This window comes from Bidens hawaiensis, unplaced genomic scaffold (genome assembly GCF_021521415.1).
Source record: "Bidens hawaiensis isolate Kalapana, Puna unplaced genomic scaffold, B.hawaiensis_p1.1 tig00033913_1, whole genome shotgun sequence".
Lineage (NCBI taxonomy): Eukaryota > Viridiplantae > Streptophyta > Magnoliopsida > Asterales > Asteraceae > Bidens > Bidens hawaiensis.
Window position 1 is genome coordinate 152,495 of NW_027495852.1, and position 72,089 is coordinate 224,583.

The 72,089-nt window shown below is 38.7% G+C and overlaps 3 protein-coding genes and 3 pseudogenes across 3 annotated transcripts in view; 2 read left to right on the forward strand and 4 right to left on the reverse strand.

Moving 5' to 3' along the window:
* Window positions 1–6,629: 6,629 nt before the first annotated feature.
* On the forward strand, window positions 6,630–7,622 carry LOC143585624 (adenylate isopentenyltransferase 3, chloroplastic pseudogene; annotated as a pseudogene).
* A 7,237-nt stretch (window positions 7,623–14,859) lies between these two features.
* On the reverse strand, window positions 14,860–17,687 carry LOC143585626 (putative glutathione peroxidase 4). Its single transcript, XM_077067383.1, has 6 exons — window positions 17,631–17,687; window positions 17,452–17,528; window positions 17,101–17,162; window positions 16,251–16,369; window positions 15,972–16,139; window positions 14,860–14,910 (listed from the first exon to the last, which is right to left on the reverse strand). Exons 1-6 carry the CDS (start codon window positions 17,685–17,687, stop codon window positions 14,860–14,862), a joined length of 534 nt encoding a protein of 177 aa, XP_076923498.1.
* Window positions 17,688–22,830: 5,143 nt separating this feature from the next.
* Window positions 22,831–39,134, forward strand: LOC143585615 (protein HUA2-LIKE 3-like). Its single transcript, XM_077067375.1, has 11 exons — window positions 22,831–23,139; window positions 27,931–28,007; window positions 31,323–32,972; window positions 33,478–34,345; window positions 34,474–34,582; window positions 34,767–34,879; window positions 35,034–35,221; window positions 35,314–35,824; window positions 37,295–37,634; window positions 37,736–37,912; window positions 39,047–39,134. Exons 1-11 carry the CDS (start codon window positions 23,017–23,019, stop codon window positions 39,070–39,072), a joined length of 4,182 nt encoding a protein of 1,393 aa, XP_076923490.1. The 5' UTR covers window positions 22,831–23,016; the 3' UTR covers window positions 39,073–39,134.
* Window positions 39,135–40,401: 1,267 nt separating this feature from the next.
* On the reverse strand, window positions 40,402–41,822 carry LOC143585627 (putative sarcosine oxidase pseudogene; annotated as a pseudogene).
* A 19,834-nt stretch (window positions 41,823–61,656) lies between these two features.
* Window positions 61,657–62,722, reverse strand: LOC143585628 (EID1-like F-box protein 3 pseudogene; annotated as a pseudogene).
* Window positions 62,723–65,678: 2,956 nt separating this feature from the next.
* Window positions 65,679–72,089, reverse strand: part of LOC143585617 (mediator of RNA polymerase II transcription subunit 33A-like) — a 7,689-nt gene continuing 1,278 nt past the window's right edge. The window contains exons 2-12 of the mRNA XM_077067376.1: window positions 71,085–71,195; window positions 70,653–71,000; window positions 70,237–70,553; window positions 70,063–70,154; window positions 69,325–69,682; window positions 68,830–69,040; window positions 68,475–68,589; window positions 68,159–68,320; window positions 67,375–68,014; window positions 67,101–67,307; window positions 65,679–67,029 (exon numbers count right to left, since the gene is read on the reverse strand). Of these exons, the coding sequence (XP_076923491.1) occupies window positions 65,909–67,029; window positions 67,101–67,307; window positions 67,375–68,014; window positions 68,159–68,320; window positions 68,475–68,589; window positions 68,830–69,040; window positions 69,325–69,682; window positions 70,063–70,154; window positions 70,237–70,553; window positions 70,653–71,000; window positions 71,085–71,195 (3,682 nt within the window). The 3' untranslated portion in view covers window positions 65,679–65,908. The remainder of the gene's footprint in view (window positions 67,030–67,100; window positions 67,308–67,374; window positions 68,015–68,158; window positions 68,321–68,474; window positions 68,590–68,829; window positions 69,041–69,324; window positions 69,683–70,062; window positions 70,155–70,236; window positions 70,554–70,652; window positions 71,001–71,084; window positions 71,196–72,089) is intronic.

The window sequence follows — 72,089 nt, forward strand, 5'->3', positions numbered from 1 at the left end:
CAAGTTATTGCTGTTCGAATATTATGATTTATAATATATTGATTTATGATGATTTATGTTATCTTATATCTACTTTGCGCGTGCGCGAATGAATATATTTATTAAATATTGACACCAATAGTGTCACGAGTAATGAAACAATATGTGGCGCCCCGATGTATAATCCGCCTTTGGTCGGGGTGTTACATTGAGCTCTGGTGGGGTTATGATGTTGTTGCATATTATTCTGTGCGGGCCTATGATTCTGATTTTGATTTCCCCCATTTCGTTGCTGATTGTTGAAATTCCTATCAGTACGCTGTCTACGGTCTCGGGGTACAAGGGACTATTCGGTTCCAACCTGAGAAGAAGATTGACCCTGATTATTTTCTCTTGGCCGCTTATCATTATCAAGGTTCTTAACCGCATCAACTATCTCATTTATGTCATTAAAACGGAGGTTCAAGATAAACTTCCTATCTCGGTCACAAATGGCCCACTTGAAATGGTTGGTCTGTTTTTCTTGCGTGCCTACAGTTGGGCCAAGAAAACTAACCAATCGACTGAAACGATTTTTAAACTCAACGATGGGCTCATCATTAGCCTGAATAATTGAAGAATATTCTCTCAAATATTCACTGCGATCAGCATCAGTGAAATACTGTTGATAAAACAAAGTACGGAATTCATTCCAAGGAAGTGTAGCAGCATAATTGTCTCCACCACGGGCAGCTTTCAGTGTCTTCCGCCATCTGTGAGCATCATCTTCGAGCTTGTAAGTAGCTAATCGAACCTTAAACACATCTTCAACACCCAGCACTTCAAACAGTTTCTCGATGTGCGCGATCCAGTTTTCAGCTTCTACTGGAGAACTAGCAGTACTAAAGGATTTTGGCTTTTGCTTTTGAAAACGCTCAAGCCAGACATGAATACCAACAGGAGGATTGTTGCCTCCAGCATTGTTTCCACTGGCGTTGTTGCCACCGGCGTTGTTACCACCGACATTGTTGCCACCGGCATTGTTCTGCTGTAACTGTTGTATGATGTTAGGGACTGCCGCAGCAATAGCCGCATTGACGACGTTAGCGACAAGGGTCGCAAGAGGTGGGTCGTTTCCAGCATCATTCCCGTTTTGGCGGTTAACACGTCTTCTAGGAGGCATCTGAAAGTAAGATAACGTATGAATTGAACGATAAGGATTTACGGAATACGCGGAAGACGAAAAGGAAAATCCTAACCCGACGTCTACCCATTAACTCACATTTTTAATTATTTTCGTGTAAGTTTTCTACAAGAAAGAGCCTGAGCTCTGATACCATAACTGTAACACCCCAACCCGGAGCAGGCTGACGTGTCACTATTACAGATATCATAGACCAAACAAAAACCATTTAAATGAAATGAAAAGAATCCCATGGCAACCAAAAGAGTTAAAAACACTGAAAGAAATTCTAAGTCAAATTTATTAAATGCTTAAATAAAAGAAAATTAAATCAAGTCCTTATTCTGGAGCTTCATTTTACTCTCATCACTGATCTCCCCGATTTCCCGAATTACCTGATAGCAAATAAGACAGACACAAACAAGAAAATACGGCTGAGCCAAAAATTGCCCAGTAACGGAGAGAACAATAGTACAGGTTAAGGCATACATAAGACAAAACACATACTGAAATAAAACTGAAACTATTGCGGATATAAAACCACGTTTTAGACCGAACTATAATTAAATGCGAAACATAATCCGATACACGATCGGGACGTAATCTGAATGTACTCAAATTTAATCAAATGCATATACACATATCAAAACGGACCAGAAATATAGCGAAACAAAATATAATTACTAAAATACACGACGATGATGTTAAAATAAATAGGTCGTGTAATACGGAAGCACCCAGAGCCTAAACAGAGGGGTACACAGCTAGCTAGTCCATGCACCAAGGAGACGGTGTGGGTGGCGTGCACACATTGTTCCATCTCAAACAGAAGTCAGGAGTCAGGAGTCAGGAGTCAGGAGTCAGGAGTCGGAGCTAAGATCGATCTATACGCCTCTAAGTTGCCAAGGTACTACATGAGTACTTTCAGAGACGCCGTGAACTTTGATTACGCACTGTCACGATAAGTGCCATGTCGTTGACGCCCCAACGACAAGTCAGAAATTGCTCGGGTAACAGAGTACAAAAACTAAAATCGTATAACTAAAAATATTTAAACAGGAACATGCAATAATGAATTCAAAATATATATAACCTATTGCATGCTATAAAATTAATATAAACATATCATACGAATAAACCGAACTAGATCTGTAACTGACAGATAACAAAAATCCGTACTACGAAGTGACGGACATCGAATATAAAATGGACTATAACCAATACTATGAGTGAAGAAAAACAGAATCCGTACCTTAAACAAAGCAAAAAGAAAAGATAAGGTTGTCTTCAACTATATTGAGAATCTACATTATAATATAGTTCACATAAGATTTATTGAACTCAAAATATATTGCGTGATTAACCGATCGGTCTTCCGGCGACAAGGGCTTTTTATAAATAAAAATAATAATAATAATTCGACACTTGATTTCATAAAAGTCATGTAATTGTTACTAATATTAATATATAACGTTAAATGGATGGCAAGAGTTTTGAATTTAACACTAATAGAATAATACTATTAGTTAAACAAAAATAACGTATGAAACTCATTTACGCAGTAGAGTTCATGTTATATATTTCTTAGAATATGTGTATAGATATAAGTGTATGAGCAAAATTGTTGCTTTATTCCTTTTAGTTATATGATGGTTTCATAAAACAATTTCCAATGCTCTTATATAATTGTATGGTGCAAAACAAGTTTTTACAAAACTCACGTGCATATTCAACAATGTCAGATTAATTTTCTTTTTAGTCAACTTCCTTTTCTTTCTTTATTTATTTACTTTATTTCTGATGAATGATTCTTATCTTTAAACGCAAACATGCATCTATTAACACATAGAGATTTAAAGCCTTAAATGGCCGGAACCGTCAATCGTCACAGTCGCAAAGTATCGGGATGAATAAAACAAAGGAAGGTCTGGAATTATTACCCGCACTGTGAGATGATATGATCAGGAAGCGGGGCGTCAGAGACGGTAATCCGGAGACGCTTACGACTGCATCGGTCCAACAAACCAACAAAGTTTCTGATCAATTAGAACATCAAAGAAGCAACTAATCTTAAATGCTGGTCATGAATCAAACTGACCTGAGAACAAAATAGATGTCTGGTTGTTAGCGGCCCGGTAGTGTCCGATTTGTAGTGGCGGAGGCAGTCTACGGCGGCAGCGGAAGATGAGGCTTGTTTAATAGTGGCGGGGCGATGCGGTGGTGGTAACGAAGAACAAAGGTCGTGTGAGAATAGGAGCTAGTAGGTCTTATGAGATGTGATTGAGAGAGTTTGAAGATGTTTATAAAGAAACGAACATATCATCTCGATCTATCCGCAAGTTTGAATTTGAAGAAGGTAAGTAGATGATGATTGAATTTAGAATAATACACATGTGCTTAAATCTTGAGTTTGAACTTTGAACTCTTCCAGGTTCTATTTATTTATTTATTATTATTATTATTATTATTATTATTATTATTGTTATAATACTAAAGTTCGGGTTATTATATAATCACTTTTATATAAAAAAATTACGCCATAAAATCTAACATGTATTCAATTGTTCTTTAAATTGAGTATACTATTATTATATTGAACTACTGAACTTGGTGTGATCGAGTATAACGTAATGCAAAAAAATTTAAATAGGGCTTCCAACATTTTTTAATAGTGTTTCTTTAACGGTGCGACCAAGTTTTAAACAGGGTGTCTACATACACGCGTATAGTACGTAGCTGCTATATTTTTAGGTTTTAAATGCATAGCATCTTAATGCAGAATTTCATAAACCCGTTGATCAACAAGATAAATAAACATATCCGTTGTTGGCCTTATAACTAAAGTTGCAAGCAAAATAATAGTCTCGAACGTTATATACAAAAGTTGGCTTTAGGGGGAGTAAACTAATGATAGGGTTTTAGGCCCTCAGTTGGATGAGATCTCCATTTTAAACCAAAGTTAGGCCAAAATATACTAAACGATAAAAATGACCCTTAAGTTATTTGACAAGACAAACATATTCGCGGATCGTGTTTACTTGTTTTAATTTGTAACAATAAAGTTCGAAATATACCAGAATTCTTGTTTCGTTTTAGACCTAAAAAATGTTGACCAGCCCTGATTATACATACATCAAGAATTCAAGATATACAAATGGATGCACTCATGCACATCATTAGTCTCCATACTCTATAGTCTATATATGACCACCTTCTTATGCCGGTGCTTATGAGAATAATATAATTTTCAAGCTAAGCACTAAGGTTTTCAAAAGTTGTATAAAGATATATAATAATGGGTTACAAATGAAACCAGGATCTAATATATATAAATAGAGTGCAATTAGGATAACTTTTTCATAGAATACATGGAGAAACCTCCATTACATATAATAAAGTTGTAAAGCACAAACACACCCTCAAAACTAAAAAGAAACTAAGCTTTATGTGGTTCCTAATAGGACCATTCATCCACTTGGGAGTTGACTATACCATCCGTGCAATTGCCAACTCTACTTTCCAATGTGATTTTGTTTGTATGATTATATATGTCACGAGTAATCATGACTACATAATAAGAAGGTAATCATTGCTACATGAGAAAACTTAATAAGTCTTTTTTTTTATATAAATTAAGGTGGTAGGAGATTAGACACTCAGACAATAGCGAGAAAACAACAAGGTGTGATGGATACATGATGTCCTAGGTTGTTAAAAATCTCAAATACGTGCACGCGGAATATGAGTATGAAGTCATATAATTTTATCGTATGGAGACTACTCATTTGAAATATTTTCAAAAACTGAACACTTATGTAACACACAAATGCAAAAACCTCAGAAAACTTGTGTGGTCATATGAACTATCTCACAAACTTTTCTCAAACAATTTATTCATCTCTAAAACCTTCTTTCATTTCCATATCGTCGTTTACTATTTTATTTTAATATCCATTTTCGATGGTTTGTTACAATTAAAAAGTATTTAAAGAGTAAAGTGCGGTTTCCGTTCCTTTGATTTGTCCAATATGCGGTTTTAGTCCAATAGTTTCAAATCTGTGATTTTCGTCCCTGTGATTTCGTTTCACTTGCAATTAAATCTGACCCCACTAAACTCGGTAAGTCTAATCATTAAACTTATATGTGTACCTCTCGCTTGATGGGCAATTTTGTCCTTTTTTCCCAAATACACTTCAGCCTCTCACGCGAGGGGGCTTGCGAATTATGGTTGGGCTTAATTTGGTGAGAAAAAAAGAAAAACCTGCCCCTCACGTGAGAGACATGCTGATGGGTTTAACGACCAGACTTAATGAGGTTAGTGGTGTTGGGTTTAAATGCAAGTGAAATGAAACCACATAGAAGGAAATTGCAGATTTAAAACTATTGGACTAAAACTGCATATTTGGACAAACCATAAGAACGAAAATCGTAGTTTACTCTTATTAAAATCTAATTCTTACCTAATTACGAACAAAAAAAATCTTGGGCGACGGACGAGCCTACATATGTGCTTTTATACGCTTTATGACCAAATTCCAGGAGGTTTTGAACAAGCAATGCACTAATTTCATGAAGTTTACCGAAATTCGATGAAGATGATCCAATTCCATGGAGGTCATCGACATTCGAAGGAAAATTGTAGTTATTTGAAGGAGCATGACCATCTTTTTAGCTTCTATAATATTTTCTTTCTTGCTTTAAAAAAACATGACAAACGCCTTCAACTTTGGAGAAACACAAGTATTCTAACAAGAGACCCTTTGATAATCAACTCAGAATGAAGATCCTCTTTAAAAATTCTTTGGGTTACCGAAAAGAAAAACAATGTTCAAAGGTGCTATGATCACATGTAACGGTGTTTAGTGAGGAAGACTAGACCAACCAAGAATCAACGGTTGCTAGGAATAAACTTCAATTAATCGATTTGGTGATGGTCTTCTGTTTGACGGAGACAAATATGCAGGATGAGAGAACAAATTAGGGCAGGGTGGGAGAGTGAAAAAAAATATGGACTTTTTTATTAACTGTAATAATGTCAAGTCGCCTTTTTAACATTCGAATTCCATTTATAATTTGTAAACAACCACAACAAAAAATTTTATTCTAATTAATTATAATTATGTTAGAAGCATCTTAGTTTCTTATAAATATTTTACTAACCAAACGAACCCTAATCAAAGTCATCTCAAGCTAATTTTACACTTCACTAAAGCTTAAAGTATTTTAAAATTAAAATTCTTTAGCATTTTTAAATTCTTTGATAACATGAATGGTCAATTCAAGTTCAACTTTTCAATCACTATAAATACCACACATTAGTTTGTGTGCACCATACTGCCACACTTGACACTTGTTGAGTGTATAGACTCATATTCATAGCTTCTCTTAACTAACAAGTTGCCGCATAGAATATTATTATTATTATTATTATTATTATTCACTTGTGAAATAATTTTGATTCACTTGTGAACCGGTAAGTTTCACTAAGATGAAGATGTCCATGTTGTTATGCCCACAAGTCCAACCCTCTTTACTTCACATTCCCACCCGCGGCACGAACTTATCGATGCTCGATTGTCGGCCAGAGAAGGATAAGGTGGTCGTGGTACTTGGGGCAACGGGTGCCGGAAAATCAAGACTTTCCGCGGACCTCGGGAGGCGATTCTCGGCCGAGATTATTAATTCGGATAAGATACAAATGTATGAAGGATTAGAAATTGCCACAAATAAAATAACTGAAGAGGAGTGCAGGGGTGTCACACATCACCTCCTCGGGATCGTGGACCCCGAGGCAGATTTCACTGCAGGAAACTTTGTTTCCACTGCCTCGATAACGATGAAGTCGATTGTTGGAAGAGGTAAGCTTCCAATAATCGCTGGGGGGTCGAATTCGTTTATCGAGGCATTGATTGATGATCAAAACTGCGAGTTCCGATAGCGCTATGACGTTTGTTTTTTGTGGGTGACGTAGCAATGCATGTATTGCATGGCTTTTGTTCGGATCGTGTTGACCGTATGGTGGTGGCGGGTATGGTGGATGAAGTTAGAACTATGTTTAACCCTAATGTGGATTACTCAGAGAGGTATTCGACGAGCAATTGGCGTCCCGGAGTTTGATGCGTATTTTCGTGCTGAATTATAATCCTCGGTTGATAATAAAACGCGTGCAAAATTATTAGAGGACGCGATTAAGGAAACGAAGGTAAACACGGCCAAACTCGCTTGCCGACAGCTCGAGAAAATTAAACTGTTACGGAACGCAAAAGGATGGAAACTTCACCAACTTGACGCCACCTCGGTTTTCCAAAAGACGGGTCGGGAGGCCGAGGAGTCATGGGCGGAAATGGTGGTGAAACCGGGGTCAATGATTGTAAACCAATTCTTGTTCAATTTTAGTCAGTCGCGGACCTTTGTGTCGGCGACTGACGATAGTAGGAGAGTGACTAAAAGAGCTACAGAGATGGTCATCGCAGCAATCTAGTACATAAGAAATAATATTTTGTGACCAAAGTTGACGGGACATGACAGAATGACAGTTTTTTCGTAAATAACGAGAAAGGTTATGAAAGTAACCAATGTGTGGAGTATGTTGTGGTGTTCTATGGGAACAAGTTCACACATATAGTCATGAACTATGAGAAAATGGGGTCATGTATAGAGGAAATTTGAGATTTATTGTTATATTTACCATACAATAAATAATGTGTTCACTTGATTTTTGGGTAAAATCTCGTGAATACCCTTTGATATTTTTGTATTTGCTCCTAGATTAAAAATAATAATATTGCTTATTGTTTTTTTGGTTGAATCGAACTCAACTTGTCTCATCCATTTAAAGTTGTCTTTTTAACAGCAAAAAGATGACTAAATAAATAGAATGTTGGTTACCGGTTAGAAAGAGCTAACCAGTAACAATACATAAGAAAACAAAACTATACGAATAGCAATGGGTTTTGAAATGATTTTCTCCAAGCTACTTTAACTTTATTATTTTTGATAACAATTTATATAAATAAGAAATGTAATATGTAATAAAAAATTAACCCCGCTTTCAAATTGTTGACTTGAATTATAGCTTCGTTTGTAGCCTATAACGAGCGAAACCTCATTTTGTGTTGCTGAGGCATGCGCCTAAGGTCTTCCAATGATCCATCAAGTAATAAACATAATTCCGTTGGTAACTTGTTCTTCTAAATTCTTCTAAATTAATTCACTAACTACCCTTGAGGTATTTTTTTATATAGTCATAAAATTAAATGTTTTTATTTTTTTATTTTTTGATATTAATATAATAAATAGGGCCTAATAAATATACACATCTTTATTTTATTTTTTTGGATGGCTAGAATTTGCATACACTGTATTATTTTAAAGAAGGGTACTACTAATCATTGGAAATCATTGACCTAGGTAGTCAAAACTTATTCTTTAGGCTTTTTTTTTCCTTTTTTCTTTTTTCTTCTTTTATTGAACATCACTTGTTCTATAGGTTTTTAAAGGGAAAAGCATTTGTACATTTTAGAAAACTGATAGCCACATTCATTTTAGAATCATAATTAACAGTTTAACACCCTCTAATTTACCCATATATCTACATACTTGTTCATAAAGAAAACTATAAAACCATTTATTTACCATTTAAGAAAGACTATCATTATCTACACACCTTAACACATGCTATGTTCTTCTATAGCTTGAAATATCTCCAAAAACCATCATTTATATATTAAAAAAATAACATATTATTTATATTGTCATATAAAAGCTAGTATGATAGTTTTTTTGTTAATAAAAAAATCTGTCACTAAAAAAATTCACAAGGCTCACAAATACGCTGCCAATCAATAAGATTACGTAAGACATGGTTGCGATGTACATCTGATCTTAGAAAAAGATTAAAATAGAAAACTAGTACATGTTGGATTTAACCAAAAGATATTACTAGAGAGACTCTAATTCTTACCTTAAAAGTTTAATGTAATTTTTTGTTCATAAAAATAAGCAAAAAATGATACTTCTTATCATTAAACTAAAAGGAGTGTTATAAATCAATTTTAGAAGTGTATAAATTATTTTAGAAATAAAGCTAAGAGCCACTATAAAAGTTGTGTAATCTTTATATACTTTATTACTAATAAGATATTTTAAAGGACATTTGGAATTTATTTGTCATTTAAAACTATATAGATATGTGACTAGTGTTTAAATTCATTATAAATAACCCATGGACCAACTTGTATCACAATACAAAAAAAGAACATGACATTATTTTACAAATGTATAAACAAGTCATTTTACGTGAGAATATTAATTTAATAAAGCTTTGTTGTTAACAAAAAATATATTTAATTAGCATACAGATGATAAGACTTTTGAAAACATTGAGAGAATGGATTATGAGGAAATTAGAAAATAATAAAAAAAAATTCTAAACATGATTTTTTTATTATACTCTTTTTATTTTATTAATATTTGCAGAAAAATATATTTAGCGAGTTATACACTCACACACACACACATATATATATAGGAGGGTTATCCTAAAAATAAGTAGTTTCATAGGAAGACTAGGAATAAATCATAGCCGTTGGATCATGTTAATCAATGGTTGAGATTTAAAATTACCAATAACCTACATAGTTTCCTAGAATTACTCTTTTATCAATATAACCGACATAGTTTCCTTGAATTGTTCTTTCACCATCATTTGTAATGCCAAATGTCAAAAATTTGTTAGTTTTTATCATTCCTAGTAAACTCTTTATTCTTATTTGAACCCTTATATATATATATATATATATAGGATGAGTATCATTACAGAACTGTTAAATTATTTAAGAACTTGAAGGAACCCTTGAAAACTAACGTTTTTTTATAAAATTCTTTGTATGTCAATGTTATTTAAGTGTAGTTTTATCATTTTTCTATATCTATATTTACAATTACAATTTTAAAAATTGGTTTTTATACATATCTATGTTTTGTTTTACACCTATGTAAATTTGTTAGTACATAAATTTTACACATATGTAAACTTGTGATTAATATATGTAATCAAAATTTATTATATAAAATATGATAAAACTACTATTAAATAATGCTAATACATAAAAAAATTAAAAAAAATGTTTGGTTGTTTAGAGTTCCTAAGAGTTCTTAATTTTTTTAGAGTTCTTAAATGATACCAACCATATATATATATATATATATATATATATAACTCGTAAGCTGCATATATTTTTCTATTTATTATTTTTACTTTTGTGCCATTTTCATAATTACATTAACATGTGATATATTTGCTAATGAGTATACGTATATACTGATCAACACATTATTTGATTAAACATGGTGTATTCATTAGTGAATCTACAATATATCGTGAATGCACTTGGGTTTCTTGTCTTCACGACTCACGAGTAAATACATTGATGTTTACTTGTATTTACCGGTGAATGTTGTGCGTTAAATATTAATGTCAACTTATTCTAATCTAGCGACTAAAATTTAGTTTTTTTTTATATAATTTTTAAGCCTTTAGTGATTCTCATTTTAACCTAGAAATATATATGCCAAGAATTAATTTATAATACCAGGCAGAGAAATTTGTTGCATATAAATATTTAACAGGAGTCATTCATTCATTTTGATGCTCATACATAATACATAGTATCATATTCATTCCATGTTTCATTTGTTACTTTATTTCATTAGTCACATCTAAGAATAACATAAAATGAATTATGCCGTGTCATAACACTAAACAAATCATGTCAAAAATGACTCGACAAGAGATCGAAAACAAGCAAACAAAAGGTACGCTTGCGAAATTCATACGGTACGATTGTTTGATTGCATAAATTCCAACACCACCTATGTTTGAGTGAACGAGAGCATTTATCCTTCGATCTATGACCCTGACATCCACTCTTTAGTTCTCGTATAATAACCCCCCCCCCACCCACACACACACACAAAGAATCATCGTTCACAACTTCACATTGTTATCATGTTTGATCAGACTGACCTCATATTGATACGTTGTAAATATAGAATAATACAAGGGTGTTATTAACATTCACCAACGACTTAACTAAAATCATGTTTAGTTGTTTGACTCGTTAAAGATAAAACACACCTCAAATCAACAATGAGATGAGACTGATACATCTAAAGACTTTAAAATCACTTTTTTTTTATAATATTACGCAGTAACACAAAAGTTTGACTAGTTAAAGATAAAACATGCCCCAAATCAACACTGACTTGAGACGGACACATTTAAAGACTCTAAATTCACATTTTTTTTTCATATTACAAAGTAACACAAAAGGAATCCAACCTTTCTTGTGGAATGATAAGTAGGCACACCAAAGATTATATTTTTATCAATTTCTAGCATATTTAACGAGTATCGTCCCAACTTATATACCGAGAAGCGATTCTAGCAACAATGCAGAAAGATATATCAAAAGGACACTAGCTGTAAGCATATATATAGAAATTAGATTCCAAAAAACCTTTTCCTCTATAGAAAGGGTGAAAGACAAACATGGTTGGTTTTTAATGTATAACTTGATACTAAACTATATTGTTAACAACCCTACAATACAAGTAAGACAAATGTAGAAAAGACCGAACAAGCGAACAATCTGACTTGAATAAAACTATAAAAAGCAACATGTTCACTCTCGGTTGGCCCGTATCACATATTAAAAACTAAAAAGAAAAACGCGAAGATAAGCATAGAATAATCGTCTTGATCAATCAATCGGTATCTCAGGCATCCACTTTTGTCATTGTTGTAAAGAACAAGTCTAAGATACAAAAAGCTACACACTTTGAATCAATTCTATTCTAGTCATTCATGTGTTAAATCTACTTATGCAATGCTACAATATAGCATGATACACCATAAAGAACAAAAACCAAAGGTTAAAATGTCACATAATTAAATGAAATATATATATTGATGCAAAAATAAAGATGAAAGACTATAAATTTTAATGAGATGTAACCATAAAAATTGTAACTTTTATATAGAAATTAATTAGTTCCTTATTCGACTTCCACACGAATATGTTATGTTGCAAGCTTTACCGACTATTACCGAGTATTTATGAACAGGTCTAGCAAGAAAAGGAGGCATACGAACTAGAAGCTCGCAAACACATTGATCGTCAACTTGAGACAACCATTTACAACATTGTTCTTCCACGGGCGTGTGTCTATGCCTATGATGATGATTTTGTTGTTTATGCCCATGACCACCACGCTTATGGTCATGACCATGATCACGCTCACGCTCACGCTCATGGTCATGGTCACGGTCATGATCATTGTCATCACCATTCTCATTATCATCGCCATTGTCATTGTCATCGCCATTTTCATCATCTTCATTGTGTAAGTGTCTCTGAGCATGCTTGTGTCTGTGTCTGTGTTCAGGGTCAGGCGTGTCCTCATCGTCAGAAGGTGGTGCCGGTGGGCCAAATGGGGCCCGGGGTGCTGGTGGAGGGACTTGTACGAATGGAAGATACGCACACGCTTGATTAGCAAGGGCCATTTGGTAATTACAAAGTGGGCGAGGGGCAAAAGGGGTAATTGGTACTATCGGGACTACCTGGCCCTCAGTGTGGGGATGAAGAAAGAGAACGAACACGAAGAGAAGGATTTTAAGAATGGTGAATCTAATCATAGTTTCCGACTTTGTGTATATGTATTAAGCTTTTATTTCTTATGATATGTGTCCACCGATATATATGCGAATGCATACGTTTATATACATGGAAATGCATAAACTTTGTGTGTTCTTGATAGTTTTCTTGTGGGTATAGGGGATTAAACACAGTTAAGAGCGAGGTTAAGTTTGTCATTGTGTTTTGTTTATGAATCTTCATTTTCTTTGCATGATGTTCGGGTAGATATTGTTTGTTGAAGCATTGTTTACTTCTTACATGCCCAACTTATTCCTACCATATTTAAAAGTTGCCAAGAATTTGTACCCATAAGTTAGGTAGTAGGAAAAAAGAGGCCTCAAACTGTTTGAATCCATTTGAATAGAGTTATTTTTTTTATTTAAATAATAATAATAATAATAATACTAATAATCTATAATATATATAAACGAACACATAAAAATCCTACGTGTCGCGATGTGGTCGATTCCCCCTTTTTTGGAGTCACCAGATTTGCTTGATTTTTAAATGGTGGCTTCTCATGCATTTGACCCGAATTCATGGGTATGGGTCTTACCAAACCCAGATATTCTTTAAACGGGTTATAACATCTCATTAAATTAAAAATTATTCTCACTAAATTATTTATGTAAAAATCCTATAAAGTAGGATATAATAAAAAATAATATCTTATTTATTTTAAAAAAGAGATATATATATATATATATATATATATATATATATATATATATATTATTTAAATTAAAAAACCAATTTGATAGTAAAAGAAATAAACGGGTCTTGGGTCTCATAAAACCATAAGTATATTATTAACTTTCATAAATATTATTTATAATTAAAAAACCAATTTCATAATAAAAAAAGATAAACGGGTCTTGGGTCTCATCAAAACCATATAGCTTTTAAACCGGGTTATAACATCTCATTTATTTGTAAAACAAATTATCATCAAACCATAAGTATATTATTAACTTTCATACAATAAAAAAAATATAAATTAAAAAAGTAAATAAATATTAGAACAAACAATACAAAACAACCCCCGTAATACGAAGGATAAAAACTATTAATAATAATAATAATAATAATAACTATAAACAAAGAAAATGTTCACTCACCTGTCCAAATTACTTATCTTGCTACAACTACAGCTTGTCCGGCCCATTGGGCCTAACCCGGCCCACATGTATGACCAGGAATATATATTTGGGCTAACGCCAAAGTGAGATCTTGCCCATTGGGCCTAACCCGTCCCAGATGTTCTCCTATAATTTATATAAGTAGGCTGTAGGCCTACCTCAACAACTCCTCTCTATGGAGTTTGGACTTTATATATCCATACTAACATTAATGTATGCATGTGTTTATGAACTCATCTAACGGTTTTTCATTAGAACCGTTATAACCGAACCGAACCGAATCGTAATCATTAAAACCGAACCGACCTTATATAACTATTTGTTTATATGATAATAACATAAAATATTACTCAAATGTGCATCGTTTATGTTGAATTACTTTTTGGTTGTGAATCGTTTATATATTATCCACTTGAATATTTTTTTTAATATATTTAACGTTTGCTATTGAATTTATGACATTTTATTTTTAATTTTGAATGTAGGCATCTTTTTTAGCTCTTAATATTCTATGCACAAATAAACAATATTTTGGTAATCATTATTTTTTTTTTAAATACTAAGCCCAATTCAATATCTTGGTCAAACTTTTTTGGCCCAAAATACGAGTAGAAAAACCGGATTAAAAAACAGAACTAAACCCGAAAACCAAAAAAAACGAAACCGAACGGTTTTGAAAAATCGAAAAACCAAAAGTTTGGTTTTCGGCTCGGTTTTAGCACACCCCTATTTGGTAGAAAAGAATGGTTTCTGAACTATTTGTTGTATTTTAAACAAGTACATGGACTTTAATATACAATCAAATGAAATTTTTCGTGTAAAATAACAATACATATTGAATTTTTGTGCCTTGTGCTCTCATATAACAATTTGAATCTTATCATTCCTCTTGGTTTTCATAAGGCTCTTCTAATGCCTTCTCGATATCAGCCTGCATTACAAAACCACAGCTAATTAACCTCTCTTGAACAGGCCGTCTCCGAGAGTCGCTAAAATTTTTTGGGTAAAAGGCGAGCATAAATTCAGGCCTTAAGTAGATTATAGGCTTTTAATGGGCCGGTTATGATTTGGGCAATTGGGTTGTAGATTATAGACTTTGGTTATGAAAACGGCTTCTGCATGTGTTTATATCTAAAAACTCTAAAAAGATTATGTAAAAACGTGTTTTTTAAATGTAAAAACGAATTTTTTTATTATTTTTTACAAGTAAAATACATGGTTCCTAGTGTCCCACTTTTTTATGGTTCCCTTTTGAACCTGTCTATATATATACTAGTTTTTATCCCGTATTACGTGAGTTGTTTTACATTACTCGTTTTTAATATTTATATATTTTTTGGGTTTAATTTTATTTATTGTAATGAAATTTATAATATACTTAGAGTTTGATGATAAAAAGGTTTCACAAATAACTAAGATGTTATAACCCGGTTTAAAAGTTATCTGGGTTTGGTAAGACCCAAGACCTGTTTATTTTTTTACTATGAAATTGTTTCTTAATATTAAATAATATTTTTTTTAAAAAAAATATATAATAATTTTTAGTAAATCCTATTTTATAGGACTTTCACATCAATAATTTGGTGAGAATAATTTTTAATTTAATGAGATGTTATAACCCGTTTAAGGAATATCTGGGTTTGGTAAGACTCATACCCGTGAATTCGGGTCAAATGCATGAGAAGCCTCCATTTAAAAAATCAAGCAAATTTGACGACTCCAAAAAAGGGGGAGCGACCACATCGCGACACGTAGGATTTTTATGTTTTCGTTTATATATATTATAGATATATATAGTAAAATTTTTTAAAGATTTCCGGGCCCACCGATAGTTGGGCCTGAGGCCGCCGGCCACTCTGCCATGGCTCATAGCCGGGCCTGCTCTTGAATCATAATCGAAGATTGAAACTATTTTTGTAATAATAATTAACACATTATTCATTTATAAATAACTTAAATTGTTAAGCAAATTGATTGAAGTGGAAATACTACCTCAATAGCAGACGGTTCAGTCCTTGCCCCGAACCGACGTATTACTAATCCTTTCTTGCTAATTAAAAACTTTGTGAAGTTCCATTTGATTGCAGTGCCCATAAGTCCACCTCCATTTGCTTTCAAGTACTTGTATAACGGTGCACTGTTACTTCCGTTGACTTTGACCTGATTCCATTAAACATACATTTTACAGTTTAGTTCTCGGTTTATTTCAGTTTAGTTTTCGGTTGGTCTTGTTTCGTTAAGATGACAAGGGATAAATTAGTGATATTATACTTTTGCGAAAATTGGATATTCGGCTTTGAACCTCTCACACACGAACTGAACAGTCTCTTCTATCGGCCCGGGTTCTTGTTGCAAGAATTGATTGCATGGGAATGCTAGTATCTCAAAACCTGGATCAAGAATCGAAATCAGATAATACGCGTATCGTTGTTTAGATTAATATAAAAATCTGGTTGGATCACAAGTTGATTCAATGATGAATACAATATATGTATATACATCAAAATATGTTTTAGAATGCAACTTATGTTTATCATAGAGTAAAATACATAAAAATAATCATGTGGTATAATAAAAAAACATATGATAAGGAATTTTAAAAAAAAAACCAGAAAAGGTGATATTATTCAAGATTTCAATATGTTGAAAATTATAGTGTTTTTCTAGTGTAATATAAACGGAAGTTATATTTCGTTAACTTGGTTAGCAGGGGTATCGTGTTCACAGATTAAATCGATAAACGGTCAAGCATAGGAACCCAAAGACGACACAAGTTTTAGATTTTAGCATAACATAAAACATAACAAATTATAAAATAAACAAGTCAACCCGTAAGCCTGCCGGATTCACCTAACACTAGCATGTTTAGTTAAACGTCAAAACTCCCGAATCCGTTTACGCTAAACCTAATTTGTGTCAGGTTCGTGTCGTGTCAGAAACAGATATATGCTCGAAATGTTTGTTTCCACATTTAGGTCCAATTTACTACCTCAAGGACATTACCATGAATCCATAATATGAGAAAATTTATATAAAAAAATGTTTAAAAATTATCACCTTTGTGAATATTTCACAAAAGAAATATGTTAGAAAATTATGCTAAGAATTGATAGTTTCATACCTTTATCTTTGTATTTCCTGTAAATCTCCGTAAGTTGCGTGTAATTCGAATTCGTTAGTCCACTGTTGCATCATAACAAACAACTATTAATCCCGATCGAATCCAATTTCAACAATCAAACAAAAATAATTTAGCACACACGAACACGTTATTAAAACTTTTCTTTACGTCTTTTTTTTTTTTTACTTTTACGGCATCATTATTATTTTCTACGATAATGTTTCACGTTTTGGTCTAAATATTTTAAGATCTCACATTTTAACGTTCCACCATTAACATGGTTCATTGTTTTGACGTCTGTTTTCTATGATATACACCATACGATCAAAAGCAAATGATAAAAATACGAACCATTTGGAAGCAACATTGACAATGAGCAAAACTTTCCCTTTATAAATGCTAATATTCACATCCTTTCCCATGCTATCCTGCGCCTCGCAAATAAAAGCTTTCGGATTAAAATGAAGATCAAAACATTGGATGAATAGTAGTAGTAATAATAATAATAATAATAATAATAATAATAATACCTGGACTGTGAAATCATGAACTGATGATTGTTCTGGGACAGATGCAGAAGCACCCATGCTTGCATTGGATAATTTAGAATGATTGTTAAAACAACAACAAGAAGAACATATAGAAATGGATGATGATTGATCATTTTAGAAAACAGGTTACAATAATTTCTATATTTAGAATGAAGATCAATAACAATTTACATACAAACTTATTAATTTTTTTTATGAAAACTACCAAAATGTTCATTTGACACGTTAAAATTAAGAAAATACACACTTATACCAAAATTTTCTAAATTCGTCTACGTAAAATCTTGTCAGGTTATCGACTTTTTAGTCATTAGTCATTAGATGAATATCAGCCAACCAGATGTTGCCACACGTCATTCTATTGTCGGCTCGACAATTTTCTTTCTTTTAAATCTCGTCGTGCACAAAAAAATAAAATAAGAAAAAACAGTTTTGTACAATTCTATCCTCAATCTTTGAAAAATAGAGCTCGAAATGAGCCGAGCTCGAGCCTAGTCAAACTCATGCTCGGCTTGACTCGTTTCGTTTGCACCCCCTATGCAAAACCCAACATTGTTCGGTGTGAAAAAAAAAACAGTTTGTACAACTCTACCCTCAAGTAGAGGTGCACAAAAAACCCGTACCTAGAACCCGATTTTTTTTACCCGGGTATTCTATACCCGAAACCGGAACCGACCCTACCCGTAGGGTATGGATAGGGTATACATTTTGAGGTCAATACCCGTACCCGGAACCGTACCCAATTTATCCCCGGTCATACCCTATACCCGATACCCCGGTTCTACCCGATACCAGTTTTCTAATACCCAAAATAATACATGAGTTTTTATAGTATATTTTTATGTTTACTTGACAACTTTTATGGTTAAGTTTTTGTAAAATGCATGTTACTAAGTAAATAATTTGTAATTAAGTGGATTTATGGTTTTTGTAATATAGTTTAATTATTTTTATACATTAATAAGCAAATTTAAATATTAAACAAATTAAAAATGTATAAAAAAATACAAATTCAAAACCGGGCATTAACACCCGGTCGTACCCGGACACATACCCGGTTCCAATATGTCACACCCTCTAAATCCACTAACGGAGTTTTACCGTCAGAGGGAGTGAACTAACAGGATCGGAATCATTAGTTATAATCAAACCATAAAAACGTTTAAAAGAAAATAAGTGCGGAAGCGTAAAAAACCAAAAGACAAAAGTTGCGTCACGCAGGACGACTTAAAATCCAATGGCAACAGTTTAAAATCAGTTTGCATAAACAAAAGCGTTTTCAACAATGGATGATCCTATACCGCGCGCCCGCCTCGGCTACCTGAGAATAACATACTAAAAGTGTCAACACGAGGTTGGTGAGTTCACAAGTTTATATAAAATAAAGCGTTTAGCGTTTTGCGTTCAGCGTTTTGCGTTTTGCGTTACCAGATAGTGTTAAATCAATTATATATCGATAGGTAGCTAGCCTATACAACAAGTATTACTGAGTGTTCGACACCGAAGCTGACTGTTTATCTAGTGCCTTGCCACCAGGTCATCCAGACCATGGTAATGTGTTAGCCAAAATTACACCCACTCGACCTCCAGTCGAGTTTAGCGTTGGGTGGGGTTTGTCAAACCCAGTAGTACTACTCAACAGTGTCTCGCTATTTTCCAATACTAAATGGTTCGATGTGTAGGACTTCAATTGTTTCGTTTGCCACTTAGCCTTTACAAGTGATATATAATTTACTAACAAAATCTTAAAAGCATTTTCGGAGTATGTTATCTCCCCCCAAATGAAAAGGTTTAAAGAGTTTAAAAAGGGGTAAGTGAAACTCACTGTTTGCGAAGAATTCCCAAAAACAAATCACCAAGTGATGCGCGTCACAGAAAACTCTCACTAGCGTTCTATAACAACAAGGAGATTTTTCTAAGTATCGGAACTATTATCGAGTCTCTAGACCCGACACATAATTCCTAAGCACAAGATACGTTTCGTGTTTCGTTTGTGAATCGTGTATGAATTAACAAGTATATTTGTGATACGTTACACGTGTAAACAACTTCTCAAGCATCAAGTATAAACATAGCATACTTCTAGTAATGTTCTAACACAAGGGTATTTTGGTCAAACACGTAGCAATTATCGATTATCAACATATTTCATGTACTTTCGCCTAACTCAGCAACTAGCTTTACCGAGACAGATTACTACTAGTAAAGATTACTCTAATCCACAGATCACAACTTATCAATTAATTCATCAAAAATCACCACAAGAGCATACATGTGTTAGGTTTCCAGAACATATTTTGTTGTATTTTTATTCCACATATATTTCTCACAATGATCAATTTACTACAGCAAACTCACAATAGTCAAATTCATGCGCAACAGAATGTTATTTGAAATTCCCGTTAAATGAAAAATCCAACAAATGCAAGACCAATTGGGTTAAGTTCTTAACTCAATAAGTTAACTTCCAGAAGTGGAACCAACCCATTTGGTCTTGTAGTTCATGAGATATAATATTTACAAATCAACCTAACAGCAGGTCTCACAATTCAGATTTGCATAACGTTTTTGTAAAATCATAAAAGTTAACTTTTTCACGTTCAAAAATTGCAAATTAATATTCTTTAGAAACTAGACTCAACCTAGTTCACTGTAGTATCAATTATCTCGACCAATTTTCACATTCACACCCCGTTACAGTCAATTGAACATCAATAACACAATCTGTCCAGAAACTGTTTGCATCCAAACTCAACATATTAACTATCTATGGACCATAATCCGTTCATATGACCTTCTAGACACCATAATCACTATCCATGCACATCAAATACACACCACATACATGATTAGGGTTTTACTTGAACTCAAAATCAAAGAAACAAGCAATTAACATGCAATAACATCAATTCTAGTTATCAAATCAACAATCAATACATAATTAACCATCATCTAATCAAAACAAGTCATATGAACATTATATATATAATTTCCGGATTCTAGGGTTTATAATTATACCTTCAAAAGCACAAAAATAAGCAAGAGGAAGGTAGAAGATGACTAGAATCGGGTGTAGGATGCTTCAATTGTGAAAAACAAGATCAAAAACCAAGAGATATGTGTGTGTGTGTGAGCCGATCGTGAGGAGAGGGGAGGGGGGGGCTGGCCGTCGGTTTTGGGAAGGGAGAGAGGGAGGGCTAGGGTTCTTGATTAATATTATTTAATAACAATATATTACACTCAAGTCCCTCAACTTTCAAATGTTACTTTTCTAGCTTAATTAACTAGTTCTTGTTTCTTGTCTAGCATTACACACAATATAATCAAGTAACACATATGTTAACACATAATTATCACATAATTATTGTTTTGACGTTTTTCGTTTATTCACCAATTGTTTGCGTCAACTCGTTTGCGTTTCGGTGCAATTCCCGAAAGACTACACATGTAGTAACTGTTCAAGCGTCATTTAAACCCTAGTTTAAATGTAATGAGTTGTGCGTTATAAATTCAATGATCTTTAAGTTTGAATTGACGGAGTTAACCTGAAATTGACGAATGTCACACAATACCCGAACCCGATCATACCCTACCCGGGTACATAGGGTTGAGTTTTTCTCTTCAATACTCCACCCGAACCCTACCCGATTTCTCTCAATACCCGATTTTCCAATACCCGATCATACCCGATCCCGAGTATTAGAAAAAACCCGATTTGTGCACCTCCACCCTCAAGGCCTCAAGCCAAATACTTGACAAAATGGCAAAAAACATCCTTTACGTTTGAACGTTTTTCAATGGTCGTCCTTTGGGCAAACATATAGCAGAAAGCATACTTCATGTTTCAAATCTATTTCACGTCACGTCCTTTGACAGTAACCCCGTTAATTTTTCTCGTTAAATCTGGTCATGTGCAACGCACATAAGGGTAATTTTGTAATTTTACAATCTATTTATTAACAAATAATCTAAAATAATAAATATATAAAAAAACTCTCTCTCTCTCTCTCTCTCTCTCTCTCTCTCTCTCTCTCTCATCCACCCAGTAACACCTATCCATCTTCTTCTCCCACAATAACATCTGAATCATCACCACCATCACTCACCTATCAAACAACCACCACCCATCACCTTCTACTGCAGCCGCCACCACTTGCCTCTCTATTACCTCTGTCTTCTTCACCTAATTACCGACTACGAGCACCACTTACCACCTTCCACTGCCTGCCAATTGGTCAAAACCCTCAAGATCAGCCAAAGAGAAAGCGATTTCGTCCATAAACCCTAGATTTCGAAAGCCTAGGGTTGGAGACAAACACAATACCCTACAATTTAGGGCTTTTCACAACAGAGAGAGGCGCTGGCCGGAACTGGTAGTCGTCAGTTCTGTGATGCTGGCCGATGGCGGACGGAACTGGTGGTGGACGGAACTGGTGGTGGACGGAACTGGGCTTTTCACAACAGGTTGACTGATGGAGTTATGGTTGGAGGGTGGTGGTGGTCTGACGGCGGACGGTACGGAGGTGGGTTTTGTCGGTAGTGGTGAGAGGTTGGATGGGATGATGATGATGGGTGGTGGCTGGTCTTTGGTTGTGGTTGGGTTATGAATATTTGGAAAGAAGATGGTTAAAAAGAAAAAAAACCTTTTATCTATTTAAAACCCAAATTTTAAGTCAATTACCACTCACGGGGTAAAAAGACTAAATTGCCCTCACATGAGGTGCATATGACTAGATTTAACGAAAAAAACTAACTCTCGTTAGTGAAAAGGACGAACCGTACAACGTTTTTTGAACATAAATAATGTTTTCTGTCATTAAGTTTGCTAAACGACGACTATTGAAAAACCGTGCAAGCATAAAAAAACGTCTTTTACCATTTTGTCTAAAAACTTAACAGCCTGTCACAACCAGCCCAAATAATAATAATAACATTAAGCCCACTTACTTTTCATCATCATCATCATCGAGTCGGTAGGCCACGTGCTCCTTACACCCATATCCATAACTCATCACCACCGCTCACGTTAGCCTAACACACACACACGCACTCCTGTTACACCTCCTAAACCTACGCACCCCGGCGCACACTAGAGCCAGTCAACCCCTCAAACTCCACACCAAATTCATTCATATCTATTATTATTATTTTCTTCTCTCAAAACCCCCAATTCATAATATTATTATTATTATTAGGGTTTCACTTCAAATTAGCCTTTAATTCATTCAATTAAACACTTACACGTCATCAACATCTTATTGAATTAGCTAATTGGTTACAAATTAAGTGTTCTGATAGTGTTAATTTGTTATTTGTTATTATTCAATGTGTTTGGTAGTAAAACCCTAGGTAGTGCGTTTGGTATATGGCGCCTAGCCGGAGAAGAGGCGCCGGTAAAGCGGCGGCGACGGCGGCGGCCTGCCGGAAGTGGAAGGTTGGTGATCTGGTTCTGGCCAAAGTCAAAGGCTTTCCGGCCTGGCCTGCTACGGTATGTACAGTTGATTTCATTTGTGTTTAGTTAGGGTTTTGACTGACTGATTAATTGATTGATCTGTAAGTTGTTGAATTGATTTAATTAATGCTTTTGATTTGCTGCTAATTTGATTTTTTTATTTTTTTTATTTTTTTTAGTATTTTTTTGTAATTATTGAAATCATTTTAACTGACAACACACATCAGTAATCAATCCTTTATGTTGTTTTAGTGTATGTACTGGTGGTTAGGGTTTTGACTGACTGATACATAAGTTGTTGAATAGATTTTTTAGTACTAAAGGTTAAGGCTTTTTAATGGTTTTGATTTATTTGTTGCTGTTAGTTAATCCAATGATTTGTTGATATGTTTTTTTTAATTTATTTAGTATTCTTTTTTTTTTTTGTAGTTGTTTCTTGAAATGATTTTACTTTGGATGCCAATGAAGTGTTTTGGATTAGCTGACATTGGTAGTCAGTCCTTTATGTTTTGTTGAGCTGTATGTTTTGTGAATATTGTTTAGTTAGGGTTTTGACTGATTGATTGATCTGTAAGTTGTTGAATGGATTTGGCAGTAAAGGTTGATGCTATTTAATGGTTTTGGTTAATTTGTTTAAGTTGATTTTTTTATTTTTTTTTAATTTATTTAGTATTTTCTTGTAATTCTTGAAATCATTTTAACTTAATTTTTTTAATTTATTTATTTAGTATTATCTTGTAATTCTTGAAAACATTTTAACTTTGGATCTAGCAATAATTGCAGTAGTGTTAGCTGCCATTGATATCACACGTCAGCAATGAATCCTTTATGTTATTGTAGTGTACTAGTGTAAGGGTTTTGATTGACTGATACATAAGTTGTTGAATAGATTTAGTACTAAAGGTTAAGGCTTTTTAATGTTTTTGGTTTTATTTGTTGCTGCTAATTTGATTTTTTTTTATCTATTTTTTTAAGTTTATTTAGTATTTTTTTTCGTGTAATTCTTGAAAACATTTTTACTTTGGATCTAGTAATAATTGCAGTAGTGTTAGCTGACATCACACACCAGCAATGAATCCTTTATCTTGTTGTAGTTTACTAGTGTGAGGGTTTTGATTGACTGATGCATAAGTTGTTGAATAGATTTAGTACTAAAGGTTAAGGCTTTTTAATGGTTTTGATTTATTTGTTGCTGCTAATTATATATTTTTTTTAATTCTTATAGTATTTTCTTTCGTGTAATTCTTGAAAACATTTTAACTTTAGATCTAGCAATAGTTGCAGTAGTGTTAGCTGACATTGATATCACACATCAGCAATGAATCCTTTATGTTGTTGTTGTACTAGTGTTAGGGTTTTGACTGACTGATGCATAATACTAAAGGCTAAGGCTTTTTAATGGTTTTGGTTTTATTTGTTGCTGTTAGTTAATCCAATTAATTCAGCACTAAAGTTTTCGACTTTTTAATGCTTTTGAATTTTTTTTCGAACTGTTATTTGAATTAGTTGTGTTGGGTTCGTAGGCCTTGTTGGCCCGGTTTATTATATGAAGTCAAAAGAGGAGACGGGTGTGGGCGGTCGGGCCCAAGCCCGGCCCGGTTTAGATTTCTTGCATAATAATTTACTAACCCTAGTTCAGTCTCTATATAAACAACATTATGTACTTGTAATATTTGTCACTCAATAAAGAAATACCTAGTTGCCACCCGTGGACGTAGGTCAGTTTAGACCGAACCACGTTAAATCCTCGTGTACGTTTACTGCTTTCGTGTGTGTGTTCAGTTTCGTGTGTGCGTTTAATCCTAACAAGTGGTATCTAGAGCTTAGGTTCAGATCACGCGAAGAACACGTTGAACCAGCCGAGTCGCCGCCAAACCATCCAGCCGCCGCCACTCTACTGCGCTAGGGTTCCGCCGCCGCCTACGGTTTTCCGATCGCCGTTAGGGTTTCCGCCGTCGTTTCGCCGCTACTAAACCCAGCCCGCGCGATCTGTGTTTTTTTGTTGGTTCCGTTTGAAAGCTGTAAGCATCGTATTGTTCGATTCCAGGTTGTCTCTTTTGTTTCCGCTAGTGGCGTTTGAACAGAGAAGAAAAGAAGGGTTTGTATTATTATTTTTCTCTTGAGATTCATGCCAGACTAGGAAAAGACAAGGAAAAACAATATTATTTTGTTGACAAGGGAGTTCAATGGCCACCAACTTTATCCAGATTGTTTAATTTTTTGAGAGGGCCTAGCACTTTAGACAATAAACAATTATTTGGGTAAAATTCATATATTTTCTTTGGGACGAGATCATATTTTGCAAAGTACGAGCCAGGAACGCGTTAATCAAGATCCTATTTTTGTTGAATAATCGTTGTCAAGTCAGAAGAAGCGTTAAAGAAACGGAGAACCAGTGCCAACCGCGTTTGTCAGGTTTATCGTTTCAGTTTAAAGTTTCGGTTTCTGATTTACAGTTCGTATTTCCGCTGCGGTTTAAATAGGTTGATTTTTTAACAGAGTTCAGTAGAACAGTCGTTAAGTTCAGGCTCGTGTTGCTGTGTCTGTCTCTGTTTTTATCCAGTTTTTCGTTTTAGTCATTGTTATGGCAGAAGACGGAAAGGTTTCGATACAGAAGTTTGATGGACAGAAGTTCGGTTGGTGGAAGATGCAGATTGAGGCACTACTTTGTCAGAAAGACTTGGATGTAGTACTTGAGGATGAAAAACCAGAAAAGTTGTCAGAAGCAGATTGGAAGAAGTTAGACAAGAAAGCTAGGGCTTGTATTACATTGTCGTTGTCGGAAGATGTGGCGTTTAACGTCATGAAAGAAACCACAGCCCGTGGTATGATGGACGCACTATCCAACATGTATGAGAAGCCTTCGGCAGCGAATAAAGTTTATCTTATCCGAGAGCTAGTGACAACAAGAATGAAAGAGGGTGGGTCAGTTACAACTCATATCAATAATCTTAATTCGATCTTGTCCCGCTTAGTGTCAGTTGACATTAAGTTTGATGATGAAGTTCAAGGCCTCTTGTTATTATCCTCTTTGCCCGACAGTTGGTCGCAAACAGTGACTGCAGTTTGTAGTTCGTCTACAAATATTACTTTCGATGGGATTCGAGATCTGATTCTGGGAGAAGATTCAAGACGCAGAAGTTCAGGTGAATCATCAGGCAATATGCTAGTCACAGAAGGTAGAGGTAGGGGAAAACAGCGAGGCAGTGGGAGCAGGAAGAGGAGTCAGTCTAAGACTCGTAAGGATATTGAATGTTGGGGTTGTAAAGAGAAAGGACACTTCAGGAATCAGTGTCCGAATGGTAAGAAAGAGGTGAACGTTACAGAAGACGACACAGATGACGGGGTCAGTAGTGATGAGGCTTTGGTTTGTAGCGTTGAGAGTAGCGTTGATGCTTGGGTGATGGATTCTGGTGCATCGTTTCATGCCACTCACTGTAGTGAAACGATGAAGAATCTTAAATTTGGGGATTTTGGAAAGGTTCGACTAGCGAATGATGATATTTTAGAGGTTACGGGTATGGGAGACGTTGATTTGATAACTTCAGCCGGTACTTCTTGGACTTTGAAAGACGTGAGGGTTATTCCAAGTTTGAAGAAACGTTTGATTTCAGTTGGGCAGTTGGATGACCAAGGGCACGATGTTAAGTTCGGGAATGGGCAGTGGAAAGTAGTCAAAGGGAATCTCGTTGTTGCTCGTGGAAAGAAAATGGGTTCATTGTATATGGTCGGCATGTCACCGAAAGGAGTGGATCCAGTTTTGGTGAAAGACAAAGTCCGGTTCACAGAATCTCGTGGGCAGAAGAAGGTTCGTTTTGCAAGTAACAAACCCAGAGCCAAAGTGAAGATTCAGGATGAACGAGCTAGGAAGGTTAAATCAGTTGGGGGACATCGTGACAGTGGGAGCACAGGTCGTGTTTCAGTTACAGTTCCAGGTCGACAGTGGATTAAGAAAACCAGTATTCCAGCTGTAAAAGTCTCTCTAATGAATTACTTGCTGAATATGGAGAGTGTTTGTTCTCAGGTTATCTCAGGATCCGGTAGTTCGTTACAGTGGGAGCCGGTAGGGACAGAGAACGGGTCAGGGGCAGTTTCAGCCATGACTGACGTGTTGGAGCTCTGGGGAGCTTCAACGGGCCTTCAGGTTAATTGATGAGAAGGCAGTGGCAACTAGAAGAAGTTTAATGTTCAGATTACAGAAGTACATTCAGGAGTGCAGACGAGAGTACTCAAGGCCTCCGAGTGGGAGATTGTTGGGTTCGTAGGCCTTGTTGGCCCGGTTTATTATATGAAGTCAAAAGAGGAGACGGGTGTGGGCGGTCGGGCCCAAGCCCGGCCCGGTTTAGATTTCTTGCATAATAATTTACTAACCCTAGTTCAGTCTCTATATAAACAACATTATGTACTTGTAATATTTGTCACTCAATAAAGAAATACCTAGTTGCCACCCGTGGACGTAGGTCAGTTTAGACCAAACCACGTTAAATCCTCGTGTACGTTTACTGCTTTCGTGTGTGTGTTCAGTTTCGTGTGTGCGTTTAATCCTAACAAGTTGTTGGTAATGCCTTTAATTGTTATTTTGGGCTTCAAAGAACTGTTTTAGATTCAACAAAAAAATTGCAGTAGTGTTGGCTGACGTAAGTAATCAACCCTTTCTGTTGTTGATTTGGCATAAAAGGCAGTATTTATATTAGCATGGTTTGTAGATTTATCTGTAATTCAATATGTTTGGTGTATTGTATTTTATTGTCTTCTTTTAAAAAAACTTTTCGGACTTTTAAGAATTTGAAACACGCGGTTATTGGAATTCTGCATGTTTGGTTGCAGGTAAGTGAGCCAGAAAAGTGGGGGTACTCTAATGACTGGAAGAAAGTTCTAGTCTTCTTCTTTGGAACACAACAAATGTGAGTATACCTTTGCAACGTTTCTTACAAGTTTTTTATTGTTGTCACTAAAAGTCATCAGTCAGATACTGCTTCTTTGGGTTGAGAACTTGAGGTCATCTAATTTATTTTTAGTCTAAGCGGTGTCACACAGTTTTTTTTATAAATAAAGTGAAATTAATATTTTTATGATGCTTTGCTGCCACAAGAGTAGACCATAAAGTTAATAGGCTGGGTGGTGAGATATAATATTATTATACTCACTAAAAGTTATTGAATGCTATCCTTGCTAACTTCCTTTATAGGTAACTTGAGTGGACCAATTAGCTTATCATTGATATGTTGTCAACTTATAAGTTTTCAGATTTAAAGTTGTTATAAGCTTTAATGTTTACAAGTGCAGCAGTGAAGATTTATTATTTGACAAAAATGCTATCTTTATAAAGAAATTTACGAAATGAGCTTGAGTTACTGTATTACATGATACTTATGTTCAATTTTATATATACATCTCGTTTTTTATTACTAGCACGCCATTGAGATAGTTGCACAAAACATGTGGTACGACTTAGATCATTCGGAGACAAGTATTAACAGTTAGTGATGTTTTATCTGAGATAGAGGTAAGGCTGTCTACATCTTACCCTCCTCAGACCCTACCATAGCATTGCTATTGGTGGGATATACTGAGTACGATGATGATGATGATGATGTTTTATCTGGTTTGTCTTAAATATTGTTTCATTTGTTATTAGGTAGCTTTCGTTATAAGAAAGATGTTCTATTTTAGATAAAGATTAGGGATTAGAGTTGCATTAGGATAGAGATACTATTCAACCTATGCATAATTTGATAAGCGATTTTGATATCATCAGTGAGTGTTACCTCGTGAAAGTAAACTGTGGCAGAGTTGTTCAACCTCTCAAACTTTGATTAGTTATTTGTTCATTTTATTTTGCTTTATTTACAATCTATTAATTTGGTTCTTATGAACATCAGAACATGTTGATAATTTCGTTGTATTTTTCATATTTGATAATCAATTTAATGTTTAGCAAGTATTCAATTACCACTGTTATGATAACTGTAGTTAACTGTAGTAAATAAGAAGCAACCAATTAGGCCTACGGTTCTTGTTAGAACTTCAGAGGCACGCACACGCAAGCACAAACTGCAGAAACGTAAAGAACACAAAAATTAGCATGGTTTGGTGTAACCGACCTACATCCATGGTTGGAAACCAGGGTTATTCTTTATTGAGTGAAAATTTCGATTACAGGTACATAGCTTATATATAAACTAATCTAGGGTTAATAACTTCATGAAGAAATCACTTAATTGGTTGGGCTTAGGACCGGCTGCCTCTGCGCCCCGCTTCTCTTCTGCGCACTACATGTGGTGGCCTGAAAGTAGGCTAGGCCTTAACAGTTCTAACCCACATTAGTTAAACCTAAATTTGGTTATTACTCATAATCTTATTTAAGTTTCTGGGAACAACATGTGGACAAAACTGGTACTCTGGTAGGACACTAACCTATAGATGCAGTTTGTAACATAGTTTGTTAGTTTTGTGGGCTTCGCTCACAAGATCAGTTTTCAAACGTGTAGAATTAAACAGTTAATATGGCATACAACTACACAACATGTTCTGTTAGATTTTTTTGATTATATAATCTTATATGGTTTTTAAATTTTTGATCTTTACATTTTAGCTGTGAATGATATTAGGTTTTTGTTTATATTTAGAGACTATTATTATTTATATTACCCAACACATACTTTTTTACCTTCTATTATTATTACGCCTTTTTTATATCAGGCGTATGCTTTTTCTACACCTACACGACTGGCACGCCATTTGTGCCTTGTGATAGAAAGATGGATGAAATGACATTAGAAGTTGTAATAACATGACAATCAATTTCGGGCATGAAAATTTGAAGTTAATAGATAAAATGACCAAAAATGACATTCTTATGATGAAGGTTTTAGGATAAAGGAACAGGTAGTTAGGTAATCTCATTTTTTGGTTTGAAAAGCATGCCTCGTAAGGCATGATGTGATCTTGTGAGTACATCAAGTATAGAATGAAACTGGTTATTCAAAGTTGCTATTTTGACCTCCAACTCGGTAGCAGAATCTGTTCATCCAAACACTGAAGACTGATTATTGTTGCTACAAATTCTAGTTAGCAGAAACTGTACATATGGCTAGGCTTTGTACCATATAGTCATATACTACACTTGTTAACATGTGCAGGTTTTTGGCCTATTGTGTATTATGAATGTGAAGCTGTTCTATGAGTCTGGTGTAGGGTTTTTATAGCTTCATGTAAGCATTGTTGATTTGTCATTTTCATCTTGTTGAGAGGTGGCAGTTCGTCCTGTTTTCTTTTGAATTGGTCTCCCAAACGTATTTGTAATGCTTTAAATTTCCAACATCACTCTATTCAAGAAGTCAAATTATTATTAAAATAGTATTTTTTTTCTCTATCATACTTGTCACCAACTATTTATCAAATATTTTATAGTTTTGGACAAAATGTGTTTCTGGGAACCTTTTTTATTTTATTTTATTTGTATTGGTAATGGGTAAGGTTGAAAGATAGTGCTTACATGGGGGTGCCTTCTTGAAACATTTAATCAGACGGGGTTGTTGGCGACATCTCCTTCACCTTTCTAGTTTTTATTTTTTCTTTTCTTTTATATTCATTTCACATTAAACTTGGTTGTTTCTCTGTTAGTATGCAACAAAATTTTAAAAATCTAAACACACAGTTTTACTTATTTATTTTGTATGTCAACGTTTGGATATAAGTTTTACTGAAAACCGAGTTGCATTCGAAATAAACATATTATTTGATACTGCGAGACTAAAAGTCACATTTTTTGGATACAACTCGGTTTTCAATAAAATTACTATCGAAACAGACAAAAAAAGACAAAACTGAATGTTTAGATTTTTAAAAAGTATTAAATATTGCATGCTATTAGAGAAAACTAAATTAAGTATTTGTGTAGTGGAGTGGAAAAAAGAAATAGAAAAATGGAATTTAAAAGGTGGGGCAGAAGTCCCAAAGGCGACAACCCCATATGTGTAGATTTTAAGGTGGTACCCCTGAGTAATCACTCTCTTTTACTCTTGTCGGTTAAAAAAAATCGTGTTTTGGGTCTGCCAGGTTTGTATGCTATCGACCCGATTTCATTGTGAACCGTGTCTCAACCCGCTTGATATGCCACATTTATCTTGTTTGCCCCTGGATTGGTAGTGTTTGCATTTTGTGGGTCCCTCTGGTATGTTGATGTGTCAGTATATAACTACTATCTCTCTTTGCAGAGCTTTTTGCAATCCAGCTGATGTGGAGGCTTTTACTGAAGAGAAAAAGGAATCTATTTTGAATAAACGTCACGGTAAAGGTGCTGATTTTCTTCGGGCTGTAAGGGAAATTGTCGATAGTTATGAGGAATTAAAAAAACAAGAGCAAGCTAATAACATTAATAATATAACTGATCAAACTGCTTCAACAAACGAGGAATGTGTCGCCAGCTCAGCATCAAAGGGTGAGGCTGCCACACCTACTGTTGACCCGTGCTCAAAACCTTCAGATGATCCTAATGGTGAAAATGCTGCTTTGCTGGCACAAGATGACAAAATGGCATCTGAGTGGCAAAATGGTAATTTGGCGGCCAAGAAAACACCTTTGCCGACAACATACTCCAGAAAGAAACATTCTGGTACTCGTGTGGTTTCTGCTCGAAGGTCAAGAAGTTCGGTAAGAGAAGATGTGTCACGAGACGGGCCACAAAAGAGGACGAAACGGGTCAGGACATCACCGGCTTCATCTGATGGATCAGGTTCAAATGCAAGTCCAGAAGAAAACGGGTCTGAAATTGTGACCGTTGACTTTGATACCAAAAAGTTAAACGAGGGAAATTGTGTACAATCTGGTTATCAGAAGGTTATTGAAGTTGAGTATGATATGAAGCTGAGTCAGACCCTTGAATTTCAAAACAAACCCGTGATTAATAAGAAGAAAAGAAAGCCAAGCAGAAAACGTGAATTTCATGATAATATCGAACCTGCTCAGAATTGTGATATTGAAAAAACTATTGAAAAGCATTCTAAAGAAGATGGTGATGAGCACCTGCCTTTAGTGAAACGGGCTCGGGTTCGAATGGGTCAAACCGCGGAGCCCGTGAGTGGAACAGAAGATACGGGTCGGGAAGGATTAGACCACGGTCTTACATTGCACAAATGTAGTGTTAATAAACCTCCCGTTTGGGAAGCTAATAATAATAGTAATAAACATTTTGTTGATGATGAAGCTGCTTTACCACCGTCCAAACGACTGCATCGGGCTCTTGAAGCTATGTCTGCTAACGTGGCGGAAGATAAGCAAGATTCTCATAGCGGGCCATCTGCCATGAAGACAATTATTAATGGCAGTTTGGAGAATAATAGCAATGTATCTTCGCCAGTTGAGCAGAATGAAATGGTTGATGAGATTGAAACATCCAATCAACCTTCTAGAACTAGTAGCCCGGAGCAAAAGCCAGTTGAAATGTCTCATAGCAGGCCATCTGCGATGAAGACGATTATAAATGGCACTTTGGAGAATAGTAGTAATGTATCTTCACCAGCTGAGCAGAATGAAATGACTGATGAGATGGACACGTGCAATCAACCTTCTAGAACTAGTAGCCCGGAGCAGAAGCCGGTTAAAATTGCTGACTGTAAAGATGATGTTATGCCGGATTCTTTACGTGAAGAGGTTGAAACAGTAACGGGCCCAGAAAGCCTGAAACCTGCAACAGATGTTGTTGAGATGGAGTCTACTCCTGAACTAAAAAATGACCCGTCTGATGTTTCTTTGTCATGTGATAATGGAGTTGTTTCGCATGGTGATGTCACTTTGGTGCAGTCTTCTCCCCAAAAAAGCTGCAATATCGTTGACCATTTGATTCAAGATGATGCCAGTGATAATGCAATGTAAGTTAACAGTTTTTATACATCTAATATCATATGTTTGTTAGAGGTGTCATAGTAGTTCAAATTTGGCAGGTTGAATAACAGGTCTAACAGACCAATATATTTATGAGTTTTGTAAAAAAATTAATTTATTAAATATGATTTTAAAACGATATTAACAAAGTAATGCTATCATCTCTGTGAAAAAATGATCTAGGACGCCATAAGCATTTGTATATTGTTTAGGCAATTTTGACCTGTTCATCGATTTCAACACATTTATTTTAAAACATGTCATAACAGGTTCAGGTCTTGATGGGTTGGGCTGATTTACGTTTTTTGTAAATAAATAATGTAATAGTTATGGTACAAAAACTACAACACTGAAAATATTATAGTTTTGTTTGAATAAAAATGATTTTAGGACACCTATTTGAACCATTTTGGCCAATTTGACTTTTTATTTTTAATATATTTATTTTAAATATACATTTATACCTATTTGACCCTTTGTTACTGGAATCATCTTTTGTTTTAGAGTTGAAGAAATCAAGAAGTCAATAACGGAAGCAGACGAACCTCCATCTCTTACTGTTATGAAAGAGGTGACCGTTGACCTGGGTCCCGAACCTCTTCTTTCAACTCATATTTCTGAAGGTGACACGGGCCACAAAAGGGCGTCACGCACCGGGGCACCCTCTTTTCCGACGGACCCGTTAGACTCAGCTGATGTGTCACGGGCCTCACCACTCAATAATACCTCAATTTGTCACCCTGTATCTACATCACATAATGGCAATTTACCTGAAAACATTGACCCGGGTCCCGAACCTTCTCTTGCAGCTCATATCTCTGAAGATGAAACGGACCACAAAAGCACGTCAGGTATAGTGGCACCCTCTCTTTCGACTGACCCGATAGACTCAACAGATGAGTCACGAGCCTCACTGCCTAATAATACTTCAATTTGCCACCCTGTATCCACATCATTTGAAAACAATGACCCGGGTCCTGAACCGCCTCTTTCAACTCATATTTCCGAAGATGACACGAGCCACAAAAGTGTGTCAGGTACCGGGGCGCCCTCTCTTGTAACCAACCTGTTAGACTCAACTGATGTGTCACGGGCCTCGCCTCCCAGTAATATTTCAATTTCCCATCCTGTATCCATGTCATATAATGGTAATCTACTTGAAAACAGTGGCCTGACTAGTCCCAATGTGCATGAAAAAATGAAACAAACTGGCAACACATGGAACACTATCTCAGAAGCAAATGCAGCTTTGACTTCATTTGAGGCGAGTCTTGGGACTCTAACACGGACCAAAAAAAGCATTGACCGGGCTACCCGTATTGCCATTGACTGTGCTAAATTTGGCATTGCTGTCAAGGTAATATGATTTCCATATTTTTTGTTTATTTTTACCAAAACTTGTTTTTTGTTAAGATTTTAATTGTTATTGGCTTACTCTGTATTAATAATGTATTTGGTAATTTAAAAGAATTGTTTTTAATGTAGGTTGTGGAGACTATTGCTCGCAGTTTGGAATCGGAATCAAGTTTACATAAACGGGTAGACTTATTCTTTTTGGCGGATTCTATTGCGCAATGTTCTCGAGGGCTTAAAGGTAACTAAGTTACACTTGTTGGTTTGCTGGCAGTACAAATGTAACTTTTATAGTCTTTATTATAGGCAAATTGCACAAATAAATAACAAACTTTTTGTTGTTTTCTTTTATTATTAATGTTATTATGTTTTTTGGCATGCTGTATTATAGAAGTTATGCAATTATGCAATAATATATGTTTCAGGTGATGTGGGCGGTTTGTATCCTTCAGCTATCCAGGCGGTGCTACCACGGTTATTGTTGGCTGCTGCTCCTCCAGGAAGTAGTGGTCTTGAAAACCGCAGGCAGTGCTTAAAGGCAAGCCTTTTTTTTTAAAAAAAAAAGATACTGTATTCTATATTTCGTATTATTGTTATCTATATTTTTACTGATATGATCATCACCTAAAAAATGACCCTTAACAGGTAATGCGTAACTTTCTAATTATTTATTTATTTTTATTGTTGGGCAGGTTTTGAAGCTATGGCAAGAAAGAAAGATTCTTCCAGAACCAATGATCCGTCACCATATTCGTGAGCTTGATTCCCTCAACAACTTGTCTTCTAGAATCAGTAATTCCCGTCGGCCCTTCAGGAATGAACGGGCCTTTGATGACCCCGTTAGGGAAGTTGAGGGTATGCTAGTTGATGAGTACGGAAGGTATTAAATTAAATTATTTTATTATATCTTCTTTGCTAAGTAGTTATTTAAATCAAACACGTAATGATTTGTTTTGTTTAAATGGAATTTAGCAACTCGAGCATACAGTTATCTGGTTTTTGTATACCAACAATGTTAAAAGATGAAAAAGAAGAAAGCGATTCCGATGAGGAGGGTTTTGAGGCGGTAACTCCCGAACGGGATCCCGAGATTTGTGACGAAGGTGACAAGATTCTTACGCTTACGCCTTCAGCCGAGAAGCATACACATGTATTGGAGGATGTTGATGGTGAGCTTGAAATGGAAGATGTAGCTCCTACCTGTGAAGGTGAATTTACAGTTACTGCTGATGTGGCAAAAGTTGCTCATTTGCCGCCATTACCAAGTGATTTGCCGCCTTCGTCGCCGCCTTTGCCGAATTCTCCTCCACCTCATGCCGCCCTTCCACCACCACCACCTCCTCCCGCCACTCTTCCTCCACCACCGCTGCCTCTGGTTACCCTTCCTCCGCCACCACCGCCAGCCACCCTTCCTCTGCCTCCTCCATCCGCACTTCCTCCACCTCTTCTATTGCCTGATGCCAATGTTTATGTAGGTAGCCAGGTAAGTTTGATATATATTTTTTAATATTGCTTGAAACTATAGATGGCTGTTTTGACCCGTTAACTCGTGGATACGGTTATAAACTTGAACCGACCTGGAACTGCTAAATCAGTTAATTCCATGCCTGAGACCACACCAAGATTTGATTATTGGATCTTGCTCTTATCGGGTTCGGGCTCTCCGGGCTTAGATTTAAGACAAAACTGATTCGATCAGTTTGAGTTCTATATATTGAGTGACATGAACGACAAAAGTTGATCCTTTAGTGGAATGGAAATATGAAATTCAAACAGATAATGTTCGGCTTTTGTTTCGGTTCTAAATTTGAGCCTGAACCTGACAAGACAGAGACCCAATACTCATATGGTCTGGTTTCGGGTATGTAATTAAAGGTTTGCTGGTTCAGGGTCGGTCTGGGTTGTACTCAGTTGTTGACCCCAACTTGTGGATTAGCTGCTTAGCGATATGTATATTAGCTACGAGTTAACAAAATGTGTTTAAAATGAAATTAGTGCAATGGGTGAAAACTCACTAAATGGTGTTTATAACTTAGGTTCAAATTATTCTACAAAGGGGAACAAAAATGAGAAGGATGAGAAGGATTTGTAGCCACACAAAAATACCCCTAAAAAAATTTTAAAAAAATTAATAAAAAATCATAACTCCAAATTTAATAAAAAAACGAAAAAAGTAAAAACACAAAAGTGTTTCCACCGTCTTTCTCGTTCTAAAAAAAACACAATCGTAAGTGAAAAAAGTCGTGTCTTATTGTTTATCATTGTGTTTTGTGTTTATTTCGTCAATGATTGTGTCTTTTTTCTTTCACACTGTGTCTTTTTTTTTCTTTATATTGTGTTATATTACTCAAGTACTCAACATTGTGCTATATTTTGTTCGGCATTGTGTTAAATTTTGCGATCTATTGTCTTTATTTAGTTATAAATGCGTCTTTTGTTCATTTTCGTCATTGTGTCTTTGATCTTAGCATTGTGTCTTTTTGTCAAAAAAATCGTATTTTTTTGAACGGGAATGATGGCGGAAACATTTTAGTTTTTTTATTTTTTTTGTTTTTTATTTAAATTTTGAGTTATGATTTTTTTATTATATTCTTTGAATTTATTTTTAAGGGGTTTTTTTGTGTGGTCAAAAATCCTTCTCACACTTCTCATTTTTGTCTCCCTTTGTATTTTAACTTTACTCCCCAAAGTTAACTGTCTTGACCTGTTTCTCAACCGTCAAGTCTACCATTTTGTCAGCATTGATACGTGGATGGGTTAAGGCAGGTGATTTTTGGGTTAATTCGAAAGTGTTTATAAAGCATAGAACCTTCTAAATCATTTCATTCTAAAATATAATACTTCGATTATATTCTTTGTTATCATATTTAACACACAACTATATAGAAAAGCTGGAGATTGTTGACTAGGTGGTTGCATATTTAACATCTATATGTGACACCTGTCATTGCAGAACGGTAATGATGATTCACATCAATCAACTGCTGCCATGTCAGTTCATTACCATCCTTCTGAAGTACCGGAATCATCAAAACCATGCTCGTTTGGCGCCCCTCGTCCACCTGTTCAAGCCACCGGTAACGTCCACCTAAGGCCGCCACACCCCGCCCCTTCATCTCAGTTCTCATATTTTCAATCTGACCAATCTTGTCGGGAAGTTCCACCACCTTCATATCCTGGTAGATTCCATTTTGTCAATAATACAGATAGCGGTAATTTTCACAGTGATCATGACAGAATGCATGGGCATCCACAGGATGACAGCTGGCGATACCCGCCCCCTCCATTCTCTGGTAAATATATCTTGATTTTGTATACTTCAAATTTTCAATTACTGTTTTTATAATAATTTATATCTTTTTTGGTGATTAAATTTTCTTATGTGTAATAACAGGTCCTTGTCATCCTGACGGGCCGAGAGGAATGTATCCTCCGAACACGTATGCAGGCCCACATTGTGAGCCTCCAATGCCCAATAGCAGCTGGCATTATCCAGTAAGACCTCCAAATCATAGAGATATGGCGCCTCATAGACCATACCCCGAAGCATCTGTTCATATGGCTAATAGAGGTTTGCTCATTTTCTTTACTATTAAATTGCCATATTGTTTAAAGTGTGTTTGAAAACTGACTGTTTACAAAATAAACATTTACAAAATTAACAACTGTTTAGGTAAATTTAGCATAAGCTGTTTATAAATGCTTACAAACTCTTTTATCTGCTTTATAAAAAGTAGATTAGTTAGTTAAATGATATAATTTTCACAATTATATTGTTAAAATGCACACAAAGGAAGCGGACTTTACAAAAGTTATTTATTTTACGCAATCAAGATTTTTGTTCTGTTTTTTTCTTTTTCCATTTTTTTAACATTTATTCTTCATTATATCTTTTGTTCTGTAATTTTTGTGTCCGGAGGTGTATTGAAATTTCAACGTCCATTTCTTACACTAATCATCCTTTACGTTCACAATTTGTTACGGATTTTGTTCTTTTAACTATTTGTTGTTAACATATAATCATTCATTCATTCTTTTTATACTTTATATGATCATTGTCGTTAACACTAATCATGCGCGATTTTTACCATTATTTTTTATACTTTATTTTCTTTACTTTCTTTTATGAAGAGAAGAAAAAGAAATTAAAAACAGGTAAACTGTGAAATTTGCACATTCTGTTGCTAATCGCAAGGGTAAAATAGTCATATTTACAAAAGTCACCTAAGATATTAACGGCAGTTAGTCGAAAGGACAAAGTACGTAACAAACCGTAAAGGTAAAGGCAAACGATTATTAAGCAATAAAAGATAATATAGCATTATAACCCAAGGTTGCAAAAGTCGGGAGCACTCGGAAATGATAAATATAAAGAAAATTAATTTTTGGATATTATATGTATGTCAAACATCATAAGTTTACTAATATTTATAACAAAATACGTGAATATCAATATAAATAAGATAAATACATTTTTAAATACTAAATTAGTCTAAAATTGGCTAATCATTAGTTAAAAAAAGTGATATTCTTTTTTTAATATTATAAAAATATGAATTATGTTTTATTTTTTAAGTCAAAATCTGCTCAAATTGACCAACTGGATGTGATTCTGGCTGTGATTCTGGCTGAGGTTGACCACCTTTGATATAACCCGTGCATTTGTTATCGTATATTTTTCTACTTTATATTTTTTTTATTGCAGGTCCTAACTATTGGAGACCAAGGTGACACATAAGGAACAAGCCATATAATACTCATTTGGAAAAACCTTCCAATTTTATAAACAATCCTTGTACAATCTTCTAGAAGAACACAGCCTATTGCATGCATCAAACAGTCTTTCAACAGTTTTCATGAAATCAAGATGCATAAATTCTTCCTTTGTAAATGCATAATACAGTTCAGGATGCAGTCAAAGCTACTGTAACTTCATCATCATGTGGTTCTTTTTTCATTTTTGTAAGGTTTATTATCAGATGTTGTCTGTCTGTCTGTCATTCATGTGTTAGCCAAATTGTTGGATGTTTTATTAGTTAATTGTTGGGAATTGTTTACTTGAAACTTTGATATTGCTTGTACATGTTGGTTATGTTTGTTGGTTTATAAGTTAAAAGTGTATTTATTATATCTTTTTTCATAGTTACTTGGATGCTACATGTTTAAAACTACTAGTTGTGCACAAATTGAGTTTTTTTAATACTCGGTTCCGGGTATGACCGATATTGAAAATTCGGGTATTGGCAAGGTCTGGGTCGGGTTTGGGTATAAAACGTGTATTTTAAAACCGGGTATTTGAATACCCTATTTACGGGTAGAGAAACCCTATTTTTTAGTTTTTATTTGAATACTCTATTTTTGGGTATTGAAAAAATCGATTTTTTTTTGGACTTTTTTTAGGTATAGATTGGGTTTCTCAATTGATTGCACTTTTTTGAGGTATTTTTTGGGTATTTTTCGCTTAATTTCGTTTATAGATTGAGTATTTCGGGTATTGGAAAAACCCGGTCCCGAATATAAAAAAAAAAAAAACTAGTTTCGGGTTTTTTTTTGGAATGGTTTAGGGTTCGGGTTTTTTGTGTGCCTCCAACCACCGGTACTTGTTTGGGTATGAGTTTTGACCCTTTTATCAAATTGTTTGGTATGAACTGATGGGCTAGTCGTGAATCATAACATTTTGACCTATTGAACGAGAACCGAAGCATACACTCGATGAGATTGGTTAGTGTAACTCTACGAGAGAGCGGGGTGGTGTTCCCATGGCAACACGAGGTTCTATTAAACGCGTTACATGCTTCAACTACAATAAAGCAATATTTTATACAAAGAAACAAAATTTTATATAAAACAAATACATAAATAAAAAATTATTACAATACAATAAAAATAAATCCATCAAATCAAAGAACAATGTAAATAAATATTTTCTTTAATTTTTTAAATTAATAAATCCCAATGCAAATATATAAAAACTAGATAAGTACCTTCTAAGGGTGGACAGTATCGATTAATGAGGAAGTGGGGTGCGGGATGGCAAAAATCGACACCGTCCACCGTAACTTACCGAAGACGAACCTGGTCTTCAAAACTTTTAACATTCCCTCTAGGATTCCCTTCAAACCTCCCAATCTTAAAATACTTAAACCCTTCATCACCATAAACCGCAGCCGCCTTTCCTTCGATAGCCAAATCCACCAACGCCCGCCCCACAACCGGAGCCATCTTGAACCCATGACCCGAAAACCCACCCGCAACCACCACATCTTCCCCAAACTCACCACCCAAGAAATCAATAATGTAATCCTCATCCGGTGTCATCGAATACAAACACGACTGACTCATAACCGGCCCCCCTTCCCAATCAACCCGGTCCCCAAACGTTAACCCGATCCATTTCTTCAAATGCTCAATAACCGTCATAACCGAACCCCCCCATGTCCTATTATCCGGATCACATTCCCGCCCACCATGAACCGCTATTTTAATCAAACCCGGGTACTCCAACACCGGCGTCCCATAAATATACGGCTCACCATAACTTGCAAACGATGGAAAACCGGACTCTATATTAAAATCAAAATCAACCTCTTTACCTTCATTAACCCTCCAATAAAACACATATGTCTCAACTGCCTTTATAGGCAAAATCACACCCGCATTCGTAACCGCTTTAACTAACTTACTAACCCACGCACCCGCGGTAACAATACACTTTTTACCCCAAAACTTAACCCCTAACTTACTACTAACCAAAACCCCACCTCTAATATTATCATTACCAATACTAATCACTTCCATATTATCCTTAACCAAAGCCCCATACTTAACCGCAAGCGTTTGAAACATCGCAACCGCCTTCGTAGGCTTCAAAACGCCTCCAAGCTCGGTCACAACCGCAACCCACTCATCCGGGACATTCACTCCAAAACTATTTTTCGCCTCGTGACAATCCAAAACCCTATGAACAATATTATTAACTTTACAAGTGTTAATAACCGACACGAGGGACGAGTCATCAGCTGGACCTAAATCAAGTTGTTGTGTTTTGAAAAACACATTATACCCGATTTCTGACTCGGCTAGTTTCCATAGGCGTTCGGACTCTATGACCAATGGCGGGTAGTAGGATTCGGGGTAAGTGGCTCGAATTGTTCTGGATTCGCCGTGGGATGACCCGCGATGGTGTAGGAAGTCGAATTGTTCGAGGAGTAAAGTTTTGTGGCCGCGTTTGGCGGATTGGTACGCGGCTGAGCTGCCCATTACGCCGGCTCCGATTATTATTACATCGAACTGGATTGAATTGTCCATGTTGTGTACAAGATTTATTAAGGTTCTAAGGAGTAAAATGGAACACTTGTGAGTTGTGACTTGTTTGTTTAGTTGAAGTTGAATATAGAATATAGAATATAGTGAGGGGTAGATTTGGCATTTTTGATGGGGACAAATAACAGATAGATGTTTATCGTTACTGATGTTGTGATGACTAGGATCTATGTGCACGTGGTTCATGTACTTCATAGTCATAGTTTAAAGGTGGTGTGCTAATGTACAAGGATCTAATGGGCCAACATGTTGGGCTAATCCACTATGAAATAGTCATCCAAATAAAATGAGTTTAAAGTTAAGACACAAATATAGGTTTTTTTAAATACTCGGTTTGGGCCTTTGTGGGTATGAAATTGGATTCAGGTATGAATGGTTTGGAAAATCGGGTATTGAAATACCCAAGTCGGGTTCGGGTATTGTTTCTAAAACCCATTCATATGTATCTGGCCCGGGTAAGGTATGGAACCGGGTATTCAAATACCGGGTATTTTAATACCCTGTTTTCGGGTATTAAAAAAAACCATATTTTCGGGTTTTTTTTGTGGCATATATTTGGATTTTTTAAGGAAATGCATGTTTTAGAGGTATTTTTCGGGTAATTTCGGATATTGGAAATTCCGGTTCCGGGTATGGGTTTTGGTACTGAAATGCATACTCTATCTGTACACTAGGAGTAGGGTCAGGTACGAGTTCGAGTATTAAAAGCCCGGATAAAAAAACCCGGTTCCGGGTTTTTTTCGGGTCCGGTTCTGTGTTTGGGTTTTTTTGCACTTCTAGTTAAAGACTGTTTATAAACACGTTTTGAATTAGAATTAATCCCTACTAATACATACGACAAAAATTTTAATTATTAAAATCCAATTAGCTTATTATTTTTACCATATGTAAAATTGGAAGCTACAAACATATATGCAAAAAAGAAATTAAAAACAGGAGTCAACATCACATAATAAGAGTCAAATGGTACACAAAATAGAATACAAGTGTTTGATGTACTACAATCCTAGGTCTCAACCTCAATAGTCAATACCTCATATGAAGAGGTAGGTCCCAGCAGAGCCCAGTTGGACCCGCAAGACTCACCTTGAAAAGGGACGTCTGCGCAGAAACCAACTGGATCCGCAGGACCAACCATGCTCAGAGACGTGACGTCCTTACGCGCAGTACGCAAGCTGTTCCCGCAGGAAATGCCTCCCAATGGTGAAGGACTCCGCCTGTTCCCGCAGCTTCGGATACAAGCCATCAGGGAAGGCCACCCGCGCAGTAAGGCTACACGCACAAGGCACTTAGCTCTCAATCACTCAGTGTCACCTGAATGAATGAGCAAAGCCGGGAACAATCCCGCACAACGGCAGGAGGGGGAATACTCCCGCCCAAATAAGCCAGTCCGTACGATACGGGAAGATCTTCTGTACTGTACCTGACGAGGTATGGGCAAAAGATCTGACTAAAGATACGACAGCTTATTGACAACAGTATGGCGAGCAGCATGCTCCTGTACTGTATGTCACTATTAGCCGCTGCCTACTCACCAACTCCTATCATACCACGTGCATAGCCGGCAGTTGGTGGAAAAGGAATAGTACACAGCAGGCCTGGTCACTATCAGCCGCTGCCTACCCACCAACTACCAGCAGGGCACGTGCGTAGGCCACTGTTGGTGGAACAGGAATACTATTCAGCAGGCCACACCTCCTTGGAAACCTACCTTCGGCTATAAATACCACAAATGGTATGATCATCTTATCTTATCACATTATCATCATATTATACCTGATATCTGCTCTAGCAATCTCTTAATATACATTTATATTTAAAGAACAATCTAGTCTGATTCTCACGCCGGAGGGTGGTCACAAGGAGGAACCCCCCCCCCCTTCTCAGTGACAAGCTCACGGTGTCTGTTTTGCAGGTTATCAGAAGAACCATCTTTACCGAGTCTAACCCCTCGTGGGAAACATCTATCTAACCCCCAGGTAACTCGTAATCTGCCCGGGGTCCGGTTAGTGTTTCTTCATTGGCGCCATCCGTGCATAAAAGCTAGAACTTCATTTTTCTCCAGTTTTTTCAAACTTCTGGAAAGATGGTTAAAGAAACTCTGGTAACCACAACCCCAGCTACTGGGGGAATACCGGCTACACAGTCTTTAAAAACACTACCCCGGTTACCCAAGCCGGGGCAAGTGAAGTAAATTTTACGAACACTACCCCAGTTACCCAAGCTGGGGCAAGTGCAGTAAATAATCGCTCACTGGGATTCACCGATACCCAGTTAGAGAAACGAACAAGACTCCCCCGCCAAACACTCGATGAAGTTAAGGCATGGGCGGAGGCACGTCAAAAGGAATTCCAAGCTGAGTTGGACGAACGCTTGCTTTCCGTCCAACAGGCTGACGAATTCGAAGAATACTTGGACGATGACTCGGAGGAATCCGACTCCGACGCGAACCCTCGCCATAGGGCAAAAGGGAAGCGTAAGGAAACGGACTCCCAACCGAGAAGGCATTTTGGAGAAGTCTTCAAACCAAAAAACACAGGTGGAAGTCCACGTGACTTCTCCAAAACATTCAGACCAAACGTTGCAAATGCGGGAACGTCCAAATTTGCAAGGGACATTGCGGAAGCAATTGCCCCAAAAAGTGCCAAACAAATGTCCGGCATAGGCACATATGATGGTATATCTGACCCAGATGATCATTTGAACAGATTCATAGCGGGGGCAACCGTCAGTAGTTGGACGGAACCTACGTGGTGTTACATGTTCCAAATGACGCTTGTCGGGGCTGCTAGAGCGTGGTTCGATCGTCTACCGGTCAACCACATCTACGACTGGGCAGACTTCCAACAGAAGTTTAGCCAACACTTCAGCCAGCAAAGAAAGTATCCGAGGAGCAATGGACAATCCTCAAATGCATTCGAGAGGAAGATGAATCTTTGCTAGACTTCATCACTCGCTTCAACTCGAAGAAGCTAAGTCTGGGTAACATTAGCGAAGATCTTGTTCGCGCTGCCTTTATTCAGGGCGCGAACGACCCAGAGCTCATCCGCACCTTAACGGGTAAAGATGGCATGCCATCCACATGGGATGCCATCATGACAGCAGCTAAACGCTTTGCGGAAACGGAGAAGCAACTGGGTAGAGATCTCCCACAGAGCACAAACCTCTACACCCAGAAAACAAGAGAAGACAACGTCCTTACCGCACGATTAAACAAAAAGCGGAAGCTAGGCATTTGGCAGTCAAGGGTAAACTTTGACACCTCATCCGGCTTGCAGCATCGGTTAGGCGGAAGGGATAACGTACAGTCAAACAAGAACTCCAGATGGACGCCGCTCACCAAAAGCGTCACCGAGATATTCGCTACTGAGGAGCTCCCATGGCCAAAGCCTCAAATAATCCGACATCGTCACAATGCTGATCGGAGTAAATACTGTGACTTTCACAGGACAAAAGGCCACAACACCGAAGAATGCATAGACGTAAAGGACATGGTCGAAGCATTCGTCAGAGATGGGACGCTCGCGCACCTCGTGGCGCAATGAACGCTGAGCAGGCTGATGCGTGTAGAACCCCAGCTGGGGAAAACACGAATAAAAATTCCAGCTTCAATGTGGAGACTACATGCTGCGTAAAGAACGAGATCCTGAACCAGGTGCGTATCGGCTCGATGGCACTCCCATCCCAACAACATGGAAGGGAGCTCAATTACACAGTTTGCATGTAAATCAATTCCAAATTTGTAAAGAAAAGGCCAAGAGCCACTTCTAATGGAAATGATTCTCCTTAGAACATCGACGCTGATGATTTTACATTTATACTTTATGAACTATCAACACTGATGCCGGTTTTCACCGCATACATAAGTGTGAGTCGTTGCATGGGGAAGGCGGCAAAACCCGCATAAACCCAAAAAACGGCAAACCTTCACGCAGGTCAGTTGAAGGGGAAAATTTCAGTCATCCTACTAAATGAAAGTGCCGGTCTATCCGCATGAATCATGATAGAGGAAACTGAACACTAACCTATTAACAACCGCGCGTCGAACGGTTAATTTATTCAACACGGATATGCCGGTCTTCACCGCATAAATACGTGGAAAGTCGTTGCGTGGGGAAGGCGGCAAAACCCGCATAAACCCAAAAAACGGCAAACCTTCACGCAGGTCAGTTGAAGGGGAAAAGTTCAGTCATCCTACTAAATGAAAGTGCCGGTCTATCCGCATGAATCATGATAGAGGAAACTGAACACTAACCTATTAACAAACGCGCGTCGAACGGTTAATTTATTCAACACGGATATGCCGGTCTTCACCGCATAATTACGTGGAAAGTCGTTGCGTGGGGAAGGCGGCAAAACCCGCATAAACCCAAAAAACGGCAAACCTTCACGCAGGTCAGTTGAAGGGGAAAAGTTCAGTCATCCTAGTAAATGAAAGTGCCGGTCTATCCGCATGAATCATGATAGAGGAAACTGAACACTAACCTATTAACAACCGCGCGTCGAACGGTTAATTTATTCAACACGGATATGCCGGTCTTCACCGCATAATTACGTGGAAAGTCGTTGCGTGGGGAAGGCGGCAAAACCCGCATAAACCCAAAAAACGGCAAACCTTCACGCAGGTCAGTTGAAGGGGAAAAGTTCAGTCATCCCATTAAATGAAAGTGCCGGTCTATCTGCATGAATCATGAGGAAACTGAACACTAACCTATTAACAACCGCGCGTCGAACGGTTATTCAAAACAGAGAATTTCTAAAGGATGAGGAAAACCTACACGCAGGTCAGATATAGGTAAAGTTTAGCCATCCTACTAAGTGCAAGTGACGGTCCTACCCGCACAATCACGAAAGAGGAAGCAAAACTTCAACCTATTATCTACCACGTTCAAAGGTTAACTTATCCTAAACACTTAGAAATTTCAAAAAAGGATGAGGAAAACCTACACGCAGGTCAGATATAGGTAAAGTTTAGCCATCCTACTAAGTGCAAGTGACGGTCCTACCCGCACAATCACGAAAGAGGAAGCAAAACTTCAACCTATTATCTACCACGTTCAAAGGTTAACTTATCCTAAACACTTAGAAATTTCAAAAAAGGATGAGGAAAACCTACACGCAGGTCAGATATAGGTAAAGTTTAGCCATCCTACTAAGTGCAAGTGACGGTCCTACCCGCACAATCACGAAAGAGGAAGCAAAACTTCAACCTATTATCTACCACGTTCAAAGGTTAACTTATTCTAAACACTTGGAAAATTGCTAATTTAAACTAAAGTATGCAAGTCATATAACGTTTACAAAGCAAGAAATCCAATTAAAGTAGCGGTCTTACCCGCAAAAAGATTTATATTTCACAATGATTCATTACAAGAATGGCCGGGTAACTACCCGCCTACAAGAAAATAAATCTATACAAGATAAATCTAACCTAGCAGTGGGAAGGGATCTTCAGGATCAAGCTTCAGGGCCACTTCCACTTGGACCAGCACCATCAGTAGATCGTGGTAGTTCAAGGAAAGCTTTAAGGATAGCTAATGTAACATCTGCCTGATCCGACCCGACCCAGGTACCCGTTTCCCTTATCCGATCTCTTTCTTTTATGATTTAATATTTATTTATACTTATATTTTACTTTTAATAATAATAATATACTTTTCCTTCCCGCCTCTCTCTCTCTCTCTTTCTTTCCGCCGTCCCCTCCCTCTTCCTTCTCTCTTTCCGCCTTCTTTTCCCTCTTGTCGCCGTCCCGCCCTTACGCCTTGTTTCCCTCTTTTTCTTCAAACTCTTTGCTTATCCTTTGGTTCTTCCCGCCTAAGGATGTCTGCAGCTCCACGCGCCAGACTCCTTACATGGAAGCCTGCGTGAAGACATCTTGTTCCTGCGATGCGTGCGCTAAGAATGCATGTTCTTCCCGCAATGCGCTAAGAATGTATGTTCTTCCCGCGATGCGCTTAGAATTCTAGTTCTTCACGCAGCACGCTAAGGATGTGATTCTTCCCGCAGTGCGCTAAGGATTGTTGTGCCAGCCTTCGCGCTCGCGCACTCAGCCTTCCCGCGCTTAACCCTTGATGTTTATTCTAGCCGTTTGCTTTTGTAAATGTCTTTTCCTCTGAGCTGTTGACCTAACCTATCTAATGTCTGAATAGTTACTTTCGGCGCAGCATGCGTACCAACCCCATTGGTTGGTAGAAAAAGTGACTGACATTATCTTTTGAGATCTGCTTTTGCCATGCTTGACCAGTACCTTTATCTGAACCGCCCATGCCTTTTTTTACTGTTCCCTGACAGCTTTATCTTGCCCCCTGCAGCTGCCATATCTTTTGTTATCTTTTGTTTTGTCTTGTTCTGTTTGTCTTGGAATCTTTTCCTTTTTTTTCTGGATTTATGTCTCCTAGGGTTTCTCTATAAATAATAGTATTATTTTTCCTAACACTACACACACAAAACACTTACTCTCTCCTGTTCTCTTGCCCCTTGCTCTCTCTGCCGTCTTCCTCTCTGCCTCCGTCTTCCTCCCTGTTCTGCCCTGCTTTTTCGGTAATATATATATTATATATAATAATTTACTTATTAATTATGCTAACTTGTAATCAAGACTTAAAACAAATCATTAAAACAATAATCTTATTTATAGGTTAACTTGTGCTTGTTTAAAGTTGGTTCTTGCTTTATCTTACACCGCATCGTTTATCAAGTGAGTTATCTCGTATCTAATCCCTTTTTATTTTAAATGCTTTGGGATGTTCATGTGTTCATACAAACTTAGAGTCTTAAACTGTTTATGAACTTTAGTCGCGCAGTATCCCATGTGTTGAGGACGTAGACTTGGCTGTTTATTTGTATGTGTGGATCATTAACCGTCTTGTCGGTCTATTCCGCAGTTTTCATGGTACCATTAGATGAACACGGGAGAACTATCGTTTATGATTTTCTCTTTTGTTACACTTGCACAGTTAGTCTTGTTTGTGAGCTCAATTGTGAGCACTGGCAGTCTTGTCTCTTAGAGTTGGTCCCGATCAGATTACACCCTTGTTGAAAACCAGACATACACATGTTGCGCGCAGATTTATTGTTATCTATGTATTGTATTAAACTTGATTTCTCACCAACACGCAAGTGTTTGACGTTTATTTTAACACATGTTCAGGTTTGCAGTAGCTGTTTTGGAGCTTGTGGACACGTAGGAAGTTTTCACTTTTGGACCTAGAATTAAAATGTATCAAGACAAGTTAATGTTGTTTGAATGTTATAATTTATAATATATTGATTTATGTTTGATTTATGTTCTTTATTTTCCCCGCTGCGCGTGCGCGATAAAATGTGTATTAATAAATATTGACACCAATAGTGTCGCGAGTAATGAAGCAATATGTGGCGCCCCGATGTATAATCCGCCTTTGGTCGGGGTGTTACAGATTGGTATCAGAGCTCGTTGACTTTAGGATAGGTGGTTAGACGTAACGGCCTAGAATACCTAAGAGTCCCTTCTCGCGCATGAGAGAAATCTCATGTTTGCGCGCTTATTGTTAATTACTCGTTATTTATGAATATGCTCGCGCTTGCGCAGTATATGATTTTATGTTTTATTCCGCGATATTTCGATTTTTGTGAATTTCGATTTTTATTGATTTTACTTACATATTCGTTTGTTGGGATTGAAAATCCGAAAAGTCATGGTGATACATGAATAGTTGATTTTCAATTTCCATTTACGATTATGTTCTGAGGTTGGAGACTTGAAAAGTCATGGTGATACATGAATTGTCAACCTCCAATACTCATTTTCTTGTATGTTTTATATTGAAGATTGAAAAGTCATGGTGATACATGAATCGTCAATCTCCAATGCTCGTTTGCTCGTATATTTTAAATTGGGAATTCGGAAAGTCATGGTGATACATGAATTGTCGATTCTTGATTCGAATTTGTTACCTTTATTAAGTCTGCATTTAGGATCATTTATTTTACTTTAACTTTTGATAGCATCTAACTCCGTGAAACCAAGCTTTATAAGATTAAAACTTTGCGATAAAAACCAAGATATTAACTAAAATTAAAATTTTTATAGAATGCCTCCGCTATCTCGCCGATTTCAGAGAAGAGAAGCCTCGCGCATGCGTAGACAGCAACGTTCACAGGAAATGGCCGCCGCAATAGCCCAAGCTTTGAGCCAAAACAATACCAACACCTCGAGTTATAACATTAAGTCCTTTAACGCGGGTAACCCTCCAAAGTTCACAGGTCTTGAAGGAGCCACCGTGATGCTCCAGTGGCTTGAGAAAATAGAAAACACTTTCCTTCACACCCAATGCCCCTCAGACAGACGAACCCTATATGCTTCCAGCGTCCTGGAATCCAGAGCGCTTACATGGTGGAATGGAGTAGCTCATGCGCGTGGCGCAGAGGCTGCTTCTAGCATGACATGGGAGGAATTCAAGAAAATTCTTACGCGAGAATTCTGCCCTCCCAACGAAGTTAAGCGCCTGGAGGAAGAATTCTGGAACTTGAAGCAACACAGTGGCGAAGCGCGCGAGTACGCGACGCGCTTCCACGAGCTAAGCTTACTGGTCCCTCACCTTGTTACCCCTTCACGCCGAGCAATCGAGAAATTCCTTGGGGGTCTCCCCATGGAAATTCAAGATTCTGTATGGGCCAGAAACCCAGTTACCCTCTCTGACGCCATCGAGTTGGCCGCTGTGCTCAGCGACAACCATGTCAGAGCAGGAACCCTGTTCCTGCGGGGAACTGAGAAGACCAAACTCACCAAGACTGCCCCTGAACCAACAGAAACCAAACCTGAACACTCAAACCGTAACAACCTCAAGCGCAGGTGCAAGGCCTATGCGCTTACCAACCCGCCCATTGTCCAGCAACCCGCATACCAACCCCCAGTTTACGCGCCTAACCCTCTGTCAGCTTACCCAACTCCCCCTGTAGTTCACAACTATGCCCTAACCAATCCAGCACTCCCTGCCCCGCCTCCTAAGAAACCTTACACAGGAAACCATCCCTTTTGCCCAACCTGTAGATTTCACCACCCAACCCAAACCCCGTGTCGACTTTGTACCCGATGTGGCCGTACTGGTCACACTGCTGAGAACTGTAGAGTCCTTCCCGCCAATCCAATTGCGCCAACACCACCAGTCTACCCGCAGAACCCACAATCAATCTACCAAAACCCACGACCCAGATCGTGCTTCAACTGCGGTGATCCCAGTCATTTCCGGAACGCGTGCCCGAGACTACAAGTGCAAATCACACAAGCGAATCCGGTGAACCAGATTTCGAACCAAGTGACGCGTGGACGAGCTTTTAACATAACCGCGCACCAAGCGCAAGCGAATAATGACGTAGTTAATGGTACATTTTTACTTAACGGATTTTATGCTTCTGTACTTTTTGATACTGGCGCCGATCGAAGTTTTATCTCTCGCGCGTTTGAGCAGAAGCTTGCGCGACCGCGCGATAACTTAAAAGAAGATTTTTCAGTTGAATTGGCTAACGGTGAAACTGTTTTAATAAACTCAGTGATTAAAGATTGTACGCTTAATCTTAACGAAAACGATTTTCTAATCGACCTCATCCCTATGCCTCTTGGAAGCTTTGATGTTATCATTGGTATGGACTGGCTCTCGAAGAATCGCGCCGAAGTTATTTGCGCCAAGAAATTGATTCGCATACCTCGAGAAAATGGTGATCTTCATATTTACGGCGAAAAACCCTCCAGCGGTCTTAAACTTATGTCTTGCGCCGAAGCCCAAAGACTCATGCGGAAGAAGTGTGTTGCATTCTTAGCCCATGTGGTTAAACCTGCTGAAGAAAAGAAGCTTCGTGATACCCCTGTTGTGCGTGATTTCCCTGAAGTTTTTCCTGATGATCTTCCTGGTATCCCTCCCGCTCGTGAAGTCGAGTTCCGTATTGATCTTGTCCCTGGTGCTTCCCCCGTAGCCAAATCTCCTTATCGTCTTGCACCCGCTGAGATGCAAGAATTGGCCAGCCAACTTCAAGAGTTGACTGCTAAAGGATTCATCCGCCCTAGCTCTTCGCCCTGGGGTGCTCCGGTGTTGTTCGTTAAAAAGAAAGATGGATCGTTTCGCATGTGTATTGATTACCGCGAGTTGAACAAACTCACCATTAAAAACCGGTATCCCTTACCGCGTATTGACGACCTCTTTGATCAACTCCAAGGTGCCTCTTGTTTCTCGAAGATCGATCTCCGCTCTGGCTATCACCAGTTGCGCATCCGCGATGAAGATGTTCCGAAGACTGCTTTTCGAACTCGTTATGGCCATTTTGAATTCTTGGTCATGTCCTTCGGTTTAACCAACGCACCCGCCGTTTTCATGGATCTAATGAATCGGGTGTGTAGGCCTTTCTTGGATAAATTCGTGATTGTGTTTATCGATGATGTTCTGGTGTATTCTAAGACCAAGGCCGAGCATGAGCAACATCTCCGATTGGTATTGCAAAAGCTCCGAACCGAGCAGCTCTATGCTAAGCTTTCCAAGTGTGAATTCTGGTCTGATGAAGTACAGTTTCTTGGTCATGTTGTAAACAAGATGGGTATTCATGTCGACCCATCCAAGATTGAAGCAATCAAGAACTGGATTACGCCATCCACTCCTACCGAGATCCGTTCCTTTCTGGGCTTAGCTGGTTACTACCGGCGATTCATTTCGAACTTCTCGAAGATCGCTTTGCCTTTAACAGCTCTAACGCACAAAGGTAAACCGTATATTTGGGGCTCGAAGCAAGAAGAAGCCTTTCTAACGCTCAAGCGTTTGTTGTGTGAAGCTCCTGTTCTTGCGCTACCTGAGGGTAATGATGATTTTGTCGTGTATTGCGATGCATCCAACCAAGGTCTTGGTTGTGTTCTTATGCAACGAGGCAAGGTTATCGCTTACGCATCGAGGCAACTCAAGGTTCATGAAAAGAATTATACAACTCACGACCTCGAACTTGGTGCAGTTGTTTTTGCCTTGAAGATCTGGAGACACTACCTTTATGGTACTAAGTGTATCCTTTACACTGACCATAAAAGCCTTCAGCATATCTTTGATCAAAAGGAACTTAACATGAGACAACGCCGATGGAACGAACTCATCAGCGATTACGATTGTGAGATCCGGTATCATCCTGGTAAGGCTAATGTGGTAGCCGATGCGCTCAGCCGAAAACCCTGCCAGCTTAACTGTATCTTGCCGCGCACCCAGCTTCACTTTGCGCCGATCCAAAGCAACCTTGAATCGCGTATTCGTGACGCGCAGCGCGCATCCATCAGTAATGGTAACCTTCGCGCCGAGTTAGCGTGTGGCGCGGAAGCACTCTTTGTCCCTAATCTGAGTGGAATTCTCTGTTATCTCAATCGCATCTGGATTCCCTTTGATGAGAATCTTCGCGCTGATATCCTGAGTGAAGCACACAAATCTCGGTATTCTATTCATCCTGGCGCTGATAAGATGTACAAGGATTTGCGCATAACTTATTGGTGGCCCGGTATGAAGAAGGATATTGCTGTGTTCGTAGCTAAATGTCTGACTTGTTCTAAAGTAAAAGCTGAACACCAACGCCCATCTGGTTTGCTCGAACAACCAGAAATTCCTACGTGGAAATGGGAATGTGTAGCGATGGACTTCATTACCAAGTTACCTTTGACAGCAAGCAAACATGATAGCATTTGGGTAATAGTGGATCGTTTGACTAAGTCTGCTCACTTCCTGCCCATTCGTGAAAACTACCGCGTTGAGCAACTCGCGCAGCTTTATGTCAAGGAAATTGTCTGCCGCCATGGTACTCCTTTGAGCATCATATCCGATCGCGATGGCCGTTTTATATCTCGCTTTTGGAAATCTCTCCAATCTGCGCTAGGAACTCGCTTGGACATGAGTACGGCATATCATCCTCAGACTGACGGTCAGTCTGAGCGAACTATTCGAACTCTTGAGGATATGCTCCGATCTTGTGTTCTTGATTTTGGAGGTAATTGGGATTCACACCTGCCTTTGATCGAGTTCTCTTATAATAACAGCTATCATTCCAGTATCGGTATGGCCCCATTTGAAGCACTTTACGGTCGTAAGTGTCGCTCCCCGATTTGTTGGAGCGAAGTGGGTGAAACTCAAATCACAGGACCCGAACTTGTTCAAGAGACAACCGATAAAATCGCCAAGATCCGTGATCATCTGCTGACTGCCAGAAGCCGACAGAAGAGTTACGCAGATCGCAGGCGAAAGCCTCTCGAATTTCAAGTTGGTGATCTTGTTCTCCTCAAAGTGTCGCCCTGGAAAGGTGTTGTCCGCTTTGGGAAGAAAGGCAAGCTTGCTCCTCGTTATGTTGGTCCATTCAAGATTCTCGCGCGTGTGGGAAAAGTTGCCTACAGACTTGACCTGCCGCCCGCGCTCAGTAATGTGCATCCAACGTTCCATGTATCCAATCTCAAGAAGTGTTTAGCTGACGAGAACCTTCACATTCCACTTGATGAAGTTCAAGTTGATGAATCTATGCATTTCGTTGAGAAGCCTGTTGAGATTATGGATCGCGAGGTTAAGCAAACCAAGCGCAGTCGTATCCCTATCGTGAAAGTTCGTTGGGAGTCCAAGCGCGGAGCCGAGTTTACATGGGAAAGGGAAGATCAAATGAAGATCAAGTACCCGCACCTGTTCTCTGCGCAACCTACTTCGAGATAAATTTCGGGACGAAATTTCTTAAAGTAGGGGAGACTGTAACATCTGCCCGATCCGACCCGACCCAGGTACCCGTTTCCCTTATCCGATCTCTTTCTTTTATGATTTAATATTTATTTATACTTATATTTTACTTTTAATAATAATAATATACTTTTCCTTCCCGCCTCTCTCTCTCTCTCTTTCTTTCCGCCGTCCCCTCCCTCTTCCTTCTCTCTTTCCGCCTTCTTTTCCCTCTTGTCGCCGTCCCGCCCTTACGCCTTGTTTCCCTCTTTTTCTTCAAACTCTTTGCTTATCCTTTGGTTCTTCCCGCCTAAGGATGTCTGCAGCTCCACGCGCCAGACTCCTTACATGGAAGCCTGCGTGAAGACATCTTGTTCCTGCGATGCGTGCGCTAAGAATGCATGTTCTTCCCGCAATGCGCTAAGAATGTATGTTCTTCCCGCGATGCGCTTAGAATTCTAGTTCTTCACGCAGCACGCTAAGGATGTGATTCTTCCCGCAGTGCGCTAAGGATTGTTGTGCCAGCCTTCGCGCTCGCGCACTCAGCCTTCCCGCGCTTAACCCTTGATGTTTATTCTAGCCGTTTGCTTTTGTAAATGTCTTTTCCTCTGAGCTGTTGACCTAACCTATCTAATGTCTGAATAGTTACTTTCGGCGCAGCATGCGTACCAACCCCATTGGTTGGTAGAAAAAGTGACTGACATTATCTTTTGAGATCTGCTTTTGCCATGCTTGACCAGTACCTTTATCTGAACCGCCCATGCCTTTTTTTACTGTTCCCTGACAGCTTTATCTTGCCCCCTGCAGCTGCCATATCTTTTGTTATCTTTTGTTTTGTCTTGTTCTGTTTGTCTTGGAATCTTTTCCTTTTTTTTCTGGATTTATGTCTCCTAGGGTTTCTCTATAAATAATAGTATTATTTTTCCTAACACTACACACACAAAACACTTACTCTCTCCTGTTCTCTTGCCCCTTGCTCTCTCTGCCGTCTTCCTCTCTGCCTCCGTCTTCCTCCCTGTTCTGCCCTGCTTTTTCGGTAATATATATATTATATATAATAATTTACTTATTAATTATGCTAACTTGTAATCAAGACTTAAAACAAATCATTAAAACAATAATCTTATTTATAGGTTAACTTGTGCTTGTTTAAAGTTGGTTCTTGCTTTATCTTACACCGCATCGTTTATCAAGTGAGTTATCTCGTATCTAATCCCTTTTTATTTTAAATGCTTTGGGATGTTCATGTGTTCATACAAACTTAGAGTCTTAAACTGTTTATGAACTTTAGTCGCGCAGTATCCCATGTGTTGAGGACGTAGACTTGGCTGTTTATTTGTATGTGTGGATCATTAACCGTCTTGTCGGTCTATTCCGCAGTTTTCATGGTACCATTAGATGAACACGGGAGAACTATCGTTTATGATTTTCTCTTTTGTTACACTTGCACAGTTAGTCTTGTTTGTGAGCTCAATTGTGAGCACTGGCAGTCTTGTCTCTTAGAGTTGGTCCCGATCAGATTACACCCTTGTTGAAAACCAGACATACACATGTTGCGCGCAGATTTATTGTTATCTATGTATTGTATTAAACTTGATTTCTCACCAACACGCAAGTGTTTGACGTTTATTTTAACACATGTTCAGGTTTGCAGTAGCTGTTTTGGAGCTTGTGGACACGTAGGAAGTTTTCACTTTTGGACCTAGAATTAAAATGTATCAAGACAAGTTAATGTTGTTTGAATGTTATAATTTATAATATATTGATTTATGTTCTTTATTTTCCCCGCTGCGCGTGCGCGATAAAATGTGTATTAATAAATATTGACACCAATAGTGTCGCGAGTAATGAAGCAATATGTGGCGCCCCGATGTATAATCCGCCTTTGGTCGGGGTGTTACAGCTAACCCATCATCAGCAGCAGCAACTTGATTCACCTTCTCCACCACCGGATGCGGGAAGGCGGCGTACTGATTCACTGCTTGGTCGTAAACAGCTTCAGTATCAACATTGTACAAAGGGAAGTTGGAAGGCGGGATGCCTTTCTCAACGAACCCTAGACCAAGCAGGAAGCCGGCCTTTTCCCCGTCCTCGTGAGAAGCGTTGAGGGCTGTGCTCATAGCATCATCATAAGAGGTCTCTGAGAAGACCCGATGCACAACCTACAAGAAAATATACAAGTATCAAAACCTTTTCTATCTACAAAGAAAAGCGTAAAGAAATGAAAAGCATACCTGAGACAACGCTTCTCGAAGAAGCCATTCTTTGGCAACCAGAGCTTCTTGGAGGGCAGCTTGAGCTTCGTTACGGGCGCGTTCGGCTTCACTCTTGTTGAGGTTGGCAAGCAACACTTCTTTAGCCGCAGCCTCTTCGACGCCCTTTAGCTTCCGCTCAGTATGGTCAAGCACCCCCCTCTGGTCCAAGATCTCCTGGAGCTTTTTGGCGTCTTTCATCGCCAAGGCATCATGAGCCTGCTGGAGAGCCTCTAATTTGGCTTTAAGCTCTTCATTCTCCACGCGTAGAGGCTCAGCAACAGCTTCAGCCTTGGTGGCCCTCTCGGTTGCGTTCCTTGCAGTTTCCTTAGCCAGCCGAAGCTGTTCATTAACAGCTTGGGCAGCCTTGGAACGGGCCTCGAGTCGAGCCTGAACTTCAACCTCGAGGGCCTTGAAGGCCTTCTCCTTTTCCGCAGCCACTGCGGAAAGCCTTTGGTTCTCCTCCCTGACAGCCCGCGCCTGAGCCACTTCTTTAAGGCGAGCTGCTTTTAACTTGTCGTTTTCATGACAAAGCAGCTCGACGCGCGGCTGCATCCGGGCCAGGAGAACCCGAAGCTCATTGGTTAGCCTACCCTCCTGGTAGCTAGCCATGGCTTCCCCCAACGCACCACTGGGAGCAGCGTGACGAGCCCATTCCACGCACTCCACAGGGGTGCGAAGGGTTGTTCCTCGGCGAATGTTCCATCGTGGAACATACACTTCATTGAAATCCGACACTGCAAAAAACATAAAGCAGTTAGGAAAAGATGATAAAAAAATATATAAAATGGGCCAAAAGAACCCTACGCACCTGTAGGGTCAATAACAGGCCGATAGCCGCCAAACCCATCACCTGAACCCAAGGGAAATCCATCCAAAAGGTCAGGCAGATGGGAAGGAGGCAGAGATTGGCGGGAAGCCCCACGCATACCTGAAGGTTCGGCCGTCGTTGCCGATGACGGAGGAATGGTAGAAGCCGCCGCGGTCGCCGCCGCGGAATCCGCAGCAAAAGTAACCGCCGGCTCGGTGAAAGATGCGGTAAAAACAGCACTCACAGCCGGCGGTGACGTCATCACAACTGGAACAGTCGGCTCAACGGAGTGAGCAACTGAACCAGTGGAAGAAGGCGCAGGCGCAGCAGCCTGGGTCGTCGCCTCAGGTAGGCTGACCGGGCCTACCGTCATTGGCGGGGAGGTACTCCTCTGCGCTCCACCCTGGAATGCATCAACATCCACGCCTGCACAAAGAAGATAAGTATTAATGATGGAAAACTATGAAGTTAAAAGATAAAGGAAATTTGTACTTACGGGTTTTCTTGAGCCTAAAGGTACGGAGAGGCGGGGACGAACCCGATGGAGCCGGCCTCTTTGCGCTGCTTACCGTCGTCTTCTTGGGCTCTCCGGAGGTGACAGTCGCAGCCTCCGGAGCGGTGGTCTTATCACCACCGGGATTCCCCGCCACCTCTTCGCTCTCGGTCTCCGAATCAGACCGAGGCACCGGATCGGCAGTGGAGGCCACCTTCTCCTTCCCCTTCCCGCCGGCAGCCTTCTTCTTCCGCACCAACGGAGGACCATCTGCGGATTCCTCATCAGAACATACGATTAAAGGAATTCCAGCAGAGGTTTCAACATTGAGGGGTCGAGGGTCGAATAGCGCCTTACCTGGCCGCCTGGCGCTAAGGATCTCATGGCCTAGCGGATAGACCTCCACGAACCGATCCGCCGTTTGTTCTAGGATGGGCAACTCGTTCTCGTCTAGAGCGCGAGTACCCATCCGAGCGGGACCGTCAGCCTCCCGCGGGTTTAGGAGCGACTGCAAGTCGTTCCCCTCTGAAATAAACAGGAAAAAAGTTAGAAGAGATTCTAAATCAACAAAAAGAAACAAAGCATACCGTAAGGAACAGAGTTCGAACCGTATTCGAGGACGATTGGGACCTTATGCGCATCCGCATCCTTCCACACCCGGCTCATCCCCAGCATCACCATCCCGGACTCCGCAAACCGGTAAACCGGAGATTGGACTCGGGATATCTTCGAAAACCATTCCGCCTCCTCGAAGTTGGAGGCGTGAAGGCTGGGAAGTGCTTGCCCGTTCTTAAATTTCATGGCAAGGGGGATGGCGCGAGCGGAGATGTAGAAGAACTCTCGCTTCCACGAGCGAAGACTGCGCTCGGTTGCGCAAATCTTCAAACCCTTAATCCGGGTTATCAACGTGTACCACCCCTGGATGCACCTCCAAGTGTAGAAGGTCATCAGGCGGTCAACATAGGGCTCAATGCCCAGAATCCGGCACACCCACTCGAAGTGTCGGATCTTGGCAATCGCCATCGGGTGCACCTCGGTCAGGTGCACACCGTGCCTCTCAAGGAACGGTAAACAAACTTTGTCAATGGGAACCTAAGATTCCCATAAACAAAGAATGCAGCATAAACCCCGATCTTGCCTCTGGGGGCATCATACACCGTCTGGTGGGGTTCAGGAAACTCAGGCTCGAGAGACTCGAGCATGAACTTCCTGACGATGTACTGATACAGATCGCCAGGCAGAGCACACTGGCACTCGCCAGCAGTACTCATGTCATCGGCTGTAGATTCGAGATCACGAGACGACATCTTGCAGAAAGAAAGAAGAAAACGATTTCAAGAGAATGCTCGACTGAAAGATGAGTATTCGCCGGAAATCGTTCTTAAGATGAAGAGAAGAGTGAAAGTGTGGATTACAAAGAACCCTCTCCCCCTTTATATACTAATCGCAATTAATGCGATGAATTTAATGCGGAAGAGAGAGAAATTGAAGGTGCAATGAAACTATGACACGTGGCAAAAAGCAAGCTGGCAACAGCTGTTGAAAGGACGCGTACCATTAATTTCGCGGCCACGTGCCCGAAAAATCGTGCCCATGCGCCTGAAAAAGCGTCTGGAATGACCATGTACTGTCACGTCACCATAACTTCCTGCACGTCCTGACACAGTCAGAAGAAACCGTCGCACGACGTTTCAGAAGTTTGGACCGTTCTTATCCTTTCACCAACTCTTCGAATTTCAAAATTCAAAAAGATTCAAAAGTAAGCGGGAAAATACCCCTTAACTTGGCAACCAAGTAACCGTAAGACGGTTGCGGGTACAGTGTTAAGGCAAAACCCTTCACATACCTAGCACCCGCAGGGAATTGAAGCCAAGAATACCTTGGCAACCAAGTAACCATAAGACGGATGCGGGTACAGTGTTAAGGCAAAACCCTTCACATACCTAGCACCCGCAGGGAATTGAAGCCAAGAATACCTTGGCAACCAAGTAACCGTAAGACGGTTGCGGGTACAGTGTTAAGGCAAAACCCTTCACATACCCAGCACCCGCAGGGAATTGAAGCCAAGAATACCTCGGCAACCAAGTAACCATAAGACGGGTGCGGGTACAGTGTTAAGGCAAAACCCTTCACATACCTAGCACCCGCAGGGAATTGACGCCAGGAATACCTTGGAAGTAAAGTAACCGTAAGACGAGCGCGGGTACAGTGTTAAGGCAAAACCCTTCACATACCTAGCGCTCCGCAGGGAATTGAAACCAAGAAGGATCTTCTGGGCAATGCTTGCGGAAACGGAAATAACATCCCCGCATAGCGGGAACGTCGAGAACTACATTGTTTGAAGCTCCAGGATGGAATTGGTGGTTTTAACATAATTGATCACTATGTTCAAAACTACCAAAACCTCATGGAGAATCCACACAAGTGGGACTCAACGCTCCTGACTTGCGAGGAGGCTACAGACCTACCCGCATCATACCCAAAGATCAAGCGGGAAACTCGGGAATTTCTGCAAGTGACAAGGACTTCCGCGGGAAGAATCCCCATGGAAAACCTTAAAAAACCTTTTCCAAAGCCCTTTGCTTAAGTCCAAAAGTTCACCTCACTTTATTAAACACTCATGAGAAGAACATTGGACTGGGGGGACTTGAAGAGGTAGGTCCCAGCAGAGCCCAGTTGGACCCGCAAGACTCACCTTGAAAAGGGACGTCTGCGCAGAAACCAACTGGATCCGCAGGACCAACCATGCTCAGAGACGTGACGTCCTTACGCGCAGTACGCAAGCTGTTCCCGCAGGAAATGCCTCCCAATGGTGAAGGACTCCGCCTGTTCCCGCAGCTTCGGATACAAGTTCGAGTATTAAAAGCCCGGATAAAAAAACCCGGTTCCGGGTTTTTTTCGGGTCCGGTTATGTGTTTGGGTTTTTTTGCACTTCTAGTTAAAGACTGTTTATAAACACGTTTTGAATTAGAATTAATCCTTACTAATACATACGACAAAAATTTTAATTATTAAAATCCAATTAGCTTATTATTTTTACCATATGTAAAATTGGAAGCTACAAACATATATGCAAAAAAGAAATTAAAAACAGGAGTCAACAACACATAATAAGAGTCAAATGGTACACAAAATAGAATACAAGTGTTTGATGTACTACAATCCTAGGTCTCAACCTCAATAGTCAATACCTCATAGTAACACAACACACACTCAAATGAAATCAACTACAACAGAATCTGACTAAATTTATCCTGTACGGTACAACAAAATAACGTAACATGCACTCCGCCGAAAGGGATGAAATTGGTACCGAACCAGCACGACCAGCAAAGAAAATACTGATAGCTAATTTCTGAAAAAGTAAGTATCGAATATCATACTGTATCTATCGGCCAACACCAGTACCAATTACAAAAATTTCATCTCTATGTCATCGGTGTTTTCGGTGCCATACACATATAGTACCGTACTGGTACCGAAAATACCGATACCATATAGGGATTGAAAATTTTGTAATGGGTACCAGCATTGACCGATAGAACCGTACAATATTTAGTATCCATTTTTTCAGACGCTACCAGTATTTTTTTACGTAGGATATTTGGTATCTATTTTCCAGACGGTAGCAATATCTAAAATACCAATACCGAATTTAAAAAAAAGTTGCTACCAACTACCAATACTGTATGGATACTGGTAACGGTATTTCAGTACCAAATGCCCATCCCTATCCCTGCTCGCGGATCAAGTGTTATGACCATTCGATCCATCATTTCGAAAACCATTTCTAGCCGTCGGATCATCAAAAAACTCATCCGAGCTATTCCCCGTCCCATCATCACCACCATCACCACCACCATTATTCCCTCCCACCTCATCCCTCCCATTCCCTTCATCCGACGACAATGGCGCAAGCCAACACGTGCCATGTAAGTGCCCATTGACACAAACAAAATACTCCAACGCGCCGTCTTGAGACCCAAGCCTCTTCGCCGCGTTCCTCAGGACCAACCCGGCCGACGTCATGCTCCACACACGTGCCCCACAATACGGACACCTCTCACTCTCTTCCAACGCCACTTGTCTCGCTATCAAACACGCACGTGTCATCGACTCCCGAAATCCCCGAAATACCCCTCGAAACACACCCAAGTCATCCTCTAAATCACCTAACCGATGCTCACACGGGTCACTAACAAACAATAAGTCACTACGACACCGTTTCATTAAAAAACTTCGACCGGATGTTTTCGAAAACCGGGACTCGGTCACAAAGTGACCCGGTTTAGACCGGCTCATGACAAAATTCCGGCTCGAGTCACACCCGCCACAGTAAAATAATAATTTGGCTAGAGCCGGCCAGCCGCCGGAAATGCGGCTGCTATTCACGCCGTTGGATAACGACTCGGTTATCCGCGGCGCGCGGAATAAGCAAAGTTCGCGCCATAATAAGCGTTTTGCCATGGCGCGAAGGCGACGGCAGACTGAGGCCGTACGGCAGAGGACTTTCACGTCCCAGTTCATTGACTCCATTACTAATAGTAACACTCGTTCGTTGAAGAAGTCCGGTTCGTGTGAACCGGTTGCTGAACCGGAGCCACCGCCGGTTGATGAGTTTAATCGCACTCGCTGGTTCTGATTCGCACTCATTGGTACCGGTTCTGTTGTCGTTTCGATTATCCGGTGAAATTGAGTGTCAATTTGAACTGATTTTGTTGTTTTCTTCGATCTCCGGCGAAATTGAGGTTCAATTTGAGCTGAATCAGTTGTTTTTTTACAATCTCCGGCGAAATTGACGATCAAATTGAACTGATTCAGTTGTTTCCGGCGAAATTTGATTTTGTTATTTTCCGGCGAAATTGAGCTGAATCTGTTGTTTCCGGCGAAATTGACGATCAAATTGAACGTATTCAGTTGTTTCCGGCGAAATTGAAGATGAATTTGAACTGATTCTGTTATTTTCCGGCGAAATTGAAGATGAATTTGAACTGATTCTGTTATTTTCCGGAGAAAATGAGGATTAATTTGAGCTGAATCTATTGATTTCACAGATCTCCGGCGAAATTGAGTATCAACTAAAGCCGAATCTGTTGATTTCTCCGGTCAACGGCGAAATTGATTATCAATTTGAACTGACTATTATTTTTCCGGCGAAATTGAGAATCAACTTGAACTGATTCTATTGAATCTCCGGTCAACGGCGAAATTGAGTATCAATTTGAGCTGAATCTGTTGTTTTCACCGGTCAATGGCGAAACTGAGAATCAAATTGAACTGATTCTATTAATGTGTTGGATCTCCGGCAACTCTCCGGCGAAATTTACCATCAAATTGAACGGATTGTTAATTAGGGTTTTGAATGACTAAATTGAACCGGATTCAGTTAAGGGTAACAATCCTATATATATAGGTGCATGAGTCTTATAGTGGGGGTTATGTACGTGTCAGGTGATAATTAGACAACCGATTCCGTTACAGATACATAATAACGTGGAGTGATACAATTGGATATACATATACACGTGGAGTTTAAATAAGTGATGAGCCACGTGTCCCATAAGATGTGTTATAAAAGTTGGTTGCTCGAAAAGGATTTGTAGGGGGTAAGGGTGGTTTGAGATAGATATTTGGTGATGTGGGACACGTGGTGGTGTGAGGTGGTGGACACGTATTGGGAGTGACTTGGGATGGAAAAGAGAATATCTTTTTATTGTTGTTTTGATTGGGATATTTTGATTGTTGGATGTTTGTGAGAAAGAAAGTTAGGTTGGTGGTGTTTTGTGTTTGGATGTTTGAGATATTTGTTGTACCTTGATTTGGTTTGACATGTTTCATTGTTTCTAGGTGGTTGTGTTGTTTTTATTATTTACTTGATATAGATGATGTTGGTAATAATGTAGTATAGATTATTAGACTGGGTGTAGTTGGGCGTTTTGTCTGTTCAAAAAGTCCCAAAACGTTTTTTTTGGGCGTGTTGGAAGGAGAGCGCTTCCTACTAAGCGTCGGAAGGGGGGAAGAGGTAACAGTTTTTTTTTGTTTTTTGTTTTTTTTATATAAATTAATAATAAGGTAATGATTTGAAGGGACTTCATTCACTGCACGGCTACACCACTGTATTGTAAAAAAGCTCACACGATGACGTGACACTACATGACGCAAAACGCCCCCATAGGTCTTATAGGATTTTATAGGATTTTTTTTTTAAATGAAAAGTTCAAAACATGTTTGGTATAGTTATAGCTTATGTACAATTTGTTTAGGGTGGTACAAGTATCATGGGTGATTCTTTGCCCACTCAACTTTTTCGCTTAATGGTGTAATATTTTTGAAAATATCAACCAAAAAAAAAGTTTATATATATTAAGTCTAGTGCATCTAAATTATTGTTTAAGATCATGTAGTTCACCATATTATGTCTTCAAGATCCACCATTGTATAAAGCTTTGTGTTTGCGGATCTGATTTTAAAGAGACTGGTATTTTAAATGGTTTTATTTATAACTAAGCTTTGGTTTCAACTTATAAGACTAAATGCAAATGGAATATTTCCAAAGGAAAAATGTAATAGAAAGTAGAAACTGTTAATTATTGACAATAGGAGAATTATATATATTTGATTGTAGTTTTTAAAAGAATATATTTTTTATTAATATATTATGAACATTATTTCAATATCTCACTAAAAAAAAGAGTCATAAACCATCATAATGATGATAACTTCATTTTGGCATTTTAAAATTATGATTATATTAATGTATTATGAATGACAGGTATTTAAAAATCCCAAAACTAGGATGCTTTTAATGGTGGTTTTTAGTGTCGACCATAGAAAATAGAATAGTTAGATACACCTAACTTTTCACAACCAAAATCTTAGCCTTGGGTACCAAAATAGTGATAATCGATTGGCTCGCGACATATATTTCTACGATGATATTGGAAAATTGCAATTTCTGCTGCGTAAATTGTCTTTAAAAAAGTATAAAAACCTTATAGAAGCAAGTTTCAAACAGTACAGCTCTGCTAAAGAAGAACATGTGTTTACCCATACAGTGTCCTTAAAAGTTACTCATGGCATTTTTGCCACCTTCAGTTATCGAGATGGGTGTGTGGCAAAGCTAAAATAGCTCATGATTCATTTATCGGCCTACGTAAGCTAACTCGTTCAGAACTGAAGCCAATTTGACTCACGCTCTGAAGGCGCACAAAATACCTGATTTCAGACCTGACCCGAAACCGGTTCCATAATACCTGACCCGCGGGTATGACTTGGTACAGATTTCTTCCTGGAGCCGTACCCAACTACCCAGAACTGGAACCGACCCAAACCCACTGGAAACAAAACCAGAAATACCCGGGCAAAGTCCACCCGACCCTACTCGAAATCCGGAATAAACCCCAAAAAACCCGGTCAAGACTCTGTCAAATAGCTGACTATATCCAGAACATGTTCCTACCCGACCCAGTTTTGACTTTTGTTGACCTCGCCCCTAGTTCCGGTTCCTAAAAATATCCAGTTTGTGCACATCTACGCTCAGCAATTTGTATCAATGTCTGAGTTGAGTTCAACCCGAAGGTAGCTTTTTCGTATAAAAGCTCGAATTGAGTTAACTCGAGTAGCTCGCTCATTGACTCATAAACCAACTTATTTTCTTGCAAGTATTATTTTACACTACAATGACTATGATATTGTTATCTTGTAATTTGATTTTCATAATAATAATAATAATAATAACATACAAAACCTACAGAACTGCTAACACAAGCGACTTGTCGAGCAACATCCTGGCTCGAGTAGTATACACGCAACATACGAGTTTAGTTTCTAGTTCGGTTTAGAAACTAGTGAAAAACATGTCGATATTACTGTTTGTAATAAATTTAACTAACGATCTGTTCGGTGTGTTGTCATATTGGCTGCAAATATCTGGGAATAGAAAGCCGAAGCCCGCTTATATGTACACATATTAAACCTACCTCACGAATCACCGATTAACTTATATAAGAACACTATAACCCGAAGATTCAATAATCATTTCAGCAGCCGAACCCATCGCACTCACTCCCGAGATCTCAAGAAGGGTCAAAGCCAATTCTTCCTCATCCCACTTCCTTAAACCCTTGCTTAACCTCTTCAAAACCGTCACGTCAACCTCTGTGGCCCACTTTGGCGCACACGTCACCATCAGGCTCACAAAACCCGACACATAAGCCCTCCATGTGGCTCTATTGCACCCGAGTGAAATCTTCCCGTCAAGTGCACTCGCCATGAACTCCAAGTGGGCCCCAAGAATAACGGGCCGTTTTTTACAACACAAAGAAACAGGCTCCACGCCCCAACCAAACGCCCCGGAAAGGACCGCGAAGTATGCCAACGCGTAACCCATTAGCATCCCGATCATCCCGCCCGAATCACCTTTACTTTGATCCGATTTATGACCAGATATGAACCACGAGGGTAGTGTTTCTTTGATTAAAGATTGTATTAAATTTAACCGGCCCGTTATCCAAACTAACGACGCCCCTAGTGAAGCTGCTAGTTTGATACGACCCATGGCTGCGGATAAAGAAACCTCACCGTATCTCATCACGAGCCCATTTGACTTTTTAAGTTTTTCAACCGGTACATCGGTTGACACGATATCTTTAACCGTATGCATTAACAGTGACACGATTTCTTCAGTCATGAACATGACATCTCCAACACTACGGTGGACCCGTAAGTAGAGAATACCAGGGGCCACAGGAGACATCCCGCCTGAGCTGTTGGACCCGAACCCATGACCAAGAAGACCACCGACACAACCGCCCGAAAAAGAGGGCGGTTGAGTGATGACTGATTTAAAACACATCCTAAGAAGCTGGACCACCGCGTTATTGTTGTGGTGGAAGACGGTTCGTGATGCGGAGAAAACAAGGTAATCAGTCCAACGTTTGGCTTTTTGGGCCCACAGTGAAGAGATGATGGCCATGCAGGGCCACGGGCAGCTCGCACCAAGAGTGTTTAGGGCCGGGGCGGCTAAGTTTAGAACAGATTCGGAGACTCGGTCAACTTTGTAGGTGATTGTGAGGCTTACAAGGGCAGCTAGGGGCAAAGGAAGAGTTGGGGTGGTCCCCCCTGCAAAAAATAATATAAAATCCTATAAACTCTGAAAAGCCAAAAAAGGGTAATTTTATAAAAAGCTGTACCTGCAGAAAGACTTGGAACATCGACTCCAGTGGCAGATAATATTTTATTTATGTTATTCTCGACCATGGCTAAATTGGCTGCGGGACTTGGCCAATCGGTCCCGTTCATAGATGCTGGTTTCCAGAGACCACGTGTTGTTTCTGCTGAAAGATAACTTACAATAGTTGCCATTGAAGCAGGAAGAAAAATAGCAAGTTCTCGGAGTCCTGTTATTATTCACAACAAATAATCAGATATTTTCACTATTATGTTGTAGAATATGAAAATACAAACCTGTAATAAGTTCAGGGGGAGACAGTTTTCCATGTGCACAAGCGGTCAACGCAGCATCAAGCACAAAAGGAACAGCTTCTAGAATCTCCCAAGCGGGAAGATTAAGTCGATTAGCACAATCCTCGGGTATGGGCCCACACGAACCGCTACTTCCAGAAGCAGAATGACTCAACGACTGACCGACTTTATTAAAATTTCTAAACATCATACTCAAAAGCGCATCAAAAATCTGGTAGACGGAAGTACCAGGTTTAAGATCAGATAAAGTTGAAGCCATGCACACTTGGTGCTGTCGGTGCCAAAATGTTAACTTTGGGAAGGAATCCAGGAATATTGGTTCTGAGGATGACAAATTACTGAAATGTCCTCTTCGGGTTTTTTGGTTGTTAAGTGGATTGTTACGTGCTAGCAAGAGGAATTCGGGGTTTAGTTGAGATCCTACGGGGGTGACATCACCCATCATATTTTCAAGAGGTGGCTGGTGAAATCTCCAAAGTTTTAAAAGGAGAATAAACGCGTTTGAGAATACAGAAAGAGGAGACATACGATCCCCGTTTGGGAGAGTCCAAGAAACGGTGGTGGGTGAACATGAGCCAAACACCTCACATATGGGCATTAATACACCAGCAAGATGTGGAGCCTGTAAAAATAACGTATGCATTAGATAGCTTACTTTCAATATATTGTTGAGAAATCTGACCCAAACACAAGACAAATAAGTGCAAGAATATTATAATAATGAGCACGGGAATATAAAAGAGAGCTTAAACAAAAGTTTACTTACCAAACCATGTAAAGAAAAGATCTGAACACAGTCGATAGATGATATTCCCATAAGAAGAACGTTTAATAGAGGAGCATAAACAATCAAATGGCTCTCATTCCCTGAATAATCCACCGGCGTTGGAGGTGATAACAGCTTAATAATGAAAAATCCAGTATGTTCCTGTAAACATTTTCAACAAAAGGGTTTAAATTTCAAAAAGTAAGGGCTCAAGAAATAAAGGTAGCAAACTAGGCAAGTCGAGCAGATTGTGTAAACTACTAAAATGTACTTGTGCAAAAGTGTGAACAAAAATCCATGAGCGAGAAATAATCACCTGTATATTCCATCCGCGAGTTAGTGATGCTCCACATAGGACAGTTGCAGCAAAAATCTTCTCTTCTTCTGAGCCATTGATTGCAATTCCGTATATTTTCTCAACTTCTGCTAAGCTTCCATTCAATCCAAAAGCTAAAATTCAGTAGCTAACCACAACTTAAAAATTAATAATATTACACAAGCCTATATGTTCAGTTATTAACATGGTAGTCAATAGTCATGCATACTGTCTGCTGAAAATGCAACAAAATAGTATAATACAAAGTAACATAACTATTGATCTCGTTCATAAGTTAAAATTACATAGGGTTAAAACATACAATCAATACTTTCAAAACAAAGGGTGAGCATACCTTGAAGCTGGTGTAGAAACCAAAACATGCATCATTTGAGAAGTCAAAGGAGACCCCTTCATCAATGTTGACCAGCCTGGCGTTTGCCCGGAAATGGTACGAGGTATTTGGTTACTATGGCCCTTGACATACCCGGGCCATAAATATGTTGATGTGTCTAACAGATTCCTTGCGATACAAGCTTCTACGATAAGATGTCTCATGTTTCCGGCTGCAAATAAAAGAAGTATTGGACTTACTAATGTTACTGATATCAATCCTTAAACGACAATCCATAACTACATAACAATAATATAACTAATTATTTGAAACAATCTTTTTAATCCTTTGACTAATTAGTAAAAACATAACCCTAATTAACCCATTTATAAGTAAATCGGCCACCTTTAATCTTGATGCAAGATAAAGATAGAAGACCTCGATAAGTGTAATGTTTAATTGAAATGACTTACAAGGTTTTATGAGTTATAAATTTAGGCATGAAAGATTACTCACCACAAGTGTTTGGCATATCATTTAAAGTAACACCATCAAGAAAACCACTTCCAACAGATATACCGGAGGCAACCAAAATAGCTTTTGCAGCTGCTTGGTTTGCTATAGAAATAACTAATGGTGGTGGAGTCAATAAACCTTCAAAATCACCCAATTGTTGTAAACTAGCAACTAGGCTTTTGCGACAGTTTCCAAGAACCTGTGTTTCATTCCCATGATGCATATGTTTATGATCCTTTTCCTCAAGCAAAGCGTTCTCTTCATCAATAATATTACCAACTGCAAGAGTTGTTGTGCATAATAGCAGGCATAAACATGTATCAAGGCGAGGTACTGGACCCTCAGCAGCTTCCCCTTCCTAAAGAACCAAGTAAAAAGAAAAGAAAAAACATGTTGTGTGTTATATATGTGTGTACATAGTACATAAATGTGTCTACATATAGATACAAACACGCGTATATAGGCTTAGAATCCAGTGAGAAAAAAATTTATTTATGGAGAACGTGAAACAAAAAACGATTCACTAATTATTAACTTTAATTTGCAAACGTATATATTGGAGCAGATTCATAAAATTGTTGAATCAATGTTAAAAATAGTAAATCAGTTTGCTCCTCACGAATATTTTGTTTCTCATTTGATCCTGACAACACACACGGCCACATATATACATACACACTTATATTAGATACATATATCCTATTTATAGATAAATTATGGACTTTTATGCATTTTTACCCTTTGTACAAGCCGCAAAGCTGCAATCCATAAGCCAAGAAAAGTGTCCTGCCAAGAGGCCTGAGTAATTGCCTGGTGAGCTTTCAGGAGATCTGAAATACAAATCCATTTGCTTAAATGACATTTCAAGTGAAAAAAATTTATATATGTGAAACTTAAAATAAAATTTTGTACCGGTAAGAGTTTCAGCTGCACTGGTAGTAGCCACTACGTATCCATCCATAGTGTCTTCAAGAAATAAATCAAGTGGAAGCAAACGGCTAGCACCATAACTTTGCCCTGGCCCTGCAGATGATATAAGTGACCCAGAAGCCATTACTGCATGAAACTGTTGCAAGGATGATGCTTTACATTCCTTAGACATTAGTACACGATTATCTGATGTTAACTGCAAAAGGGCCTCAGGAGTAATATCTTTTGAATTTCTTAAAGCTGTCGAGTTCCCTACAAGCAGCCTCAAATGATGCATAAAAGATCCCCAATGTGCAGGCCTAAAAGTATAGATTAGAGGTTATTCAAGTTAACCATATAATCAAGAAAAGAGCCAAACTAATATAACACAGTAACATATTTTGGCACTTCTTCCTTACATATTCCGACGTGCCAATTGCAGAATTCTGGAAGTTACTTTATCACGGAAAATTTCTCCAATTATCTCAATGGCTGTTATGGTATTCATCTTGTACAGCCCCTGATGATAATCAATTTTATGCTCTCCATAATTATTATGATCATCGATATCCATGTCCACTGATTTGATTGGCCATGGGGATGTCTTTTCAGGCACTAGTTCCAGCAAGTTTTCATCATCGAGTGAGGCGTAAAGTAGCTCCCACACCACAGAAAATATAAATTCAACCAAAACAAGCCCAGGTTCACTGGATTCAAAACCAAATATCTTGTTGAGGTGAAGAGTGTCATCTATAGATTCCATGATCCTGCAATTGCATAAAAGAATGTCATTCTTACTATGTTCAAGTATATTTTCAAGCTCCCAAACCAAATGGAGATAAGAATCTTACTTGTGATAATTTGGACCGTTAATTTCAGAAGCCAAAGGAAAAATGTGTCTTTTAAGGAGCTCCAAAAAAAGCCTGTAGGCAGCAGGATGGCGTCTTCGACTTGGGATTACTCTAGATAACCAAAAACAATTGAATCAAGCAATAATACTTAACAATAAATACACTGTACAAGAACCTTTTACTACATATTATGCAAACTGTAAACACAACATTACAGATACCACCAATTATAAAACCCTACCTCTTAAAGGTACCTGCATGTTCTTCTCCAAGCTTGATAGTAAACCATACATCTAAGCAGTAAGATGTACAAATCAACTTAAATATCTAATTATTTATTGAATAACCTACTTTTGTCTTCTTTTTAGGCTTAAATAATCAACTTTACATCAACAACTAGAGTAAAACTGGTTATCAAAGAATATAGTAAAACAACTTATACTATTATACACCCTTGTTAAATAATCAAAATCAGATTTGCTAGACATGCTCACCATCACCACAGGTGATTATTACAACATCAAGCATAGCCCATCCAGAAACACTTTCATAAACCCTATGTTCTCAAAATCCCTTTGGGCATGCGTCTAGACCCTCAGGCGAGACGAGGCACAGAGAAAGTGCCCCACTGCCATCCAAACGATCAGGCAACCTATGGGCAAGATTTCGGTCAGATTTTGATCAGATTCTGCTGAGATTCTATTCCAATCATGAAAAAATCCGGCAAAATTCCCGACAAACTGGTCTGAAACATACAAAATGGGCCTAAAATAGCCCTAAAGAAAGCCTAAAGCATGTCTAAAACCCCCGGAATGCTACGCTATGCACCTTACTTATCTCGGACCCTCGCTTTATAAGTGTGCTACACCTAAACCCAGGGCCCAACCTTTGTGCCTTGCACGACAACTATGCATAAACCTAGTTTCATTACAAAATATTACCTACCTAAATACCAAATAAATAAATAAATGGATAAGAATTCACTTCTAATTCTCACATTCAAAC

What these genes read in the sequence shown, in the direction of transcription:
- LOC143585626 (XM_077067383.1), bottom strand. Translation starts at nt 17,687, where the DNA reads ATGGGTGCTTCTGCATCTGTCCCAGAACAATCATCAGTTCATGATTTC. An exon ending in TTCATGATTTCACAGTCCAG is followed by an intron (nt 17,529 to 17,630) that starts GTATTATTATTA and finishes TGCGAGGCGCAG; the next exon opens with GATAGCATGGGAAAGGATGT. An exon ending in GTCAATGTTGCTTCCAAATG is followed by an intron (nt 17,163 to 17,451) that starts GTTCGTATTTTT and finishes ATGATGCAACAG; the next exon opens with TGGACTAACGAATTCGAATT.
- LOC143585615 (XM_077067375.1), top strand. Translation starts at nt 23,017, where the DNA reads ATGGCGCCTAGCCGGAGAAGAGGCGCCGGTAAAGCGGCGGCGACGGCG. An exon ending in AATTTGGCATTGCTGTCAAG is followed by an intron (nt 34,346 to 34,473) that starts GTAATATGATTT and finishes TTTTTAATGTAG; the next exon opens with GTTGTGGAGACTATTGCTCG. An exon ending in CTAGTTGATGAGTACGGAAG is followed by an intron (nt 35,222 to 35,313) that starts GTATTAAATTAA and finishes AATGGAATTTAG; the next exon opens with CAACTCGAGCATACAGTTAT.